Source organism: Cornus florida, unplaced genomic scaffold (assembly GCF_030987335.1).
Source record: "Cornus florida cultivar Cherokee Brave unplaced genomic scaffold, ASM3098733v1 CherokeeBrave_3.0.0_Hap2_Chr02, whole genome shotgun sequence".
Lineage (NCBI taxonomy): Eukaryota > Viridiplantae > Streptophyta > Magnoliopsida > Cornales > Cornaceae > Cornus > Cornus florida.
This window is the reverse complement of record NW_026775572.1, coordinates 31,813,678-31,885,766: the sequence shown is the minus strand read 5'-3', so window position 1 is coordinate 31,885,766 and position 72,089 is coordinate 31,813,678. Positions and strand designations below refer to the sequence as shown.

The 72,089-nt window shown below is 34.2% G+C and overlaps 8 protein-coding genes, 1 long non-coding RNA gene and 1 pseudogene across 9 annotated transcripts in view; all 10 read left to right on the top strand.

Moving 5' to 3' along the window:
* The first annotated feature begins 10,347 nt into the window (after positions 1-10,347).
* On the top strand, positions 10,348-10,446 carry LOC132297892 (small nucleolar RNA R71; annotated as a pseudogene).
* Positions 10,447-17,062: 6,616 nt separating this feature from the next.
* Positions 17,063-42,406, top strand: LOC132294567 (uncharacterized). Its single transcript, XR_009478109.1, has 4 exons — positions 17,063-17,470; positions 32,889-32,959; positions 40,969-41,033; positions 41,192-42,406. It is a non-coding gene; the product is annotated as an uncharacterized LOC132294567 (long non-coding RNA).
* An 8,154-nt stretch (positions 42,407-50,560) lies between these two features.
* Positions 50,561-51,082, top strand: LOC132295984 (cell wall / vacuolar inhibitor of fructosidase 2-like). Its single transcript, XM_059794241.1, has one exon. The coding sequence runs from the start codon at positions 50,561-50,563 to the stop codon at positions 51,080-51,082; it is 522 nt and encodes a 173-aa protein (XP_059650224.1).
* A 2,503-nt stretch (positions 51,083-53,585) lies between these two features.
* Positions 53,586-54,107, top strand: LOC132295983 (cell wall / vacuolar inhibitor of fructosidase 2-like). Its single transcript, XM_059794240.1, has one exon. The coding sequence runs from the start codon at positions 53,586-53,588 to the stop codon at positions 54,105-54,107; it is 522 nt and encodes a 173-aa protein (XP_059650223.1).
* Positions 54,108-56,610: 2,503 nt separating this feature from the next.
* Positions 56,611-57,132, top strand: LOC132295982 (cell wall / vacuolar inhibitor of fructosidase 2-like). Its single transcript, XM_059794239.1, has one exon. It carries the CDS (start codon positions 56,611-56,613, stop codon positions 57,130-57,132), a length of 522 nt encoding a protein of 173 aa, XP_059650222.1.
* Positions 57,133-59,635: 2,503 nt separating this feature from the next.
* Positions 59,636-60,157, top strand: LOC132295981 (cell wall / vacuolar inhibitor of fructosidase 2-like). Its single transcript, XM_059794238.1, has one exon. The coding sequence runs from the start codon at positions 59,636-59,638 to the stop codon at positions 60,155-60,157; it is 522 nt and encodes a 173-aa protein (XP_059650221.1).
* A 2,503-nt stretch (positions 60,158-62,660) lies between these two features.
* On the top strand, positions 62,661-63,182 carry LOC132295980 (cell wall / vacuolar inhibitor of fructosidase 2-like). The gene has a single exon (XM_059794237.1). The coding sequence runs from the start codon at positions 62,661-62,663 to the stop codon at positions 63,180-63,182; it is 522 nt and encodes a 173-aa protein (XP_059650220.1).
* Positions 63,183-65,685: 2,503 nt separating this feature from the next.
* Positions 65,686-66,207, top strand: LOC132295979 (cell wall / vacuolar inhibitor of fructosidase 2-like). The gene has a single exon (XM_059794236.1). The coding sequence runs from the start codon at positions 65,686-65,688 to the stop codon at positions 66,205-66,207; it is 522 nt and encodes a 173-aa protein (XP_059650219.1).
* A 2,503-nt stretch (positions 66,208-68,710) lies between these two features.
* On the top strand, positions 68,711-69,232 carry LOC132295978 (cell wall / vacuolar inhibitor of fructosidase 2-like). The gene has a single exon (XM_059794234.1). It carries the CDS (start codon positions 68,711-68,713, stop codon positions 69,230-69,232), a length of 522 nt encoding a protein of 173 aa, XP_059650217.1.
* Positions 69,233-71,735: 2,503 nt separating this feature from the next.
* LOC132295977 (cell wall / vacuolar inhibitor of fructosidase 2-like) overlaps positions 71,736-72,089 on the top strand; it is a 522-nt gene continuing 168 nt past the window's right edge. The window contains exon 1 of the mRNA XM_059794233.1: positions 71,736-72,089. This exon is cut by the window's right edge and continues 168 nt beyond it. Within this exon, the coding sequence (XP_059650216.1) occupies positions 71,736-72,089 (354 nt within the window).

The following is a 72,089-nucleotide window of genomic DNA, read 5'->3' as shown; positions in this document are numbered from 1 at the left end:
TTCGTAGGGAACACGATTGCACTTAGCACATGCAACAATCCTTTTAAACCCCTAGGTTACACCTAGTGGACGAGTGAAGTCTCGTGAGGGTTTCCAAAAATGGTACCCATAAACATTAAGCTCATTCTTTCAAAAGAGGTACCAATATTGCAAACAAGCATTGGGAGAAAACTACCTCAAGTATGCAATTTTTCAAACATTTCCAAGTAATCTCTCAAAATTTCAACATCAAGCAAGCAAGTATGGTCCTCTACACATCAAGAAAATGATCATGCAAATCAAAGCAACTCTAGAATCCTTTTGAGTGGACCGGCATCAAATGTGTTGCTATCTAAGCCAACTAAAGAATTAATTACATCCTTACCCTCAAAGTAGCACACAAATCTAGTACCGATCATCAAGATAAAAAGTGGACATTTTATTAAAGCTTTATTCATTTAGGTGCGCTTATTCTTTTCACTCGATTTTTGTTTTTTTATTTTTTTTTCTTTTTTATTTTTATTTTTTATTGAGGATCAAAGATGGAAGTATAGTGCAATGTGTTGATCTATTAAGCTTTCTAGTGATTCATGAGGTCGAGCGTTAGGTCAATGACACCCAAACCAAACGGCTTTAGGGCATTAGGCATTCAAATACCCCTACGGACTTACAAGCTCAAATCAACTAGGCTACAAATCAAGACAACAACCATCTAATCATTTCCTACTTCTCACCATTTGGGAGAAGTCCTCACTTTTTTATTGCTTTTGCTTCTTCTTCTTTTTTTCTTTTTTTTTGAAATAAGTTCAATTATTAACCTAGAGTTTGGGCCCTCCACCTTTCGGCGCGAGAAGTTCAGTGCTTGATGAGGTTAAAATCCCAGCTACTTAGTGAAAAGGGGTTGTTATCCACCTTTATCAAGAATGAAAACTTTCAATGCATTACTATCTCAATTGGGATATAACCAATTCAATAATCAACAAAGCATGTACCCCACAAATGAATGCTAGTGTGCGCCGGTGCTAGTGTAGAATCATAGAATGAATCTCAAAACAATCACAAAATCAAGATGATGTGAACCACAAGTGCAATCAAGATATCAATCTTTCGAAAAAAATTTACTCATAAATGGCATCCACAAGGCATATAAGGAATATTGGACTCTCAAGTCAAACAATTTTTAAATTTTAAGCAATATAGCCCTCAAAAGATCAAAATCATAGCTAGATATGAACCAATCATAGAAATATCCCTCAAATACACAAGTCATGCTCAAAATTTAAATTTAAAACTAACACTGTAAAGCACCATTCCCCCCAAACTTAAATTGCACAATGTCCTCAATGTGCAAAGAGAACAAAGGAAAGAGTATACCAGTGCAACTAAACAAGAATGATCGGGACTGAAGTATCCGAAGTGGGTGGCATTGCCCCCCCAAACTTGGGATGAATTGTGGTCTTGAAAATTAGCACTTGGATAAACTTATCAGATAACAAAATGGGATAATCAGTGCACAGTGGACATGCAAGTGTAAATGGGATAAACAGCTAAAGAAATGAGAGAGGTATAAGGGTGGTCTTGGAAATTGGGTAGCACTCTCTCACTGAAGTCACTGTGATGCACCTGATGGAGTCAAACATATAGATATGAGAATACAATCATATGACATTCATAGCAAAAATAGATATATATAAAACGGATAAAGTGCATGTACAACAAAAATATCAAAGCCGACAGACAGGCTGTAAAAATAATACAGTGACAATAGTAAAGTATCAAAAGGAGATAGGGATCATAAGATAGAAAAGACTGGGAGCTTAAGAAGATGAGGTAGGACGGGCAGGTCTGGCTCCGTGGATGTCTCTGGATAAATCTTTGAACATGGTCGTGACATCCGTGCGGAAGGCAGCAAACTCAGCTCTGTGGGCTGTGAGGTTAGCTCGGATGGTAACAACAACATCCTCAAGCGTCTGCAGACGTACTCCAAAGCCGGGGGTCATATCTGGAGTCTCAGGCATAGATGAATCAGAAGAAAGCTCATAAGTCTGCTCCTGCTCATGAATGGGCGACCTGGCTGGAGAGTCCTGCTCTGCATCGTCTGCAGGGTGCTTTAAGTCAATGTCTAAGTGCTCGGCAGCTGGATCGACTGGTGCGTCATCCGCTGCGGGATGTGCTGCTGTTGCCTCTACTGGTGCCTCTGCCTGTGCCTGGGCCTGTACCTGTGCCTCCTCCAGCTCCAATTCCGCTACAGCCAGTACCGCGTGGTCCTGCAACCTGGTAATAAGGGAGCAGTAGGTTTTGTTCCAATCCTTCTTGAGGTAGTGACAGGAACCTCTCTCGGGGTGCTCCCGAGGATGGATGGGGTAGCGCTGATCAATGAGAATCTGGGTGATGAGGTGGCTGAAAAGAAGAGACTTAGCCCGTCCGGGCGTCTCCTTGCTGATGTACTCGTCATACAGCTTCCTCATCACGCTCCAGATGAGCGCGGGAATGGACACCTAGTGCCCGGTGTAGAAAAAGTAAAGGGCTGTCAGATAATCGCCCCTCATCTGAATCTTGTGCCCCGCCATGTAGATATTCTGGTAAAGAATGAAATCAGTGAACCATAGGTCGTCAGGAAGGAATGTCCGGGTGGCGAAAGTCTCACCACTGGCATGGTGACCTGTGAGGGAAACTGCCATGTCGGCATATGAAGGCCTGAATAGCCTCGGATATGTGTCCTGAAGCTCTGGGGGACATCTGTGTGGACAGCGGCAAGAGCGGGCTAAAGTGTCCATTGTAATGGTGATCGAATGGCCATCGATAGAAGTGACCATCTCGGTTGAGGTACGCAGTGATGGTCGGAGGTTCTGGTAGAACAACCGAACCAGCCGTGGGTAGACCAGCTCTGTAACAGGGGCAAGAATAGCGGCTAGACCCCTTTGAATAATATCCTGGTAGGCGGATCGGGTCAACACCGATCGAGAAAAGAAGGCCGTGTCAAACTCTGACTCATGGTCGAGTGCCATGTGCGCATATTGAGGCATGGGCCTATCACGCCGCAGATGAGCTGGCTGAGGTGGTATATGTGAATGCTCAGTTCCAGTCTGCGGTGGAGATGGTGATGGAGTGAAAGTAGGATGAACCGCAGAAGTGGATGGTATGTCATCATCCTCAGGCTCATGAGATGGTGACTGAGGCGGGGTAGTCTGTGCTGGCTCCCGCTGTGCATAAGAGGGCTCTGCTAGCTCCTCTGTCCGTGGCCTAGTACGACGGGTGGGCCCGTATTGCCTGTTGGCAACAGTCTTCCTCTTTACCATGGCCTGCAAAAAGAAAAAGAAAAACTTACAATGGGAGTTAGTGCCATAATAAGAAATTTAAAAGCACGAAATAGAATCATGTATGTCAAGTAAAATAGACAAAACAAATAGACATGAATCTATGCAAGTGGTAGAATATGAAACATGCTAAACAATGTAAGTATGAAATGCATCCAATGTGGAATATCACAGGCATTGGGCATAGATATGATAGCATGACATAAGATATAATGAATGAAGTGTGTGTGTGTGAGATCTGTGAAGTTCGATCGATCATAAAAAGAAGTGAGATCGATCACAAAAGTTGGATCGATCGAAAGTAAGTGAGATCGATCCCACTACTTCGATCGATCGAAGACATGAGTTCGATCGATCTCTCAAGATTGATCGGAGATACTAATTCGATCGATCGAACTGTGCGACGTTGAAAACTCAAAGGTCACAGATCTGTGACCTTGGAAGCATGGGGCCCACACGAACGTGTTCGTGGGCCCATCAACACATCCAATCATCCAATCCCATCACCCAATCATGGCCCATACTCCCAAATCGAATCAAATCATCAAAAATATATACACATATATATACAAATGCTTCAAGCTTCAACAATTGAGGATTTTGTCATGTATATAGCATGTATTCAACATATAAAACATGTATGCATAAGATTGAAGCTTAAATCATGAGGGACATTCTCGGATCTTACCTCAAACGAGTGAGAGAAGTGGATGCGAATAGGGGAAGATGGAAACCGAGATGAGAGAGAGAGATATGAAGCTTGGAAACTCGCCGAAAAGCTTCGCCGGAGATGGTGAAGTGGTTAGACAGTGACGGCGACGAAGAGAGGTTAGGGTTTTGAAGATGAAGGTGAGTTAGATTGATCTTTGTAATCGATCTTACAAACCCTCGATTCTATTTTTAAAAACATTCCCAACAGAGTTCGATCGATCGAACTCAACTGTGATCGATCGAACTTTGATGAACTCTCTTCAAAGTTTTTTTTTATAAATTAAATTGAATAAACACTTAATAATTAAAAATTAATTAAGATATTTTTGGATTTTTGAAAATTTTTTTGAAAAATAAAATATAATATAATAAAGTAAAATGAAAATAAAATAAAGTAAAATGAAATAAAATAAAAATGAAAATATTTTTGAATTTTTGAAATTTTGAAAAGTCAAAATAAAGTCAAAATAATGAAATGAAGATTGAGATCGATCGAAACAAGAGTTCTGTAATACCCATAGTTTCCAAAAGGACAGAGTGGGAATTTAATTTTGATAATTTTGATTTTTATTGCATTTTTAATATGTGAGCTATATGTTTTGGTTTGTTTAATTGATTAAGTGTATATTTATTTTTAAATTAATGATTTACTTAAATTTGTTTTAATTAATTACTTGGATAATTTGATTGAGTTAATTGTTTTATTTAAATTATTTAGTTGATTTTTATTATGTTTTTTTTTTAGTTAATTGGTGTGTATTTGATTTAATTATTTACGTGTATTAGTTGACTGTTATTAATTACTGTAATTACGTAATTGTTTAATATAGTTAATTCACGGTTTATGGGAGCTGGTGTATCATGACTTAGGGTTTTAGGTATCAAGATGTAGCCGCCTTGTTAATTTGTCTATTAAGATGTTTTATTCTTGGAATAAAACTAGAATTAGGGTTGTTTATAAGTTTATAAATATACATATGTACATTCTACTTAAGGTTGCAAACAAATAAAACTCCCGGAGAAACAGAGGGAGGAGTTAGAGAGAAACGCAGAGTAACCTTGGTTGATTATTAAAGCAGTTCAAAGAGGAAGGCACGGGGTGTTTCTGGGTTGAACCAAAGCACTGGAGGAGCAGACTTGCAGTTAGGATACAAACGTATTTTACAGAAACTGTGGAATTAGAGTTTCAAATCTGAAACTCAAGGCAAGTTTCTGATCTTCTCTTTCCTAGTAATTTGTGTTTTGTGCATGCTTAGTTACACTCCAGGAATTAAAGTAAGACTTAATTACATCGTTTATACATGTTGAAACAGTTTCTAACATCTTTGAATTTAATCTGTTTAGCAGTAGTTTGCAAGTTCAGTTTGAAACTCTGATTGTCGTTGTTTTATAAACTGATGTTTATTTCCATTCTTGTTCATATAACTCTGTCTTATGATTAATATGTGATGAGGATAGGACTTTAAAATCTGTAATAAAACTGTTTTTAAAGACTGAAACCGCCAGAGTCGAAGATGAAATATGCAGAACAAAACACTAGAGAGCAGGCTCTTAAGGGAGAGAGCAGGCTCCAAAAATGGAGGGAGCCTGCTCCCAAAACACTAGAGCCCGCTCTCTAGGGGTGAGAGCTGGCTCCCACCCATCTAGAGCTGACTCCCAAGGAAGGGGAGCCGACTCTCATAGTTTGGAGAAGGCTCTGTGAAACTTAGAGCCTTCTCTTTCTCTTAATGGTGCGTAAAACTGAAATTTTATGTTCTGTTTGGCTGAATCTGAGTTTCTGGAATGGTTTAAAGGCTGTTGTAGTGATGTAATACACTGTTTAAGATGTACGAAATAATTAAGAAACAAGCTTACATTCAGAATCTAGGACAGAATTAACATCAGTTTGATCGAAGGTTTGTATGTGGTTAAGGGAGTAACTGACTTGTGTTGCAGACTGATTTGCAATTTGATTTCTTTGCATGATCTTAAGTTTTAATCATGTTCTGTAGTTGAGTTATGAGCATTATGTTTTTTAAATACATGTATGCTTTGTTGGGATTGATTGATAATTTAAATCTGTTATACCTCTCATTTGTTACAACACTGTTTGGAGGAAATTTGATGCCTTTGCATGTTCTTAGGTTTGGAATCATGTTTTGTAGCTCTGTTATAAGCATGTTATTATTTAATAATGTGTATGCTTGGTTGGAATAGACTGATGTTTAAGTCTGTACATAAATGTATCAATTATAGTACTGTTTGGAGAAGTGTTTCATAAACCTGTTTTATTAAACTTAATGGACTGAAACTTGGGTTCTAAATCTTTCAGTAGAGGCATGACTTAGTTACACCCATGTTTAACTATACTTATGTTGGACCAAATTTATATACACATTGCTACGAAACTGCATCGATTTATGGACAAGTTGAAGAATGTAAATGCTTAGATTATTTTAGCAGTTTACATTATTGGAATGTTATTGTTAGGCCTTATAATGAATGTCTAATATTGATATATATGTATTAGATTATAATGATGCATATTTTGGAGAATGGTTGTTGAATACATAGTGTTATTTGTAAACTATGCTATTTGGAGGGTTATATGCACTGGTATGGGACGATGGCATACTAGGGACGGATTAGTTAAAATATTAACTCCTACCTATTTTGGAATAAGTTGGATTACCTATAAAAGTTAAGTTCTACTTATATGGATGTATATACACCGGTATGGGACGGTGGCATATTAGGGATGGCTTAGTTTAAAAACACTAAGACCTACCTATTCTGAAATAAAATGGATTAACTACAAAAGTTAAGTCCTACTTATAACTTTGTGTCAGGTCAATAAACTTTTTGAATGACACACCTTGAACGGACTTTATATATTTATGTTATGGTGCCATGGTATGAGCTTGAATCTTAGAACCATGGTTAGGGTGTGTATATCGCCTAGCATGGATAACTAGACACTGGTTTTGTTCCCTGGTAGGTCTAGATACAAATGACCACATTATGTGCGACTTCCATGGTATCTCTACTCAGGCTGAGACATACCTATTGGACTAGTGAGCGTCCTATAGTGTGTAATATATACATATATGGACTACTCTAGATATTGTTGAGTTTTTCTAAGATGTATCTGCGTATCGGATTCCTGTTTAGATCGTAGTAGATCCGGACTTGCATGTAGGCCTGACCCACTCTATTATTTTTCAGGTGTTCGACAGTACCAGGCTTAGAACTTGATCGTGTTGATGCAGATACAGACACTCACTCTTTCGGTTACATAGGATTTCCTTTCTACTTTAATTTTGGATTTTAATTCTGTAAATTTATTCAAGGATTTGGGATTAGGGTTCCACTAGGTGGATTCCCGAGTTGTACGGTTTTAAATTATATTAATTTATTATTTCAAGTTTGAGGATTCTTATTTTAGATTTCTTTCAGCGTATTATTAGTTTATTCTTAATTCAATTTTTATTTTCTACTTGTTTACATATTAATTATTTGGTATCCCTCGGATCTGTGCTCGGACTTGATCACCCGTGGCTCTAGAATCGAGGGGTATCACAAGTTCGATCGATCAAACAGAGAGCAAAAATATGCAGGTTTTTGGTTCAAAAATTTGGCTAAGTGTTGGAACATGAGATCGATCGAACTGGGAAGTTGGATCGATCGAAGAACTTTCAGATCAATCTTGGAATGTTTCGAACGATCAGACAGAGAGCTGAAATATGTAGGTTGATGCAGGCTCAAAATTTTTCTAAGTGTTGAGTCATGAGATCGATCGAACTTGGAAGTTGGATCGATCGAAGGTCTCTTGATCGATCTTGGAGTTAGTTCAAACGATGGGACAGAGAGGTGATTTGGATGCAGGTTTTTGCAGGTCAAAAAATTTTCTAAGTGTTAGATGCAGAAAAGAGTTCGATCGATCTAATTCAAGTTTGAGATCGATTAAACTATGCAGAATGCTCAATAATGACATGAAAGCTTATGCAATCCTCACCAAAGTTCCTTGAAATGCATATGAACCAAAAACAAGTATCTATACTTCGCAAGAAATGAAATGAAAGATAGAAATGGGAGAGGAATAGGGTTTTGACACCCTACGAATGCTTTTACTAGTCTTTAACGTCTCTAGCAAGACATTGAGCTCTTTTAGTCCAGATCAAAGATCTTATAATGCATCCCCTCCTTGTTGGGGTGATAGATGCTTTGAACTCCACTCAACAAATGGTTCTTTGAAGAACTTGTTGGATTAAACTCAAAAGAAGTCTTTGGTCCCTTGTCTATGCAATTACAACCTTTGGGCTTCCATGCCCTTTCAAAGCAAGAGTTTGAAACAAGACTTTTAGAATGCAAGGTTGAAGATGATCCTTTGGAAGTTTTGGTTTTACATAAAAGCTCATTTCCTTGGTATTTAAGATTATGACATTCATCTACAACATTAACTTCTCCTTCATATTTGTCAAATGAATTGGGTGTGGGATTAAAGATATTCAACTTCACTTTCATATGGCCAAATGAGATCTTCATTATCCCCGTCCTACAATTGATGTTGGCATTAGCAGTTGCCAAGAAAGGACAGCCAAGGATAACGGGAATTTGGCTCTTAGGATTAGGAACCGGTTCCGTGTCTATGACAACGAAATCAACCGGGAAGAAGAATTTGTCAATCTTTATCAAAACATCCTTAATTATACCCCTAGGCTTTTTAATGGATTGGTCGGCAAGTTGCAAAATTACCGACGTCGGTTTCAATTCACTTAAGCCCAATTTGACATAAACCGAGTATGGAAGAAGGTTAACACTTGTTCCTAAGTCAATAAGCTCCCGATTAATGATATGATCACCAATAATACATGATGTAGTGGATGAACCAGGGTTCTTAAACTTTGGAAGCGTGTTATGTTGCAAAATTGAGCTTACTTGCTCAGTCAAAACCACTTTTCTTGGTGTTTGGCTCTTGTTCTTCCGTTTTTGGGTGCACAAGTCTTTCAAGAATTTGGCATAAGCCAGAATTTGCTTGATTGCATTCAATAGTGAAAGATTAACTTTCACTTACCTAAACATTTCCATGATTTCATTGGTTTTTTCTTTTTACTTATCTTTTGAAATGGATATTTTTAAGGCATCCGGAAATGGAACCTTTGGTTTAAACACTTTTTCAAAATTTTCTTTTTAACTCTTTTCAACACAAGAAATTTTCAAATCATTTTTCAACAAAACCTTTTCAACATCATTTTTCGAAACTTCTTTTTCAAACACATCTTTTAAAACTTTCTCATTTATAAGATCATGTATATGCAATGAAGGAGGAATGGGATGTGAAACGGGACGGGTGACAACTTGAGGTAGCACCGGTTCACTCTCTTCATTGGACATTCCAACTTGATTGTCCATAATCCTACCACTCCGCAAGGTAGTCACCGCATTAACATGTTCAATGGTGTAGCCTTCCGATGAGGAATGAGTTTTCACAACACATTGTTGCTTAGGTGAGGCATTTATAGTCATCTTTCCCTTCTTTCTCGCATTGAGAGTGCTTGCTATTTGCCCTACTTGGGTTTCTAGCTTTGCAATAGATTGAGAGTGAGAATGAAGCAATTGAGTGTTAGCCTCTAAAGTGCCCAAAGCATTCAAAAATTTCTCTTCAAAGGCGGGACTTTTAGTATTACCTTGGGAATAAGATTGGTTGGGAAAATGAGAATTAGCGAATTGATTCCCATGTGATTGATAGGGTCTATAACCTTGAGATCCTTGGTTTTGAAGTGGAGGTGGAATGTACTTCCCTTGAAAACCGCCTTGGGAAGGGTTTGAGCCTTCTCCTTGGTTTTTCCAAGAGAAATTCGGATGATTCCTCCAACTTGGATTATAATGAGTACCATAAGGATTATTTCCTTGGTTCATAAAAGCCGCATTGACTTGTTCATTAGGTTCACTTTGCACTTGTCTATGAGGACAATGAGAAGTAGAATGAAAAACACTAGAACAAGTCATACATGTTTCATTTGATGCACGATGAGAATGGTTAGGGAAGGAAGATACTTGGTTCACCGAGTTTTGGTTAATAAAAAATTGATCAAACCTTTGAGATAAAGACTTCATTTCGGCGGCTATTTCATTTGAATGGTCGGCTTGATGTAAGCCAACACTCTTCCTACCTTGTGAATTTCTACCATTCTTGGATGATAGTGTTCTGTGCAAAGAATTTTCACTCATGCTTTCATAGAGACGCCACACGTCATCCTCATGCCTATCAATGTATGAGCCACCCATGGAAGCATCAACCATACCCTTATAGTTGTCCGATAAGTTCTCAAAGAAGTATTGAACTAATTGCCATTTGGACATGTCATGATGTGGACACTTCTTAAGCAATTCATTGAAGCGTTCCCATGCCTCATGAAACGTTTCTCCATCCCCATATGAAAATTCTCGAATTGAGGTTCTCATGGTATTGGTCTTAGAAACCGGATAGTACTTCTTCAAGAACTCTTGTTGCATTTCTGCCCAAGAAGTGATTGAAAAGGCCTAAGATTGTTAAACCAATACTTTGCCTTGTCTTTTAAGGTGAATGGAAAAAGTTTGAGTCTTAAAACCTCTTCCGGCATGTCCGTATATTTTACGGTGGAACATACTTCAAGAAACTCATCTAAATGCTTGTAAGATTCTTCACTTGGAAGTCCATGATAGTTAGGAAGCATTTGAATAGTTTGTGGCTTAATTTCATAATGATGTGCTCTAAATTGAGGCAATTGGATGCATGTAGGTGCATTATACTCATTAGGCACATAATGGTCTCTTAAAGCAAGAGGTGGATTAGCTACTTGAGGTGCAACATGAACACCTTGGTTTTGAATTCCTTGATTGTTGATGAGAGGTTGTGGAGCATACATTGGCCTTGGCATTCCATATGGAACTTGGCCTTGTTGTTGTGGTGGTTGGTGAATGAATGGCCTAGGCATGCCTAATGGTACTTGTATGTTCTCATTGTGCACATTGGGATGAAGGATACCTTATTGGTCTATGTGACCAATGTCCTGAACATGATTGTCATTATGGTCATCCATTGAAAGATTGGCTCTATTTGAACTTCCTCTTCCCCTAGGATTTCTAACGATAGATTCAAGATGTAAATCAAGAGGGACAATAGTTGGTCTCAATGAACGACACCCATGCATGCACAATACAAAACACAACAAATACAAAGAATGACAAACACTATGCCTTCACAACAATGCAATTAGACTTTTTCCACAAACATTTAATTCATACTCCCATACTTTAACAACAATGATGCAAGACAATAAAAAATAAGCCTCCATGCGGACCGACGATTTAACTATAGGATTGAGTAAAGAAAATCTCACAAAGGTCCTTTAGCACTTCAACTCCAAATTTTAAAGCTTAGCTTCGCAATTTTAGAGTTTTTATCTTTTTACTTTCTTTGCTTGCTTGAATTGAATGCTTGATGGCTCATTTGCTTGCTTCCTCTCCAACAATGCACCTAGTCAAGTAATCAACACAATAAGTAACCAAAAAGAAAAATAAAAATAAAGTAAAGACACGATCAAAAGAGTATTAATCCTAATCAATTCCACAAATCCGACGTTGCCAAATCTAATTAACAAATCCCCGGCAACGGCGCCAAAATTTGACGCGTTAAAGCCGTTCCTTGTACGCCAAAATTGATGTAGTGAATGTACGGTTCAAGAAAAGCCTTTTGGGTCAAGTTTAAATTTATAAAAACCACTACCACCACTACTACTAACGTAGCAAGAGTGAGTAGGGATCGTCCCAAGGGACTGTGAGGATCGAGCAATGTCGTGGAATCACAATTAGGGCTAGTAGGTCGAGTGATCGAACAATTGGTTGGTTGGTTGATTAAAGAGCAACTAAATTAAACTAAGTGATAGCAAAAGAATGCAATTAAGAGTAAGTAAGATAGAGAGATCTTGGGGTTTAGAGATCACCACCAAGCAATGCATTTCTATATCATTGACAAGTGATTAATGAGGGCAAAATGGTGTGTTGCAATATTGGTGTGTGTGTGTTTGGTTGATTCAACAAGCAAGGATGACTGGTTAAGCATGTATTGTCTAAACATCATGTGAAAGGCACAATATATCTAAGCAATGAAGTATATATTGTCTAAACAACATGTGAAAGGCACAATAGATCAAAACAAGTCATTAATCCTTTCATTAAGCTCACAATCCAAATACAACACAAGGTTAGAGACATATGCTACTTGCATTCAAAAGCTTGGATCATCAAACAAAAAGCATAGATTGTCCTCCCATTTAATATTACACTACAACTACACTACATCTACACTACTAGCATGAAAATAAACTAGGGGAGAGGCATAATCCATCAAGGCATAAGCATGAACCATCAAGAGAATCACAAGAGCATTCCTTTAAGCACTATGTTTTGATAATCTCTAAATCTATAGCATCAATACACATAGACATGCATCAATAACACAAAATCTAGAGACAAGCACATGAACATCTATTCTAGCATACATAGACATATGGATAGAATAAAATGACCAATTGGAAGCATTAAACCACATAAATCATTGAATAAACAAGATCTATATATATCAAAGTGTCAGAACATCAATTACAACACTAATCCCTCAATAATACACAAGATTAAAATATAGAAAACATGATTGGGGCTAACTCTAGCCCCAAGAGGATGTCTAGCCACTCATGGTGATGATGCTCCAACCCTCAAGGGCTAATTCCATGGTTGAAATCTGCTCCTTGTTGATGAAGAACTCCAATGGTGTCTCTAGCCTCCTCCTCCTCTCCAAGAGATAATATAAAAATAATGTTGGCTCCCCTTGTAAAAGCAATCCTTATCCTTATATAGGTAGGTCAAAATGACACCCAAAATGAGCTGGGGTCGTGCACACAATATTTCCTAATGATTGGATAAAGGGCAACTTTCAATGAGATGGAATTTTAACTTTTTCGCACTGGAGAAAATTCGATCGATCGAACCTTAAACTTGGATTGATCGAAAGTAAGTAAGATCGATTGAACTTAGGCTGGATCGATCCAACTGGCTGAGCTTTTTGGAAAAAGACAAATCCGAGATATTTATAGGAGATATTTATGGGAAAAGGACAAAAGTAGTTAGTAGGTAGTACAGCTGTGGATAGGATCAATCATTTGAATAAGGACAAAAGTGTTCGATCGATCGAACGATGGTGTTGGATTGATCGAACTTTTGGAACTCTATGCTTTTGGGTCAAGGCTTTGATCTATCTTGAAGTGCTGAGATCGATTATTGTTCGATCGATCGAACCTTGAATTTGGATCGATCGAACTTTGTTGCTTCCCACATTTGGCTTCATTTGCTTCCTTCTTTCTCCACTTTGCTCATTTCTTTGTTTAATCCCATAATTGTTTCAATTAAGCTCTTATTTGGTTGAGTTAGCTTATTTTCGGGATAAGTGCCTGAAAATGGAAATAATACGAAGTCAATCTAAAACGATAAAGTAAGATAGATAAAAATACTAGAATGCCTAAGCTTAAGGGGTTTAAATATGCACTTTTCAGTGCTCATCAATATATATATATATAAACACGCACATCACTTTGCATCTTTGTAAGAACTCTTCAGATAAAATATTATGTCTTTGATCATTAATATACATCAATTACTTTTTGATATGCATTTGTTAATTGGTATAATGATCAAAGTGAATGATCTATTTTACTCCTCCTAGGGAAAAAAATTAAGGAGAGGAATTTTTTTTTAAAAAAAATCGAAGTATTGAAAAATTGTAAAAAAAATATTGTAATTTTTGTTGAAGATTTTGTACGAATTACATTCTTATATTTGAGTTCCATGAAACTTGATGTGAAAAAAAGAAAAGAAAAAAAAAGAATAAGATATACAACCATAAATGAAAAACTAAAAAGATGAAAAACATTATGAAAAATTGAAAAATAAGGAACGGAAAAGATATGTATTTTATGGAAACAAACAAGAGTACTAATGATACTTATTTAAGTTGAAATTTTAGAATAATCAAGTCATATTTTATTTCTGTCGGTTTTAAATCTTCTTCTTCATCCTCTCTCTAAAACTATCACCTCAAGTCACATAAAGCGGAAGCGCGATAGTAGCAAAATTAAGTCACAAATAGTGAGAATGGGAGCGAGAGCGCACGGAGCGTAAGAACGGGAGTGCGCTCAGAGTATGAGAACGTCACCCGATAAGAATGATTGTGTGACTTAGCTCCACCCCTATCTAAAACATAATTCTTATATTTTTGTAATTTTTTAAAATAATAATAATCATATTTGAAGAAAAAAAAATTATTTAAAAAATTTTACTATCATACTATTTTTTATAAATTTTATAAAGGTGAGGATAACTTTGATATTAATATTCTTATTTGAAAAAAAAAAAAAAAAAATTGTAATAACCAACTCACTATTCTATCATTTTATATTTATATTAGCAACCCATTAAATTGCTACCTTTCTAAGAAGTTAACAAGAGGTATGAGAATCAATTCCCACTTGTCTATGAGATTGGGATTTAATAAGGATTGAATCAATGACCCTTTTAGCATAAAACCCCCTATACTATAAAAGTAGCAAATAACCCCCTGAACTTTGCATTTTAGTTGCAGTTTACCCACAATGGCGAGCCTGTCACGTGGCGACTCAAATTTAATTAAATGACTATACCACCCCTATGAAGGTTAAAAGACCAAAACACCTTTATATTACTTGACCTAAAACCCCACCAAACAAGCCTTATCATCCAAAAAAATCCCTTATTATTTCTTCCTCGATCTCGCTCGACTGATCGTTATCTTTATAAGCCTATATATATAGTTCAAAAAATGTAGAGGGTTGTGCGTCCAAGAATTTTCAGAGGAAGCGTCATCGAGAAAAAACCATTGCAGAGACGAATTTCTTTTAGCCTTCGTTGAAGCTCTCACTGAAACCCTCTCAATTAATGGTCTGACCGGAGCTCACCAATTTTTGAGATTGAGCTCTAGTATTGCAATCCGGAACACACCAGAATTTGGTCTGAGATTCGTCAGAATCAATGGAGTAATTAGTTAGGAGCTTTTCCCCATCTTCAATGCAACTCCGATCGAAATGGGTCTTCGTTGGGTCAGTCTGAAGCTCTGAACTCTCACCCCTTGTAGGTAACTGAAGCTCTGTATCTACGCCGATGGTGTATAGGTAAGTTTATTTGATTTGGTTACTGCAACTTTCTAGGTCTCACATGTTTTTCACGAATGAAGATTCTCCGACTATTTGGGTAGCTGAATCACAGTGCTTCTCCGGCCGGTTTGTCACTAACTAAAGTTTTCCGGTTTGAGCGTTGTAGCTGTCGATGGATTTTCTTTTTCTGTACATATATTCATGAAGCTCCACACTTTAATTGAATTTTCAAGGCTCGCAATATATTCATCTCTTCATTGAGATCAACTACTTCAGATGGAACACCATCTTTTGCATTTGCTGGATCTGGTTGCTGACTTGGTTTTTGTTGCATCTGGTTGTTGCCAAACCCATCGAAGTACAAGTAAATGGACAATTGGTATCTTCCTCTTACACACACACACACACACAACAGAGTTGCTTTATGTTTATTGATTTTATATTCCAATTTTTTAGAGACTTTGATTACATTATGGCTCCAAACTTCGTGCGGCTAATTTCAAAAAAGACTCATGAAATTGTGACTTTGATTTCTAACGGATTAATTAGGGACTTTTTTGCTGGTTCAAACGGATAAAGGAGATCAACCATGGATCAATGCAAATAGAATGTAGTCTGTACGATGCATATACATTTACATATATGCATACACAGTGGATTTTGTTGTTGAGGAAGAAGAAGCAATGGTGGTGGTTTGGTTAAGAAAGGAGATAATGGGTTAGCGGTAAGTTGCATGTCCACATTTTAGTGGCTTTTCTTATTAGTCCCATAACATTTAATCAATTTTATATTTACACATCAATGTTAAAACCACACATTTTTTTTTTTATGGGCATAATTTTCTCTCTCCTAAAACTAAGCCAAATTCATAGGTGGAGGGGGTTATTTGTAATTGAGGGGGGTTTGTTGCATTTGGGGTATAGTTGAGGGGGGTTTAATGCACTTTACCTTATATATATACACACACACACATCACATTGCATCTTTGATCATTAATATACATCAATTACTTTTTGATATGTATTTGTTAATCGGTATAATAATCAAAGTGAATGATCTTACTCCTCCCAGGAAAAAAAATTAAGAGAAAAATTTAAAAAAAAAAATCAAAGTATTGAAAAATTATAAAAAAATATTATAATTTTTGTTGTAGATTTTGTACGAATCAAATTCTTATATTTGAGTACCATAAAACTTGATGTGAAAACCAAAAAAAAAAAAAAAAAAAAAAAAAGAAAAAAAAAAGAAAAGAAAAGAAAAAAAGAAGAAGATATACAACCATAAATGAAAAACTAAAAAGATAAAAAGCATTATGAAAAATTGAAAAATAAGGAATGGAAAAGAGACGTATTTTATGAAAACAAACAAGAGTACTAATGATACCTATTTAAGTTTAAATTTTAGAATAATCATGTCATATTTTATTTCTTTCCATTTTAAATCGGGGTATTAAAGTGGTCAATAATATTATTTTTTATTATAAAAATATATTTTAATCTTCTTCTTCATCTTCTCTTTAAAATTATCATCTTAAGTCACATAAAACGGGAATGCGAAAGTGACAAAATTAAATTACAAATAGTGAGAATGGAAGCCAGAGCGTGCGGAGAGTAAGAACGAGAGTGCGCTCTGAATATGATAATGACACCCGATAAGAAGAATTGTGTGACTTAACTCTCACCCCAATCTAAAACATAATTCTTATAATTTTAAAAGGTATCTTTGTAATTTTTTAAAATAATAATAATCATATTTAAAGAGAGAAATAAAAAAAAATTATTTAAATAATTTTACTAACATACTATTTTTTATAAATTTTATAAAGGTGAGGATAGATTTGATTATATCACTTTATATTAGCAAATCATTAAATTGCTACCTTTCTAAGAAGTTAACCAGAGGTATGAGAAATTGAGAATCAATTCCCACTTGTCTATGAGATTGGGATTTAATAAGGATTGAAATTTTATCGACTTGGAATGAATATCCTTCATTATCCTAAATCCCTAATCCATTCAATACATGCCGGCGAAAAACGGGAGAAGGGTGAGTGGCGAATTTTGTGGAATAAAAATGAAATTCCAAGAATGAGATCGGTTTTCTTGATGCCTCTATTGGTAGCCCTAGGAGTAGTTGTTGTTGCAGAGATCGGTTTTCTGGGTCGGCCAAGAACGTCGCTTTCTTTGTTCAACTCCTGAGCCGAGTCGTTCTATTACTCTATTCCAGAGATTTTCAGAAAGGAAACTATCTCAGTTTTAGGAGGTAAGTTCCGGTCTTGGTAATGATTCGAACTGTTTGTTTAAAATGTATATATACATAATATGCCCTAATATATACAAACATAACGAAATTTACTAATTTTAACCTAAACACCTAATTGTAGCATCTAATCGGGCTATACCAAGAATTCTTCTTCTTTAATCCTTTTCTTTTGTAAGGGTCATCTGTAATTATTTTTATTTTTATTATTATTATTCTTTCTGGGCAAAGTAGAAATTATTATAGTTATGAACAATAATGTACATGGCTATAATAAGCAAAGGCATCCCTTTGGATTACTACTTTAGAACAAAAGAACTAAAGAATGGTCAAAACCTCCAATGAAAAGAGAGAGACAAACAGAGTAACAACTTATGCACCATACAGATCAAGTGCATCTTGAACTCCCAAGGAGGACAAATCCAGCACCTCCCACCAAATAAGCTGAATAATCGGTGAAAAAGACCTTGTAACTCTTTAAATCCTAGTATATCTCTCAATACTGTAGAAAATATTCTTCTAGCAACTCTATCTTGCAAACCATTATAGTGGAAAGTAGTACTAAACCATTGAGATAACTGCACTAGGCAAACACAATTAGGTAGCTGCAAATCCAGGAGACATGAGAACAGTTCCAGTAATTTGCATGTTTTGTATACTTTCTTTTAAACAATGCAATCCAGAGGCAGTCTTTTGATTGCAGAAAGTACCAAACCAATCTACATAAAGAGGCATTATTGATATCAGATAACTTTCTCACCCCCATACCACCTTCAACCTTAGGTGAACAAATTGTCTTCCAGTTAAGGGCATGCATTTTCTCATTAGAATCACTTGAACCCCAAAGGAAATCCCTCATCTTCTTCTCCAAAACCTTGATGACAGAAGTTGGCCACTTAGAAACAGAATTGTTTACCCAGTCCTGCATGCAATTTCTCATGTGAGGTGAGACTGCGAATTGAAAGTTCTAATTGTGGTGACAACAAAAAATCATGTATCCATCTATTTTAGCAAAAAGAATGAAAAGAACACCTACCATCCTCAAAACACACCTTCTGTAGACACGGAAATGATGGGCCCTGGGAGGCTTGCATGCAAAACATTTGTCACAATGCCTCGGGCGTAAAACATGCATCCAGAATAGAAATTTATGTTATAATTCCAATGCTAATATTTGATAGATATGTAGCTCTATTTAAGAATTCTCTACTCCACAAACTGCTATTCTTCAATATGTATTATCAGCAATCCAGTAAAATATGGTGCAGGTGGGGTTGAAACAGAAAGAGGGAAAACGGAATTGTTACTTTTACATGTGAAGTATGGAGGGGAGGGTCCATGCATGTAGGCTGGTATGATTCATAATTGAATACTATCATAAAATCTAGGATTAATTGGTTGGATATATACGTGGGTGCTTACCATATAACTTGTGGTTGCTTAAGAGCTTAAATGTTCAGTGTAGGATATGAAATAACTTGAGTTGGACTCTCTCTCTGCACCTTCAATTATTGACCATTTGGGGTTGTTTGGACGTGTGGTCTGTCTTCCATTTTATAATCATCTCTAAGAAGTAACAAAAAGAAGATGTAGTAGTTACCTGACATTGTATGACCAATGACCATGTACCCACTGCATAGCAGAATTTTCTCTTCTTTTAAGAATTATTCTGTAACTATAACTGCTTAAACAGAGAACATTCTCATGTCTTTACTAGTTTTCTCTCTCTAATAAATATGATTTATGCACACAAATATATATAGACTCAGACGATTTATAAACAATTGGTTTTTTTCTTTTTTATAACTGAGGATGTCCCAACTCCCTTCGGATGCAAGACTAATCCCTTCCGATACTTATTACCCTCTTTAACTGTTTTTGACACTCCTATAAATTGAACTCAAACCTTTGGAGGTTCATGTCCTACTTGTCAATTGTGGTTAATTAACTAATTTTGAAGTATCCATGAAGTATTCTTCTTACCTTGTCAGAATTTATATAGGTAACAGTCGGGTGTGGTTCAATTGAGTTAATTTATCTAAATGTCTTCATAAAATCACCAATTGAAATTACATTACTTTTAAATTTGGCGGCATATTACATCAACTTGATATGCCGCATATTTGCAGTGCTTTCACTGGCCTTTATACCAAGGATATGTGCTTTATTTCCCTACTTTGTGGCTTATTTTGTTATACTTTTAACTTCTTTTAATGTAATCACCAATGAAAATCACATTACTTTTTTTTTGGGCTGTATATTACATTAGCTTAAAACGCTGCACATTTTCAGTGCTTTTGCTGGTCTGTATACCAAGGATCTGTGCTTTATTACCCTACTTTGTGGCTTATTTTGTTGTACTTTCACTTCTTTTAATGGAATCTTTGCATGATATGAAATATATTGTATGTTGCTCATTAGTTGTATTGGTAATGTATTTATTTGACTCTTTGAATTGTGTATTCTATATTGTTACACTGCCATATAAACTCTTTTTTTTGTCCTTTTCTTTTTCTGCTATGATTTCCATGCTTTATGCGCAAGGCATGTGAATTTATTTCGGCACTCTCAGTTTTGGTCATCTGTTTATGACTATTGGGTTGTATATAGCTTTTTTCAAATTCTAGCCGTTTGTGACAGTTGGAGTACACAAGGGGCTGTTTGGAAATTCATTTCGGTACTCTCAGTTTTGGTCAGCCTGCATGTTTAGACCAATTTGGAAAGGGCATAACTCGTTTTAAATTCAAATGAGGCCAAATTTATGTCCAAATTGAAGATCTTGAAGTCGATTTTCCAATGGATTGGTGTCACTGGTCTCACATAAAAACTTCAACCACACTGAAAGTTATGGCTGTTAAAGTGTGCCCAAGTCCTGAACATTTATGGTCAGTTTTAGGCTTTCAGCACATTTGTGAGATAGCCATCGGACCTTGTAGTATGGTTTAATCAAGTCTAAGGCCTTTTGTTGAAAGTCTAGGGACCATTAAAATGAAATGCATGAGGTGCATTGGGTCCTAGAATCAACTAAGAAAAGGGTTGAGCATTCAAATGAAGTTACTTAAAAAATAACTTTACATGAAATGCTAATCACTCGCCCAATACTATCCTACCCAATTCTTGATCTTCAATCTTGAGCATTTTGGGTTGATCTTCTTAGGCTTGGATCCACTCCAACTTTGCCATTGATCTTTTGATGTTTGAGCTTTGAGTTCCATGGTGATGTGGCTTCTTGAATTCAAATCTTCATGTAAGTCCTTTGAAGTCCAAGGCCTTTGCTCTTGAATTTGATCTTTTAACTTAAAGTTCCTTGAGCTTGACCCATGTTTGATCTTGAACATTTAATTCCACGGATCTACTTTGTCCTTGAGTTTCATATAATATTATGAAATTCACCACACTCAAGTAGACTATTAAATTCCCACACTAATAGGCTGTTATCATCAAAATCATCAAGTTTCACTTGGCTTGAAACCTTAGGGCCAACAATCTCCCCCTTTTTCATGATGACAATTTATTGATGTGTTTCACAACACAAGGGATAAAAGATATTGCATAAGCAAAGCTCCCTTTTCAATATGCATATATCAATCACATAAGTTAGAGATTTCTCCCCCTGTTAAGTTTAGAATATGTATAAGCTTTAACAATGCTAATGTGAGGCTAACTGCCCCTAACTGTATTTATTAAATAGTTTGATAATTGATACCAAGTCTAATTATGGCCATTGTGCCAAAAATAATAATGACAAATATGGAGTCAACTAAAGACATGACTTATGCATTCATGCAATATATTGCTTTTATGCCTAAGCTATATAAGGTGCATATTACTGCTGCCCCTCCTATTCTATATGAAGTGCACAATATTGCTTCTACTCCTATCAAGCTGGTATTCAATATGCCATATGCGCTCAGTAGTGTAAGCTAACAGTGTGCTAAATGATCTTCAAGTGCTCAGTAGTCTGACCTGGCATGTGCTGAATGACTACAAGCAATGTGACCCAAATGATCCATTTTCTAATTGCAATGAATTAGCAATTAATAACACAAACACATTACATTAAACACATTCCAAATGGAAAACAGATTACTAACACTAATAACAGAAACACATTACATTAAGCACATACCAAATACAAATTACATATTATGTCACAACAACCATGACTGCATATTTTCTTCGTAACACATCCATTATGCAAGTGTATAACACATCAATCCACTATGCAAGCTGCAAGCTACATATTTTTCTCCCCCTTTTGGCATCATCAAAATTTCTCCCCCTTTTGGCATCATCAAAATAAGCAGTGGAGTCCATAAAGGTAAGGAGTGATGATGTGGGAGTGATAGCAAGTAACCAATTGCAGAGCAGAACATGGCATGTATATTAGTAAGACATAACTTAGCACAGAACATAAACATAGCTGCGATAGTGAACATAGGAAAATCACAAAGTATACGTAATGCTAAGATAGTAAAATAAGAAATAATTAACCAATAGGGCAAATAGCAAAATGTTTAACCCAAACTGGCTAATGACAAAACATCATTAGTTAAATATCCATACTAATTGTAAAAATACTTTTTTTTTTCCCCCCCGAATGGGGTGGTTGTATAAAAATAAAGATCGAAAAATATGTACAAAGAGATAAGTAGGGGCATACCCCTACTGAAAACAACAACTACTGGGCGTGGGCAAGAACCATTTCAAGTACAAGAAAGAAATGAAAAGAAAGCATAAAGAGAACAAACATCGGCACTAACATAAAGACACAAAGACTTCAGCTGAGATGCCGATGATGAAAGTGGATTCCATGATGGCATCAATGCCAAGCTGAGAATCATTACTGGCAGTACCATTAAACACCCTGCTGATCCTCTCTTTCCATATGTTCCAAAGAATGGTAACAAAGAAAGACTTGATATTCTTGGATTTAAAAGAATTACCACTAGCAATCTGAGTAACCCAAGCAGAGTCGTATGTAGAATAGAACCTACCCTTCGAGTAGGAAGATGCAGCAAAGAGCACCACCAATCCCAAACCTCCACAGCAAAAGTGCAATGCAGAAATAAATGATCAGTTCCATCCTTATCAATTGAAACTAAGGAACTCAAGAAACTGTGGTTCTACAGGAGCCCCAAACAGATTTGATAGAAAAATTACCATGATTCCATCTGATTGTTTCTCCACAGAATTAATGGTTTGTGTCCTCAACAGATCAGCAATATAGGAATGTATAGCAGGAGAAAAAGACCACTGTCTGTTTTGCAGAAAAGAATGCACCATATAGCTTTTGTCAACAACACAAGATCTCCAAAACCTCAAACTGAACTGCTGAATTAAAGGACTTCCATTCCCAAGGATCCAGCAACAGGTTGAAAGAGTGACCATCACCCACACAGAAAGTAATATTATTAAGCATGAAATCTCTGACCTGCAGCATTGCTTTCCATATTGCAGGATATGTAGATCTAGGAATGTAACTCCAGAAATTAGACTTATTGGTGGACTTCATGTTGAACCAAGCAACCCATAAAGTGTATTTATTCTGGATGAAATTCCAAACTAAAGAGCATTTGGCTGCAAAATTAATATCTTCAATCTTTCTAATGCCAAAACCCCCTTCTTTTCTAGGAAAAGCTATCTTGTTCCAACTTACCATGTGCAGCTTCTTAGCATTATCCTTCGAACCCCAAATACATCTCTTCAGTTTTTAAGAGAAGTCCTTTTCACAGCTTGAGGAAGATTGATAACAGACCAGTAGTATGTGAAGAAGATTGAAAACAGACCAGTAGTATGTGAAGGAAGTAAGGACAGAATTGACCAATTGAACTCTACCTGTGATAGAAAGATTGAGTGTGTTCCATACTGTCAATTTGGAGTCCACTTTGTCCATGAAGGCAGAGCAATGATTCCTCTTCAAACTTCTATCAATTAGAGGTAAACCTATGTACTTCATAGGAAACACCCCGTCTAAATTGCATAATTCTAAGCAAGCTTCTTTTTCTCCTCACAGCCCCTGAAAAGAAAACATGGCTCTTATCCTTGCTGACCATAAGACCAGAAGCCTGCTGAAACTCTTGGAAGACACTCATCACATTTCTGGCATTTGTCAAGCTAGCTTAATAATAAAAAATTAGTCACCAGCAAAGAAAAAATGACTAATTTTCAAGCCGACTTTACTGACATCTTTGCTTAACTCAATATGCCCATCCTCAACCTTCTTTTGCATCAGATTAGAGAAATACTCAGAAACAGAGTAAAAAACAATGGTGATAATGGACACCCTTGCCTAATACCCTTGCCAGCAGCAAAAAAACCAGCAGGAACTCCATTTTTAAGAACTGAGAAATTAGCAGTTCTCACACATTCAAGCCATTGATAACCAACCCCATAATTCTGTATAATCTTGAACAAAAAGTCCCATGAGATAGAATCATAGGCCTTTTTCAAATCAATTTTAAAGGCCATAGAAGTATCCCCATTCTTGCTGGAGAAGCCTTTCAGGAGATCATGGGCAAGAATGATATTACCTTGAATTTTCCTACCCTTGATGAAAGCCATATGTTCCTTTCAACCAAACTGTCAAGCACCCCTACCAATCTGCTGGCTAAAATTTTGGCAACAATCTTATACAATGTGTTACAAAGAGATGTGGGCCTAAAATCAGTTATCTTACAGCTACCAATCTTCATTGGAATTAATGACAAAAAGGTAGCATTCATACCTCTAGGCATTGTAGCATTCTGAAACTAGAAAACAATGGTTTGGATTAAATCATCGTTAATGAGACTCCAAAACTTCTGATAGAATCTAGCAGCATCAGGCTCTGGTGCTTTATCAGGAGACAAATCCACAACCACCTTCTTTATTTCATCTTCTGTTACCAACCTTCCAACTCAGCTTGTTGATTAGCGTTCAGAAAATTCCTAGGTTGCTGCAGCTAAACATCCTCCCTACCTGTATCTGTAGCAGAATATAGATTCCTTTAAAAACCTTTAAGCCACTCCTTGATCAGTCGAAATGGTACCCCCCTCATTTTCAAGATTAATAATAGAATTAATAGCCCTACTCTGTTTAACTTTGTGATGGAAGAACTTGGTACAATTGTCATTATCAGATAGCCACTGCAACAGGCTTGTGGCCTAGCGGTACCAGGCTCGTACTTTCCAAAGTGAGGTCAGGGGTTTGAACCTCAGTGGAGGCATGTGTTTGTGTCTACCAACTAAAGAAGCATTAATTGATTTATTTTTACTTATCAAAAAAAAATTATCAGATAACCACTGCACCCTAGACTTCTGAGCCCAAAGGATTTCTTCTTTAGAATGCAAATGAACCACCTCTTCCTTGACTCTATTAACCTCTATAAGGAGATCAGTATTCATAGGGTCAGCAAGAAGTTTCATTTGTGAATTCTCCAAATTCTTTGAAGCATTCTCCAACTGGTCAAAAATGGATCCCTTATCCTTGTTCCAAATTTTGATTTTCTCTTTCACCAACCTTAACTTCATAAATATGTGAATAGGATTGCCAGTAGTGTACTCTTGCCAAACTGAAGACACCAACTGATCAACCTCTTGGTCTCGGCACCAAATTTTAAGGAAGCTAAAAGGTTTAGCTCCCATACCATACAAAGCATCATACTGTACTATCATAGCATGGTGATCTGAGAAGGAAGGGGCAGAAAGAAAGAGCTTGGAATTCTTGAAAGTTTGGAACCAATGTGCATTACACAGAACTCTATCCAACTTGGCACATATCCTCTTGCTAGCGTACTGGCTATTAAACCATGTCCACCCCACATTACCCAGCTGCAAGTCATCTAAACCCACAGAATTAAGAGTACTATTGAATGCATCAATAATTCTTTGTGGAATCCTCAAACCTCCCTGTTTTCCACCATGGAATCTCACCACATTCCAGTACCCCATGGCCAACCAAGGACCTTGTACTAGACTAGTGTAATGGGTGGGCACTTGCCCATTTACCTAAAGGCTCAAACTGTTGGGTAGTGCTGCATACCTACCCATTTATACCCAATCACTTTCCCATCCGGATCCGATGTGGGACAAATGACATTTGTTACATTCTCCCCCCACCCAAACTCGCAACGCCCTCATTGTAGCTCGAGGCACCCAAATACCCTCCGGGCCGAGCGCTTGATGTGACAACGGATCAAGGACTGGGACTGGGTCTGGCTCTCTGATACCAATTGTAACGGGTGGGCACTTGCCCATTTACCCAAAAGCTCAAACTGTTGGGTAGTGCTGCATACCCATCCATTTATACCCAATCACTTTCCCATCCGGATCCGATGTGGTGATGTTGCAGATTTCCCCACATATGTTTCCTTTATCTAACAGTAGTAACTGCATAAACAGTAGTCAAGAAGAAACACTCTTGAGAGTGAATGATCTTAACATCAGATAAAATAGATTGCATATCTTCCCTAACAACATCAAATTGAATTTTAGAAGGATCCTAACCAATCGACACCTTACCACTAGGATGTGATTGATAATTAGCAAACCATTTCCAACTCCTACCCAACTTATTTGTAATTCTATCAAATTTATTTTGATGTACTCTAGTTTCAACAAAACAAGCAATGAAAAGCTTTTGATCTTTAATCAATTTGCTCACAACCTTTTGCATTCTAGACCTATTTAGGCCTCTCACATTCCAACTCCCTATCATTGAGAAGATTGGGATGGTGGAATTGCCCCACCAGCTGCCATAGCTCTAGTCACTCTAGACAAGGTGACTCCTTTCACTTGTCCTTTGGCCTTCTTTTTAGCCACTTCAGATTGCTTACTCACTGAGCTCAATTGTTCCCCCTTTTTATAATCCCTCTCTTATCAAGGATGATAGAATCTTTTTTCTTTGCATCTCCGTCCATATAGCCTGTATCATTAGCGACATTACTCTCTTGCATCACTGACCCAGCACCACCTGAATCTTCCAATCCTTCTCTGTTCAATCACAGTTTGCACTTTAGCATGATCTTCTCCATATAATCCCCACCCCTATCATGGATGTGTTAGGGCTTCACACACACACAATTGGCAAATATAGTAGATAAAAAATCACACACAAGCAAAAAACGAGATTTACGTGGTTTGGCAAATTGCCTAGTCCACGGGCGAAGAATGACTAACTTTACTTCAAAAACTTGATTACACACTCTTTTCTCTCTCACAATCTCAACTTTCTTCTCTCTACGATTTTCTCTCTATCTCTAAATCTCTCATACCCATATCTATTTATAGTCTTCAAACCCAAATCTTTGTTGGACAAGGATTAACTTGCCTACAAGGGGTTACCATATCAGTCTCTAACTCTAAAATAGATGTACAACTTCTTCCCCAATTCTTCCGCTTTTTTCCCAAGTCTTTTGGCTTCTAAAACTAATTAGGAAACTGTTTCTTGCAACTTCCAATAACTCACTATCCAAGTTGAACTGGTTTAGCCCCATTTGAACCAATTCAACTTTGGCAGTAGCCAAAGCCAAAAAACTACACGTGCATGTTGAACCGGTTCTGCCCCACTTGAACCGGTTCAACTTTGGCAGTAGCCAAAGATAAGCGAAAATCGGCAACTTTGAACACCCCAATTCTTCACGTAATCAACACTTGATCAAAATATGTCTTCGCGTACGTGCTTCATCTCGAACAAGGATCTCTTCATAGCTCCACATTAACTAAAGATTTCTCCACCTCAAATAAAGCACTATGACGAAATTGAGAAACACTTAACAATTTCCACCTTTTCTCAAATTCATCATTCTTCTTCTTGTCGTTCTTCGCCGCACCACCATACTCATCTATTCTCAGCAAATTGTTGACCTTCCTTCCCAAAAGCTTGTCACGGCCCTCTCTAATCTTCATCAATCCATTCTTCACTTCACACTAGCAACCTTTGGAATCCAATGCTCCTACAGAGATCACATTCCTTCTAACACTTGGAATATGGCGTACATTCGTTAGAGTTCTTACCAAACCATTTGTTGTCTTGATTTTAATTATTCCAATTCCCATAATATCACAAGAGGCATTATTCCCCATAAATACCTTACCACTTACAGGCTTGTAGGTAGCAAAGCATTCTTTATGAGGACACACATGAAAGGAACAAGCAGAATCAAGTATCCATTCCTTAGCTTCTCCCTTATTATCAATGATCGATAATGCTTCATCATTATCACTCTCTTCTTTCGTATCTTTAGACACAACAATGGCAGCGATGCACTCTCCTTTCTTTCTGGACAATACCACTGAATATGCCCCTTTCTTCCACACTTGTAACATCTTTTCTCTGACAATGGTACAAGGTTTCTTGAAGCTCCAAATCTCTTCTTCTCTTGAGCAATAAGAACTTGAGCCTGACCATCATGACTCTCTTCATCATTCAACTTTCATTAGAGAACAAAACACTCTTTTGTTCCACCAAGATGGTATCTCTCCCATAAAGCAAATTATTGAATAAATGCTTATGGGTAGGGCGTACCGACGTTAACAAAATAATTGCTTTATCCTCATCACTTAACTTGACATCAATGTTAGACAAATCACAAATAATTTTGTTGAACGCACCAAGATGTTCTTGAAGGCTTACCCCTTCTTTTCTCTTGAAGGAATACAACCCTTGCTTTAAAACTAACCTTTTGGTGAGATTGTTTCCCATATACAGATTCTCCAACTTCTTCCACATGTTCGCTACTGAATCTTCTTTTATTACATCATACACAATATCATCTGCTAATTTTTTTTTTTTTTATAAGTAAAATTGTAATAAATAGCGTTCAAAAGGGGAACGCATCCCAAGAGCTGTACAAGAACCAAGAGCAAAAAAGAAAGCCTAAGGATCCAAAGACCCCAAAAAGTCCATCATCTACCAATGTTAATCGAATTGCACTCATTGCCTTCAAGTTGATCTTCGCCTAATCTGCATCTTTTGTCTTTCCTGGTTGCTTACCCAAAGCATCTTCTAAACCACGTTGAACCAGTAAATCCCGCATCCGAACTTGCCAAAAACTGAAGTTTTTTCCTCCATTAAACTTCTCTACCACGTACTTTCCATCTGTAATAGTTGCTGCCATGACTTTGATACCAGTTGTTAGGGTTTCACACACACAATTGACAAATGTAACAGATAAAAAATCATACACAAGCAAAAAAACGAGATTTACTTGGTTTGGCAAATTGCCTAGTCCACGGGCGAAGAACAACTAACTTTACTTCAAAAACTTGATTACACAGTCTTTTCTTTCTCACAATCTCAACTCTCTTTTTCTCTAAACTATTTTCTCTCTATCTCCAAAATTCTCGTACCCATATCTAAAATAGATGTACAACTTCTTCCCCAAATCTTCCGCTTTTTTCCTAAGTCTTCTGGCTTCCAAAACTAATTAGGAAACTGTTTCTCGCAGCTTCCAATAACTCACTGTCCAAGTTGAACTGGTTCAGCCCCATTTGAACCGGTTCAACTTTGGCAGTAGCCAAAGCCAAAAAACTACACGCGCATGTTGAACCGGTTCAACCCCATTTGAACCGGTTCAACTTTGGCAGTAGCCAAAGATAAGCCAAAGTCGGCAACTTTGAATGCCCCAATTCTTCACGTAATCAACATGTGATCAAAATATGTCTTCACGTACGTGCTCCACCTTGAACAAGGATCTCTTCATAGGTCCACCTTAACTAAAGATTTCTCCACGTCAAATAAAGCACTATGATGAAATTGAGAAACATTCTAACAGGATGATAGAATCCCTTTTCTTTGCGTCTTTGCCAGTTTCATCTCCGTCCATATGCTTTGTATCATCTGCGACATTACTCTCTTGCATCCCTGAACCAGGACCACCTGAATCTTCCAATCCGTCTCTTTGTTCAATCATAGTTTGCACATTAGCATCATCTTCTCCGGTCTCAAGGGAAGCCACCTTATCACCACTGACTTGAACGTCAAAAGCATCATCCTTATTTATGGTGTAAATCCCATCTTCCTCTGTAGCCTCAATACCATCTGTAACATCATCTTCATTGTGTTGCAACACATCAAATGGGTTTGAGGTCTCAATGTCTTTTCAACCATTGGCACCACTTCCATCTCCTCACTGGTCTCGTTCAACTCAATTAATTTCCCACCCTTCTTGATCACTCACTTTTCAGTGGTTTTCTTCACTTTATTGGTTTGATGAACTTTTTGTGGACATTTTCCCACAAGATGATTCACTCTTTTACAGAATGTGTACCTGTGGTTTCCAATCATATTTCACCCCCACTTGACATTCCTCTCCATGATTGAAAATTGAAATTTCATCTGGGAATTCCCTATGGAGATCGAGCTCAACCATAACCCTAACAAACATAATTCCTCCTATAGAAGTTGAAGATTCATCCATATATAACGGCTTAGAGAACATAGAACAGACCTTAGATATTGCTCTAGTACTGCGTACATGAATCGGCAATCCATATAGCTTCACCCATGTTGGAACTGATCCAAGCAGAGACCCCTCTCTAGATTCACATTTTTGTCCCACTTTTTGTTGACGATCAGTCTCCCCTTAAAGGTATGAACTTTGCTTGGAAGAAGCCATTCTTCAGTTGAATCACCTTGACAGAATCACCCCATTGTTTATATATGTATGATTTAAGGAAAGAAAAGTAGGGCTTCTTGCCCATCACAGCAGGACAATCTCCAGTAATCAATCTCCTCTTGTACATCTTCTTCTTCAATATGCCCTGTCTTTGAACTGTGACAATCTTGAATAAAAGAGAGGTTCACTATCGGATTCTCCAATTCAGAAGTGAACAAGTTTCTCCATGAAGTTCGTGGTGTAGACTGGTTATGGGTGGGAGAAGGTCTTGTCGGCAAGGAGGAGGGTTGTCCCTCCTGCATGCAAGCAAAACACTGTCTTCCTCGCAAACCCTAATGCAACCACCAAAACCCTAAAAATTGCCTATCTCAAGAGCCCTTCCCCATTGACCCGTAAAAATACTAATTATCAACTTAAGACTAATCATAAGTAGGTAAACATTCAGAAAAAAAGGTTTTAAAGACAAGTAATTGACAAGAGTACCTAAATCAATAATTACAACCCAGAAGAAATTCAAGACACATAATCCAGAACCAAGGTTCTAGGGGTTTTAGTTCTTAGTATTATATTCCAAAATGATTATTTATCATATAAACAAAACCATTAAAGAAAGGTGAATCTAAGAGAACCACAACTAAAACCAACTAGAAGATCGACATAAGGAACAAGTCATGAATGAACCTCATCAGAAACTATCAAATTGAGCATCCAATACTAACTATAGTATTAGAACATTTAGCAAATAATATACACCAGCAATATAAAATCATTAACAATAAGCTGGATGATAAAAGATACTGTATTACACTAAGGATAAGCTCAACAAGCTAAGAAATATTATTACTTGGAGTGAGATGTAGAGTGGATAAGCAAAACATCAATGATGTAGTTAACACAACAATATATTATCAAACAACATCAATTATCAACTATAGTAAGTCTAATGCTAGTACAGAATCAAACAGGTAGCTGTCCTGTAACTAAACATTCATCACACACAAGCTTCATAACTATAGGATTGGGAGTTGGACGAGGTATGTGTCTTTTTGGAGCAATTGTATCGGTAGGAGGGAGTTGGCAGAGGTTATGACGACCTGACATGGATTCCATCTTCTCATGGTCGTTTCGAAGTAAGATCTTTGATCTTATGTCTGTCTAATTTTGATAGCCTGGGCTTTTCATGGAAGACCATATGGCGTTCTATGGCTCCAACTAGGGTGGCATTCTTTGTATGGACCGCTGTATGGGGTAAGATACTGACAATTGATAATTTGAGGAAGAGGGGAAATTGCTTTGTTAATTGGTGTTACTTATGCAAGCAAGATGATGAGTTAGTTGATCATATCCTTGTGCATTGCCCTGTGGCGCGCGACTGTTGGAATCTTATTCTTGGGTTGTTTGGCATGCGTTGGGTAATGCCACGTTCTTCTAAGGATTTGATTCATGCTTGGAGAGGATGTCGTGTGAGAAGGGGTGTAATCGATTATTAGAGAATTGTCCGACATTGTGTTTGGTGGTACATCTGGAAGGAGAGAAATTGTAGAATGTTCGAAGGGAAGGAGTCGTCTACGGCGACGCTGAAACTTTATATTATTCGTTCTCTCTTCAATTATGTGAAGAGGAGTTCTTGCTCCTCTTCTGATTATTTAATTATTTTCTTGGATTCTTTGGGGCCTTAGCCTCGATTCCACTATTGTATAAGGGACGTGTTCCCTTATTGAATACCTTTTTATTTATTTCTTACTTATCAAAAAAAAAAAAAAAACTATAGAAAGACAACCATTCAGTCATTCAATAGACTACAAGTAGAGTGAAATCTTAAAACACAGCAACATCAGTAATGAAGGATATCCTATCAAATATAGAAAGTCTAATATTATTGCAGATTACTATTTAAACATTCATAATTTAGTCATTCAGCATTAATGCTTTAAACAAAGCAGGCAACTACTTACACATCTGTTATCATTTAACAATCACAATCATAATGTTATTTAAAGGTTTCACCATTTTTGTAAATTTTACACTGTAGCATGGTATTAATTAATTACAGACTTGAATTAATTTTCTCTAAATGTTCTATTACCATCAGTTACTAACATATTACAATCCTAGATTAACTTAACATCATAATAGATAATGGGGACCATTTGTTTTGCGACTGCTCTTTTGCTAGAGAAGTTTGGGAGAAGAGTTTTCATCTCACAAATGCTGCTGGTCCTCAACATATTAATGTGCTTCAGCTGGTGAAATGGTTCTTAGATTCTGCTTTGAAATCTAAATTCCTGCAATGTCTTATGAAGTTATGCCTACAGTTTTTTGGAGGGAAAGAAATGCTGCTTTGCATGATGGGATTAGAAAACATATGAACCTCAAAACTATGAATGCTGAGTGGGGAAGATATGTAACAAAATGATCTAAAAATGATAGGTTTTTTTGTTACCAACTTCTCAAATATGTTTGATATCTCTCATGCAACATAGGAGTGTGTAGTGCTTTACTGTCTCATTTATTTTGTATATATTACACAGCCTTTGATCATATATATCCTTAAGATGATGGTCCCTGAACACTTATCACTCTCAGCCTTAATTTTATCTTTTTCTTCTTATCATGACATGTATTTAATTTTCTTCCTACAATAATGTTTTTAGTCAAGTCAAATGTGCTTATCACAAAGTAAGAGTTACTTTTTAAACTAAATGTTCAAACTGTACACTAAAGTATCAATCTATATGTTTTTGTGAAGGAGATTTTATTTTATTTTTTTATTTTTTTTACAATAATTCCTAATTTATTTTTACTTTGTTTTTGTGCATACAGCTTGCTTGGTAGATTGCTATTGGTGTTGAAGATATCTATTATTTTCGACATTATTGGTAACGAGCTTTAAGGTTAGAATTTCAATTATTATTATTATTTTGTATAATTGCATGTTGTGAATTCTTTATTATATATCAGATGTAGTTTCAGTATCTATAGATTGCTTCCTCTCGTATACTAATGTTGTGAACTTTAGATTGATTAAAATTTGAGATCACAAACTACATACATGAGATACCATCTTAGAATCTTCTATTAAAATTTGATTAAAGTTTGCATCTCTAACCTTTCAGTTTGTGGCTTCTTTTGTTGTACTTTTCCCATCTTTTAAAGTAATATTTGCATGATATGAAATATATTGTATTTTTTTGCTCATTAGTTGTATTGGTAATATATTTATTTGACTCTTCGATTTGTCTATTCTATATTGTTACAATGCCATATAAACTTCCTTTTTTTTATCCCCTTTGATGATTTCCAAGTTTTATGCGTGAGGCATGTGAATTTCATTTCGCAAATCCTATTTACATGCTATTTTATGCCATATAAAATCTTTATTGTGCTTGAAATCCTATTTTCATAATAATTTGATCTATCCGATTATTTGAATCAATAAATATTTGTCTTAATTGTGTGTCTAATTCCACAACTCAGCTAGTTGATCATTTTCCCTCTATTTGCATGCTTTATGATGAAATGATTTCTTTAATCCAAATGCATGTGTGGTTGAGTTCACATGTCTTTGTGTGCAAGTGCATGCACATGTTTGCATGTCCATTTGTGTTTGTGTGTGTACCAGCATCTGCATACATGATTAGGTGCATGAACTAGGTGGTTTAACATGGAAAGCCTCTTTAATGATTTATTCTCACGAATGGATTTCTTTTGGTCCAACACGTGTTTCAATTTTAATTATCAAGGTGACGGTGAGGTTTGAATCGTCTATTCCTGCTCTGATACCATGTTAACAACTGTCTATGCCTGATACCATGTTAACAACCGTCTACTCTAAAAGCTTAAGCTATTAGAGAGGGTGTAACTTCAACTTTTAAATCCGTCAACGATATCAATTTCATATGTCAAATCCTTCAATGATTTCAATTTCAGATGGCAAGTCTGTATGATTTTTATGTTTTCTTAAGGTTCATTTTTATAAAGCTATTCAATTATAGACATTGCACCTCTAGATTTTAGTTACATCAACTTTATATGGGCAGAACCCCATAAGAGCGTACTCCTTTCATCCTTTGTTGAGTAGCGGATTTGGTTCTTCTGAAACTATTTAAATTTGTCTTCTTTGTGGTGCGTGTGGTGCTACTCCAAATTTAACACCCCTCCTGTCACTACCATTAGAGTTGCTAAGAACCTTATATGAAAAAGAGTTATATGTCACAATGCAAAGTAAGAATCAGACTAGAATATCACTATTGCCCAAACAATGACTGAAGAGGGGGTGGATTGAGTCTTTAGGCAAACTATAGGAAATTTACCAATTAAAAGTTTCATGTTCAACTATAAACCAATTGAGAGATTTATGCAAAAACTTGAGAATAAATACTCTCTAGTATAATCTAATTAATACAAAAAGACTGTGAAATTTAGATTATCAAGTTTGAACACAATGCCTTGGTGAGTAGAGATATACAAGTTAGAACACAATGCCTTAGTGAGTAGTTATATACAAGTTTTGCTAAAATTCCTTTAATCAATAACTTAGTGTTCTAATATATTTAGCTAAGCTAAAATTGCGTTTATTAACCTCTTAATGACAAAATATATTTGACTAATGAAAAAGCACATGCAAATGCAACATTTAAAGGGCATAAGGTTAAGACAATGCAGATTATCCATATAATTGTACTGAATGTTTTTTTATATTAATGGAAATCACCACATTTACCACACAAAAATAAATAAATAAATAAATAAATGTCAATCATAACACAAATGCAGAATCACCAATACCTAGTAACAATAAACGACCTCTCTAATGTACAAAGTGTTCATAAAGTACCAATTCCAAAGTTAACTTGGGTAGAGTTAGTAAAGAAAGGTATGATAACATGTGAATTGACTGAGACTATGGCCTTAAATAGAGCGGAATGGAAACATGGAATTCATGTAGCCAACCCCAAATAATTGGGAAAAGGCTCTGTGGTTGTTGTTGTTGATCATAAGCTACCAATTAACAAGTCATGATATAATATATACTACATAAAATGGAATACATTTAGCACTAAATGAATCTAGCAACTAAGCATTGGTCTTTGATTTAACTTCTCTTTCTATTCACAATAAATAACTTAGCTTGTCACTAAGTCATGTTCATGTAATCTTATGCAAAGACAATAATAAAATATTAAAAGCCTAAGTATATGATACCAAATGGTAAAAGGCTAAAATCCATGATATGTAATAATGTAAATTCACATTACATAGTTTGATGAACCAATTCACAGTCTAAATGTGAATTAATACATGGTCCAAGTCCAAACGTTTGTAGAATCCTAGATTAATCTTTTTCCTTTAAAGGAATAATTAATTAATCTCCTTCTAGAGTCTAGTCCTATCTTTTTAAATCTTAGTAGTGAAGATTTGAATAAAAATTTATATGGTGAAGAATTTAACTCTCTGGAGTCAAAATCTGATTTTGAAATTATTACTAGAGTAGACGCCTAGTGGATAGAATTCCAGAAACCTGCTCTCAGTGTCTTGCAATTTGCTGAAGAGGCAGACATCTTAAGCCATTTTAAAATTCCAATTTTTAGCCTATGTTCCTTACTAATTCTCCTAAAATTAAACCCAATCAACAGCACACACATGTAATCATCAAAATTCACACAAAAACACCTAAAAGCAAACAATCACACAACCAATTGATTAACTAAGATCATCAATCCTGGTAATTCCTAAACTCTCCTAATTGATGCCAATTGTTATTCTAGACTTAAACTTTGATCAATAATGAGCACACAAGTACAAAGATCATAACATAATTATGTGTAAGTACAATTAATTACACATTAATCAAAACAAGATATATTACTTTACAAACATTCATGTATTTGTAATTATCAATCAAAGTTACGTAAGTCTAATTAAAGTACACATTTACACATAAGACTACTTGATTTGCGCCACACATCTTAGTCACACCTAATTCTCCTCTAAATGGAACCTAATATTAGCTAGTCTAAGAAACAAGTGAGTATAGCTAGTTCTACTCGTACTCTAACTATCTACTTTGCATCTAGCAAAATTAAAACAGGTATACCTAGGTATTGGTAAGTATGATATCATCAATCTAATCGAGTGAAGGCATGAACAGTGTAAAGTTAAAAAACCAGTCTCAAGAAACAGACCAAAGATTTGAAAACAGTTACAGAAAACATAGCAAAGTTAAAAAAACCTGTTGCAACTAACAGAGTCTCAAACCAGTCAGTCAGTTACATTTGGTAGGACAATTCACTTTTCCTTTCTATCCAAATCATTTATTATTCATATAATTTTAATTACATTAGTTTTAACCTCCAATAAGTCCCGGAATGAATGGTATTCCAGTTGAAGGTAACCAATCACCTGCTTTGATGAAGTTTTTAGCAGTAAATTGTAGGATTTGGGTAGAGTTGGTTATAATTTGAAAACCTGGCCATTTTACCCGGCCACTGGTTGCTGCTCCCGGACCCCTGTTGTTGTATTCAATATAGGACAAATGATCCAATCTGGAGCTGTTATCCCACGGTGACCAGCCGGCAGGTTTTACGATATCCCCTAGGAAAGACTCCATCACCACCGTTCTTGCATACTCTCTCCATGGGCGTCCAAGGAATGCTCTGGAAGATATCGATGGTCCAAAATCTGGTGCCGCTGTAATGGTACAATTCTGAATTACTATTCCAGTGGCTGCCATCGCTTTCTCCCGCGAATCAGCTGTTACAACAATTGGCTTTCCTTTATTGCCGGGATTTCTTGCATACATGTTGCAGTTCTGAAACATGATGGCTGCGTCACCAAATATGAAGTCTACGGTTCCATATATGTTGCATTCATAGAAAAATTTTCTGCCAGATTTCATATACAAGGTGTCCTGGTATCCTTCGAAGGAACACCTGTAGTATGCATCATTGAAGCCTCCGCTGAAAATAGCAACTGCTTGTCTGGCATTGACTCCGGCAGAATTCACAAAGCTGATGTATTTTGCTACAAAATGTTCTGCTTTTATATCTGCGTGTAAACAATAAACACAGTGTCAGATGACTTTTGATTCTACAGTACACTGAGTCTAATAAGTAAGTGAAACATTATATCAATTAATCACATTTCTTTTAGATCAAATGTAAGGTAGCTAAACATCTCTGTTGTCTTTGCTAAATGTTTCCCTCCTCAACAAATTTGCCCTATGTCACTCAGTATCAGCACCCAGATAAAGCTATTGTCATATTGAAAATCATAGAGAGCCTCCTGCTAGCTCGGATTATTCTCTTACCCTAATTACAACTTAAAATTTAAAGAAGTCCATTATATATACTTATTAGAATTTCAACGAGTAATCCAAAATCGCGTGAGACATCTCTTCCCCTACTGGGCTTTGTATTTTGTTATGTTGGACATAGTATTTTTTTTGTGGTGTGTAGCTGTAAGTTTTTGCTTTTGCCCTAGGCAACAATTTATTTTAATGCTTTTTGGATGAATACTAGCTGCAAATACATGGGAGAAAGTATGAAAAAACAGCTTAATCAAGCACCTCACCTTACAGATTCTATTTGTCATACACAAACTATGGTTGGTCTACTTCTTTGTGAATAAATTGTTGCTTTAGTGGTAGCTATTGTGACAGTCTTCTGGCAAAATTAAGACATGGACCACGAATATAATTCTGATTATTCATAGATTGTTTTCATCAGGGAATAATTATCTAAATGGGATAAAATAAGAAGCAATATATATATATATATATATATATATATATATATATATATATGAATAAAGAGTAGATACTAAAACATGAACTTAACATTTGAAAAGCAACATTTAAATTGAAATTTGTATGTAAATTTCTCTTAAGGACAACTTATTTACTTGGAAGACTGATGGTCACTAGTATCTTTTAATTACCCTCAGAAATATTTTAAGATCTAGAAACCATTATGTTTTTTGGATCATTCCTAAAAAAAATTAATCCAACCCGCATTTAGTAGTAACAAAACTGATACCATATTCCTCTGTTACTTCCTCACATTCTTTACCTACACTTTGAATTAGAAAATGAAGCACTGATGGCCATTTAACGGAGAGGATAAAAGTTATATGTAACAACCTATGTCTTGAGCAATTTATTACAAGTACTGGTAGCCAATCAATGGAGAGGGTAGAAGCTACATGTAAGGTCTTAAAATGACGATGTAAAAAGAGGGATGGGATGATTTGGTAACTTACCGACAGTGGCCGATTCGGATGTCCTGTAACCTGAGGAATTGCTTTTGCTGAATTGTATTATTGTTTGGCCAATTCCATCTCCCAAGAACACGACACTTTTCTTCTCCTTACCCACATGTACTTCTTCATTGTAAATTCCTCGCTTGATGTAAATGGTGTATGTGATTGAACTCGAATTGGGTATTGCAGAAACAGCTCCTGAGATGGTGCTATAGTTCCCACTCCCATCCTTTGACACCACAATTGTGGTGTTATCACTTGAAGCAAAAATTGGAATGGCAAGAAACCAAAAGAAACAAATTAAACTTAGAGCCATTTTGAAGATTTATAAAGCTTGATGAAAGTATGCACCACCAGCAATAGAGTTTGATTGAGCAAATGGAGGATCAAGGAGAGGAGTGTTCGTGTTTCGCTCTACTGATCTCTACAGTTACTTGTGCGTCACTCTGTGTGATTTTTTTTTTTTTCCAATCAAACTCTAGGATCAAGGAGGAGTGTTTGTCTTTTGCTCTACTGATCTCTACAGCCTACATGTGTGTAACGACCTGAAATTAGGGGCAATCACAAAACATGATTAGGAAAAACCATCCAAATAAAACCAGACCATTACCTCAACCCAAATAACCACAAACCAAATCCCACTGCGCTACTCCCATAATTATCAACTTAAACACATCACAATCATCTACAAAACAAAATCTGCGCTGCAATTAGTTAAAAATTCGTAGAAAGTTCATTTTAAATCGAAACAGAGCAAACAAAAATGACTTAGAAACTAGACTCAAAGGGTAATGTGAAACTGAAATTCCCAGCAACATAAGCTTTGCCAATAAAATCAGTGTTTAGAAGGTAAATAGCAGTCAAAGAATGAGCTGAAAATAAAGGCCTTGCTTGGATTGCATTTCAGAGAACAGTTCTCAAGAACAGTTCTCAAAAATAGTTTTCAGAGAACAGCTTTCAGTTTTTCAGATTTCAAACCTGCTTGATTAAGAGAATTTACAAAACAGTTTCTGGAAAACAAAAACTCATAAAACTACTTGGTTGTATGAATTTTTGAAAATAGTTTGTAATATTAATCCAGTTAACATAACGCATAAAAATGATTTGAATTCTTTCAGTTCTACAAACCTGTCTTAGGTAAAAACACAGCAGAAACTAGGTGTTATCCCAAATTTTATTCAATCTAAGATTTTGGGTAACAATTTAATTGATAGCTAGTGATTATTTCTATTTGAATCTATGTATGGAATTTGTAGTACTCTCTCAATATGAAACATCTCATTCATAGCATCCAAGGATGAAGCATGATCATGGAGACAAGATTGGACACGATAAGCTACAAATAAAGTGATATAATTTTTATTTTTTATTTTTGAAAAATAGGATACACATACAGTTTACAACAAGGAACATGGAAATATATGTGTATAATTGTGTGTGTGTTGGATTAATACAGATATGTACACTACAAAATATATATCTATATAGGTATAAATTAAAAAGGAAAGTACTTTTTATGATATACATATTACTACCATTTTCTTTTTAGAATAAATTAAAAAGAAAAACACTAGTTTTGCAAAGAAGATTAAGCCTTTACATAGTTATGTCATTGATAAGTGATCACAATAAAAGCAACATCCTAGGTTGTAGTTTAGAATTTTTGTTTTGATATACTTTATGAAAAACATGAAGAAACACTTCGCTGTGCATTTTATAATTTTGTAAACATTGATAACTTTCAATATGTTTGCAATTTATTTATTTATTTTCAAATCGCATCCTTTAAGCACTACCTCAGCATTCAATTGGTTATGATTAGATAAAAATAATCTGCTAATATACGAAAGTTTTCCTTCTGTGCATAATTGTTTATCTTCAAGCAACTTTTCAGTGAAAAAATGTTCAAGTATGTTTGAGACCTGCCTAAATTTTGTTTCTTCTAGAGAATGCCAGGTCGGAGGAGTAGAAAAGCCATTACTGTCCTCTCTACCCCTGCCTTCTGGGACACACATTAATGGGGTTGGACTCTTGGATATTGTATTTACTGTATTCTATCTAGGATAATATCATGTGAAACTTTCTGAGCTAACTAAGCCTGATTAATATCTAATGTTACAGTTATATCTAGTACCCTTTATGAAGTGTGTATTATCAATGACTTTAAATCCAAACGCATGGTCAAGGCACAATTTGCCACAAGTACCCTTTGGGATTTTTGTTGTTTTCTTCCACTAATTCATTTTTCATCTGAAGTTTTTCTTTCTTGTCATATTCTTCTTAACATTTTGGACAGATGGTTAACTAATAATTTAACTTACTCCAACCTCTGGCCTTGGGATTCAGCTCTTCCAACTCAATATGAGTAAAATTTTCCATAACTTTGAGATTTGCACAAGTCACACCTCTGGATTCCCATTGACTAGTGAGCCCGAGATTTGTGTAATTCATTATTCAAATTCTTCTGTTCAATTTTATGAGAATTTATTTGATTTTTTATTTTCTTGTTTTTTGAAAATTTCATCTACTGCAAGACTTGATATACTGTTGCATGCGAATAGGTCTTGAGCAGTTATTTTTAAATGGAGGGTAATTTATTTAGATTTTGCTCTTACTGATCGTTGGTACTTGTTTTTGTTTTTAGCTCTCCTCAAGCGCATGAGCAGTTGGTGTTTTGATGAGAAACTTTTCTTACAGTCACTTTACAAGGTATTATGGCCATGAATGGGTTGGTTGCTTTAAAACGTATAAAACTATTACTTATTCATAGCCATGTTTGTATGATTTCTTCACTCGATTAGGTTCATTATGCAGCATTAGCTATCTGGGAATGTACTGACTGGCATGGTTTGTTATTTCACTTGCAGGTTTTGGTTTCAGTCTCTGAAAGCAGTTCCATCATTCTTTACCTCGTTTCATACAAAATTTGCACAATGCTGTATTTAAAATCTCATTAATTTAAGCCCATTAACATTTGGTTGGATAGAGAAAGAGAAGTCCAACATTCGGATGGATACAGCCTATTAGATATAAGGATAGATCAGGGAATAGGAGAAATTTTGGACTTATTTTGTAATATTTGTTAAATTGGGCTTTTAAATTCTGTAAATTTTGATTGCACTAAAGAAGATGTACCAACACTTTCTACAAAGAAAAAGAAGGTTCAGTATTCTAAAGACTACAAATCCCTAAACCCTAAACTGATCGAAAACCCAAATCCCTAAACTAAAAATCAAATTCACGACAAAAATCACCCAACCAACAAAATCCATAATCAAATCTACAACCAAACTCATCCAAAAAACAAAATCCATAACCAAAAACTTGCTACAGAAAAATACAGATTTGTGTTTACCTGAACAGATGGAGCTTGAAAGTTCTGGTTTCAATTGGAATTGGAGTTTGGTTAATAACAATGGGCTGGTCTCATCGGATTTCAAGATTGATGTTTGAGCAGGCCTTTGAATTACTCTGTTGCTGAAGTTTTTTCTCTGATATTTTCAATGCTGTGATGTTTCTGGTTTGAGGGAGATTGTTGCAGAGATGCAAGCTTTAATGGACTTTAAGATCAAAAATTTTTAGGGCAGGATTTTTTAGTTCTGGTTTATTTTGTTTTTGTTTCTTCTGGTTCACTCTAGTCTAGCTTGGATTTCCTTTGCTGGTTTGAAAATGGACATAGTCCATTACTTGCTTTGTACTGGAGGATGTCCTCCATTTTAGTAATTGTACTATTCTGATTTATATATAAAACAAAAATCCCATTCAGGAAAAAAAAGAAAAGAAAAGAAATTCAGCAACAAGAAGAAACTTAGATATATTTGTGATGGAGGATGACGAATTGAAACAAAATTAAATCAACAAGGAACCAAATGTACAGCACATGACATTAAGGGAATTAAGGCTTAAAATTATTCAAGAAATAGTTAAACAAATAACCTATTTCTCTAATTGAATCAAGCTAAGTGTCAATTGAGTGGGACCCATATCTAATTACAGTATAAATTAAAGATTCTGCTTCAGAACGACGATAAGTGCACAGAGTGCATGTCGAAAATTCACTGTTTGCTATGCCCCTTGATTCAGCTGTAACAATAATGGGCAATCCTTCATTCTCTGGATTTCTCCCGTATATGTTGCAATTCTGGAACATGATGCCTGCGTCACCAAAGATGAAGTCTAGGGTTCCAAAGATGTTGCATTTGTAGAAAAATTTCCTGCCGGAAATCATAAGCAAAGTGTCCTGGTATCCTTTGAAACTACACCTATAGAATGCATGATTTAAGCCTACACTTCTCACAGCAACTGCCTGTCCGGCATTGACTCCGGCGGAATTCACAAAGCTGATGTCTTTTGCAACAAAATGTTGTGCTTCTATATCTGCATGTACACAATATACACACACGTCATGCTTCTATATTTGCATGTACACAATATACACGCGTCATTAGGTGCTTCATAAGCCTTAGTTATGGGGTTGGGTCTTCACTGGGTGTTCTTAATAGCTAACCTCCGCTTGTTAAGGGCGCTCTAAGCGTTCATGCATTCCCGGATACTAGGGTTACCCAAAAAAAACAAATTGTGTAATATGTGTTCTTATCAGTTTAGTTTCTGATTCGTGGGTCAATGACACACACATTTAAATATAATTACCGAAAAAATAATAAAAGAAAAAGAGATTAGGATGGTGATCACAGACTGACTGTGGCCGATTCGTCTGTCTCAAAACTAGTGGAAGTACTCTTATTGAACTATATTATGGTGTGGTCAATTCCGTCTCCCAAGAACACGACACTGTTCTTATACATACCCACATCTGCTGCTTCGTTGTAAATTCCTCGCTTGATGTGAATGATGTATGTAGCCGAAGCTGAATTAGGTATTGCAGAAACGGCTTTTGAGATGCTGCGATAGTCTCCACTCCCATCCTTTGACACCACAAATGTGGTTTTATAACCTGAAATGGAAATGGGAATGACAAGAAACAAAATGAAACAGAGTAAACCATGGGCCATGTTGGTGGTGAAAGGCGGTGGCGACAGTGACGGAGTGGTGGAAGGCAACAACAGAGTTGGGAGTGATGGAAGGGAGCGATGGTATAGAAGGTGGTGGAAGTGAAGTGATGGTTTACTGCTTTAAAACAAATAAGAAAGAAATTTACTGCTTTAAAATATATATATGTAATTTCCATATTACTGCTCTGATTTTATTCCTTATTTGTTTTCTTTTTTCTTTTTTTTTTTTAATTTTTTTTATATTTATAGTTAAAGGAATTTGTTGCAAATAGTCAATAATTTAGAGGTTTTTTTTTGAACACTTTATCCAAAAGTGGTAATGCACGTGTCACAGTTAAATAGTTTTGACTCATGTGGCCCACTATTTGCTAGTCATAGGATTGAGAATAGGGTGATACAGCTAGCAAAGTGAGCACAAACAAAGATAAAGAGTCAGGACTTATAGGAGGGAAGAAGAATGAATAGACTAACAACTTATTTGGTCGCACTAAACTGAAAGAGACTTTTAACCCCCTACGTTTCACTCTAATATATGTTTCGCTACATGCCAAGCCACTTCGTAAATCTATATTTGGACGTGGACCACATGGTGTTCAATTTTTATGCAAACAAATTGATGTATGTCCATTATGTTTTGGAGGCCACCAATAAAAACTTGATTTTTTTTTTTTCTCGATAAATAATTATGATGGTTGTTAATAAATTGAATTAATTTTATCGATACTTTTTAAGTTTGGTCAATTATCACATTAAAATTTTTTTTGAAAATTATTATCACTCACATTACAATTTAAGTTTGGTCAATTATCACATTGAAATTTTTTTTGAAAATTATTATCACTCACATTTTAAATTTTTGGTGTGTTTTTCACTCACATTCTAAAAATTAATTTTCAGTTGTATAAAACTACTTTTTACTTATAAAAAGATATTATTATCCCATTTAACTTTGACTTGTCTTACTAAAAGGTTGGTTGATGTTTAAGAAGACATTTCTACGTACATTCAATACAAGTATGAGAACAGGACAATTGGAAGCAAATGTGTACTTAAAGGGCCAATCAAATCTTGACATAATAATAATAATAACAGCTGAAAGAATTTCTCAATTTTCTATAGCAATTGTGCGCGAGTTTCATCTCTAATAAAGAACTACTAACTGATAATGGAGGGAACGTCCCCATTATTTCACAAGGAATAGTCAAAACATTTTTGAAATAAAATTCCCCAACCCAGAGGATTGGAATACAACTGCATTCAATACAAGTATTTGTCATTTGATAAAAATGTATTCAATATAAGAATTTGACAATTGATTTCTGTGACTAAATAAATAAAAACATTTTGAATTTTCATTGTCTTTAGGTTTCGAGCCACTGCTCTCAGAATACAGATGACATTGATACAACATCTTCAAACACATAATCTTTAATGAATCCAAGATGAATTAATAAGGCTGAGTATAAATGATTCTGCTCCATTGACAAATATAATCTACGTTGTACTGACAAGAGGATAGAATTTTTGTCATCTTTACCGGTAGGCCTGGATCAGTTGAATTTAGTAGAAACGTATCATCCAGAGAGAAATCTGATGCCGTTTATAGACATTTGCCGGGGAAGAGATCAAGAAAGGCATCTGCCGTATAGAGATGTATTGATGTCTTTCCTCTATAGATAAAATTTCAAGACTAAGCTCCTACTCTTGAGGTTTCACCAGTTTTTGAGGATCGTTGAGATATCATCATGGAAGATGTTATAAGAGTAGGAGCTTAGTCTTGAAATTTTATCTATATGAGGGACTACTTTATGTATCATTCAATTATATCCTTATCATCCAACTATCTCCTTATCAAGAAAGGCTACATAACAGCATCAGTCCATCACAAACTGTCTATTTTAAGAACCAATTCCTGGTACCCCCATTGACATCAAAGGTCATTATCTAAATGAATCCAAGATGAATTAAAAAGGCTGAGTATAAATGATTCTGCTCCATTAATAAGGCTGAGTATACACCATATTGTGTTCCTTTTTCTTTTGGATTAATGGACGAATTTGTAAATCTTCTGAGGAATTTGTTGATTTTGTAGATAGCTTGAGAGGATAATTGGCCCTCTTGGCCTTATCTATTCCTCCTTGGGAGCGCTCCCCTCTTGAGTCCCTTAATGAAACATTACTTCTTATATATGTGTGTGTGTGTGTGTATATATATATCACAAAACTAGTGCTATGACATCGTCCTTTGAAGAGTTTTATATACTAAGGTTTCCCAAGCGCACACATACCGAAAAAATTAAAGAAAGAAAAAATTTATCTAATTTACGCTTAAAATGACATACATAATATGATTACAACTAGTTAGTGTGGTAATATCACGAAACTAGGTTGTGCAATCATCCCTTCAAAATTTCAGTCTTTTAATGATTTTCCAGTGACACGAGAGAAAAAATGTAATCCAAGTTAACCTAGAAATGACAATATAATATCGTGACTCCCTATTCAACCATGGATCCCCCTTGCAGTTAGTTTATCATATGGAGAACGTTAATATATATATATATATATATATAAACTTTGACGAAACAGGATTGATGTAACTGATTCCATATAGTTGGGAAACTATTTCATTGAGTCGAGCCTATCAACTGGCAAAGTCACTTTTAGCTGACAATAACATGTGATGACTAATTCTAGCTATGTGAAAACACTAAATTAAAAGATGGGAGAAAATGAGAACATTCACAGCTACTAATTCTGATTGAATTACTATCACAATTTCGGAAGTACCTTAAAGCATTAAAGACATGGAAACTAAAATTATTGCTTACACAAACAATTTTTTCATCAACGGAACTTAGTTGCCAAAAGATATCCAAAACTGGCACAAATACAAGTGAACAGCAAACAATGCACACAATAGTACCTAAGATGACCAGTAACCAAAACTTAACCAAGAAAAAAAAAAAAAAAAAAAGAAAAAAAAAAAAAAAACAGACCAGTAATCAAACAATTGAGGCAAAAAAAATTCATTAAACTATATGAATTCTTCACACTTGTAATGTTTGATAGTGTCTGCTGTACTATACTAAGGTAAGTTGTGAATGCATACATTTCTGCAAGCAGAAAGCTTTGTTGCTTTGTTCATAGCATTATGAGATCTCTTCCCAAACATAATTGAACTGAACAGAGGTGGTTTCTTCCTAGGTGTTGGGGGCAAAACTGGGTGATCAAATGGACTAATATCAACAACTAGGCAGGTTGTATCATCCTTCAGGCCTCTTGACCTGAGAGCTTCCTAAACAGTCAAACAAACAAGAATTAAAAACTACAAAAGTCAGATCCTCAAGCTGGTTAAGAAGAGAGCTTGTTACTAGATTATGCAGTCAATGCACCAGGTGTACTCGATCTCTTTCCTTCCATGGCACCATTCTTGAAAGAAAATTTTAATTTAAGGGTATTTTCATATTTAGCCGAAAGTTTTGAGGTACAAATTAAATATTATCCAGAATAGAAGGGTTTATAAGCAATCTGGGGATACTACATCAGATCTATCCCTGGGATACCCAACACTTGCTCGTTATAAATTAGCTCTTACATTAAAAAATTAAAGTAAAATAAATGTTATATTTTCATAATTATCATTTTTTCAAAAATCTCCAACTGAGTAATGAGTATATTTAAACTTAAAAGAATAATTTAATAATTTTAAAACCTACACACTATTAATTGTATGTATGTGCCTGTAAATGTTTTAAAATTATTAAATTATTCTTTTATGTTTAAATATACTCATTACTCAGTTGCAAGATTTTTGTAGAAATGATAATTAAGAAAATATAACATTTATTTTACTTTAATTTTTTAAATGTAAGAACTAATTTATAACATTTCAAAAAGGAAAGACTAATCCGAAAACTAATATGGAAAGGTAGGGCTATATTATTATTATAACATTATAATATGGTAGTCCACACCATATTTAGTATAACTTTTTAAGAAAATATATAATTAATATGGAAAGGTAGGGCTGTCCACACCATATCTTTTATTATTATAACTTTTTTTAAAAATATATAATAATATAAAAATGACAATTAATATGGAAAGGTAGGGCTATAAATACATGTATGATTGTCAAAATAGTACGTACTCATCTTCCCTTCTCGGCCTTGATAGAAAAGAATATAAAGAAGAGAAGAAATGGCTAGTCATGAGAGTTGTATCTCTCTCCTGGTTTCTCTTTTTCTTTTCAGTCAATCATTCGTCTCAGCTGACGTGTCTCTAATAAGAGCTGTTTGCAAAACCACCGAGGAATCTGAAGTTTGTGTTTAGGTTTTATCATCAGACCCTCGAAGCATCACCGCCAGTAACAAAACCAGCCTAGCGAGGATTGCCATGCAAATCACAGCAGCAAAGTGCCATGACATTTCATTATACGCCAACAAACTGCTTCGTACTGCAACAGACCCTAGTTACAAGCAAGACCTGGAGGACTGTAGAGATAGTTATGACCAAGTTGAGTTTGGCATAACCGATGAAGGTCTGTCAAATTTTGATCAGGGGAGATATGAAGACGCGGGGAGATACACTGAAGATGCTTCTATTGCTTCTGAAACCTGCGATGAACACGGCATAAAAGCCTTGAAGCAGATGAATACTCTCATTGGTGACTTCTCTATTGATGCAAGGACGATTGTAAAGAGCTTGTCCAAGTCATGATCATCTTATGCCAAATTAATTAATAAACATGCTTTATTCACTTTATTGACAAAATTAATGTGTTTGCTTTTACTCCTAAAATTTTGTCAACAATATATTTTGAAGGAAAATGATATATAAAAAAAATGTTTTTGCTCGTCTATAGAATAGACTTGATGTGACAAAAACTCTCTCTATTAAGGTAATTATAATAACTGCCGTACTCATTTTCGAATCACTTATTCACACCTTCATTATTCATATTTGCTAGTCATGTGTATGGTGCATGTGGTTCCATTCGATCATTGGCAAGTCAAACTTTAAAACATGTTAGAAAAAGCATGGAAATTTCGAGAAGAAAGACTTTATATTATTGACTAAAAATTCTTGTTATTTATTGAAATCGCTCCAAAAAAATATATTAAAAAATAAAAAAAGAAAAGAAAAATCAACGTAGCATTACTCAACTTGTTTTAATTTGCTCACTTTCATATTCAAGCCAAAATAATAATTAACCGAATCCTTTCTCTTGCTCTCTTGCATGCTTCAGTTTGGACTTTGAAGTTATCCCTAAATTGTTTGTTAACGGTTCTGTCTGTTTTCTAGCCTATGGGTTGCACGGCCTCTTTTTCATTTTTATTTTTTATTTTTTTATTTTATTTTATCCCTATTTGCTTCTTGTATAGTTTGTACAATATCTTTTTTTAGTTATTTTTAGGGAAGCCACTCCCTTCTTTTTTCCTATTGCATTATCCCTTTTTACATATTGCCTACTACTCACCGGTGAGTAGGGAGTTTCTACTTACTCAGTAGGTGGCATAATAAAATTATGACAAGTGTTTCAAATTTTATAAAATATAAAATATAACAAAAATAGAACCAGAACGTATTTAATTCATTTTAATTGGGCTTAACCGCATCTGTCTCTCCATATATATATCTATACACACTTGTACATACATAGGTACAAAATTAGCTTTTAAAGTAGAGAAAAATTAGGATTCAAGCTTCCTAAAACAATACTTTCCAAAAACAAGATCTTCTTAAAACAATATATTGGTTTTGTTCTTTGGAATCGAAAGATCAAAATAATATAAACACATATTCATAAACCATGTTATTAAAATACCCATTCACCTCCACTTCCAAAGTAATCCCCGTTCTCACTGCAACAATCCTAAGTTGGACTAAAGAAGGGCAAGAATTTTTTTTTTAAAAAACACAAACCGGAAGCATTTTATGATTCTAAGAATGGTTCTTCATATCAATCACATATTTTCCACTTTGAGAAGGTAGAGAGCAAAACTAACCCCTCAAAACACTATTGCTATATCTCAATTCAATTATTTTTTTATAACTCCCATACACATATTCTGATATTTATAGGGATAGTGGTTGAGGATGTATACAGTGTACTAGAGGAAAATTGTAAAAGATACTGTGAATCCAATTAAAAATGGGTCAAACCAGTTCTAATTTTATTTTTGTTATATTTATATTTTATAAATTTTAGGACACTTGTTATAATTTTATTATGCCACATACCTAGTCAGTAGAAATTGCTTACTCACTGGTGAGTGGGCAAGTATTGTCCTTTTACATAATATCATAACTAATGAAATTTTTTACCCTTTTTTTGTATTTTTTTTATGACAAATAAAATAATTTATTCAACAGAAAAACAACTATCGGAAATAAAATGAAGTGTTAATTTCAGTAACACCCTTTTAGGTTTGGTCAAATATCACATTAAAACAATTTTTGAAAATAACTATTACTCACACCCCAAATTATTTTTCCGTCTCTAACATCCTTAAAAAGATGTGAATATTTATACCCTCATTTCTTTATTATATATCTTAATCCTAATATATTAGAAACTTGAAAGGTCTAAATTGACCTTCTCACTCCCTCACACACACTGAACTTTACCCATGAAAAACAAGTGATAACTAATTTGCAGTATCTACCCCTGCCTTGGCTCCACCAAGTGTAATATATATAGCATTTTTTTGTAGTAATTTTACATATATATGTGAGAAAATCTATATAATATCCCTCTAAAATTTTTATTTCCAAAATTTTTCTTTTGATTTTTTTTTTCCTTCCCTAAATTTTTCTTTTGATTTAATAAAATAATTAAAATCTCAAAATGGGTGGACCCATTAAATGTCTCTTGAAAGTCATTCAATTTTGGACTTAGTCAAAACAAAACTTTTAAAAGGAAAGGGCAAATTGGGACATGTATCTTTTGCCTGTCTAATAAAGTATTATAATAAATTTTGTTGTCTTAAAAAGTGTGAAGTGTAGAATTGGACCATTATGACGGGGCATAGATGATAACATAATAATATGGTAGTCCACACCATATCTTTTATTATTATAACTTTTTAAGAAAATATATAACTAATATAAAAATGACAATTAATATGGAAAAGTAGGGCTATAAATACATGTATGATTGTCAAAATATTACGTACTCATCTTCCCTTCTCGACCCAGGTAGAAAAGAAGAGAAGTCAAAATGGCGAGTCATGAGAGCTGTATCTCTCTCCTGATGGTTTCTCTTTTTCTTTTCAGTCAATCCTTCGTCTCAGCTGACATGTCCTTAATAAGAGCCATTTGCAAAACCACCCCGTATTCCAATGTTTGCTTTTCAGTTTTAGCATCAGACCCTCGAAGCATCACCGCTAGTAACAAAACCAGCCTAGCGAGGATTGCCATGCAAATCACAGCAGCAAAGTGCCATGACATTTCTTTACACGCTAGCCAACTGCTTCGTAACGCAACTGACCCTGGTTACAAGCAAGACCTGGAGGACTGTAGAGATAGTTATGACCAAGTTGAGTTTGGCATAACCGACGAAGGTCTGTCAAATTTTGATCAGGGGAGATATGAAGACGCGGGGAGATACACTGAAGATGCTTCTATTGCTTCTGAAACCTGCGATGAACACGGCATAAAAGCCTTGAAGCAGATGAATACTCTCATTGGTGACTTCTCTATTGATGCAAGGACGATTGTAAAGAGCTTGTCCAAGTCATGATCATCTTATGCCAAATTAATTAATAAACATGCTTTATTCACTTTATTGACAAAATTAATGTGTTTGCTTTTACTCCTAAAATTTTGTCAACAATATATTTTGAAGGAAAATGATATATAAAAAAAATGTTTTTGCTCGTCTATAGAATAGACTTGATGTGACAAAAACTCTCTCTATTAAGGTAATTATAATAACTGCCGTACTCATTTTCGAATCACTTATTCACACCTTCATTATTCATATTTGCTAGTCATGTGTATGGTGCATGTGGTTCCATTCGATCATTGGCAAGTCAAACTTTAAAACATGTTAGAAAAAGCATGGAAATTTCGAGAAGAAAGACTTTATATTATTGACTAAAAATTCTTGTTATTTATTGAAATCGCTCCAAAAAAATATATTAAAAAATAAAAAAAGAAAAGAAAAATCAACGTAGCATTACTCAACTTGTTTTAATTTGCTCACTTTCATATTCAAGCCAAAATAATAATTAACCGAATCCTTTCTCTTGCTCTCTTGCATGCTTCAGTTTGGACTTTGAAGTTATCCCTAAATTGTTTGTTAACGGTTCTGTCTGTTTTCTAGCCTATGGGTTGCACGGCCTCTTTTTCATTTTTATTTTTTATTTTTTTATTTTATTTTATCCCTATTTGCTTCTTGTATAGTTTGTACAATATCTTTTTTTAGTTATTTTTAGGGAAGCCACTCCCTTCTTTTTTCCTATTGCATTATCCCTTTTTACATATTGCCTACTACTCACCGGTGAGTAGGGAGTTTCTACTTACTCAGTAGGTGGCATAATAAAATTATGACAAGTGTTTCAAATTTTATAAAATATAAAATATAACAAAAATAGAACCAGAACGTATTTAATTCATTTTAATTGGGCTTAACCGCATCTGTCTCTCCATATATATATCTATACACACTTGTACATACATAGGTACAAAATTAGCTTTTAAAGTAGAGAAAAATTAGGATTCAAGCTTCCTAAAACAATACTTTCCAAAAACAAGATCTTCTTAAAACAATATATTGGTTTTGTTCTTTGGAATCGAAAGATCAAAATAATATAAACACATATTCATAAACCATGTTATTAAAATACCCATTCACCTCCACTTCCAAAGTAATCCCCGTTCTCACTGCAACAATCCTAAGTTGGACTAAAGAAGGGCAAGAATTTTTTTTTTAAAAAACACAAACCGGAAGCATTTTATGATTCTAAGAATGGTTCTTCATATCAATCACATATTTTCCACTTTGAGAAGGTAGAGAGCAAAACTAACCCCTCAAAACACTATTGCTATATCTCAATTCAATTATTTTTTTATAACTCCCATACACATATTCTGATATTTATAGGGATAGTGGTTGAGGATGTATACAGTGTACTAGAGGAAAATTGTAAAAGATACTGTGAATCCAATTAAAAATGGGTCAAACCAGTTCTAATTTTATTTTTGTTATATTTATATTTTATAAATTTTAGGACACTTGTTATAATTTTATTATGCCACATACCTAGTCAGTAGAAATTGCTTACTCACTGGTGAGTGGGCAAGTATTGTCCTTTTACATAATATCATAACTAATGAAATTTTTTACCCTTTTTTTGTATTTTTTTTATGACAAATAAAATAATTTATTCAACAGAAAAACAACTATCGGAAATAAAATGAAGTGTTAATTTCAGTAACACCCTTTTAGGTTTGGTCAAATATCACATTAAAACAATTTTTGAAAATAACTATTACTCACACCCCAAATTATTTTTCCGTCTCTAACATCCTTAAAAAGATGTGAATATTTATACCCTCATTTCTTTATTATATATCTTAATCCTAATATATTAGAAACTTGAAAGGTCTAAATTGACCTTCTCACTCCCTCACACACACTGAACTTTACCCATGAAAAACAAGTGATAACTAATTTGCAGTATCTACCCCTGCCTTGGCTCCACCAAGTGTAATATATATAGCATTTTTTTGTAGTAATTTTACATATATATGTGAGAAAATCTATATAATATCCCTCTAAAATTTTTATTTCCAAAATTTTTCTTTTGATTTTTTTTTTCCTTCCCTAAATTTTTCTTTTGATTTAATAAAATAATTAAAATCTCAAAATGGGTGGACCCATTAAATGTCTCTTGAAAGTCATTCAATTTTGGACTTAGTCAAAACAAAACTTTTAAAAGGAAAGGGCAAATTGGGACATGTATCTTTTGCCTGTCTAATAAAGTATTATAATAAATTTTGTTGTCTTAAAAAGTGTGAAGTGTAGAATTGGACCATTATGACGGGGCATAGATGATAACATAATAATATGGTAGTCCACACCATATCTTTTATTATTATAACTTTTTAAGAAAATATATAACTAATATAAAAATGACAATTAATATGGAAAAGTAGGGCTATAAATACATGTATGATTGTCAAAATATTACGTACTCATCTTCCCTTCTCGACCCAGGTAGAAAAGAAGAGAAGTCAAAATGGCGAGTCATGAGAGCTGTATCTCTCTCCTGATGGTTTCTCTTTTTCTTTTCAGTCAATCCTTCGTCTCAGCTGACATGTCCTTAATAAGAGCCATTTGCAAAACCACCCCGTATTCCAATGTTTGCTTTTCAGTTTTAGCATCAGACCCTCGAAGCATCACCGCTAGTAACAAAACCAGCCTAGCGAGGATTGCCATGCAAATCACAGCAGCAAAGTGCCATGACATTTCTTTACACGCTAGCCAACTGCTTCGTAACGCAACTGACCCTGGTTACAAGCAAGACCTGGAGGACTGTAGAGATAGTTATGACCAAGTTGAGTTTGGCATAACCGACGAAGGTCTGTCAAATTTTGATCAGGGGAGATATGAAGACGCGGGGAGATACACTGAAGATGCTTCTATTGCTTCTGAAACCTGCGATGAACACGGCATAAAAGCCTTGAAGCAGATGAATACTCTCATTGGTGACTTCTCTATTGATGCAAGGACGATTGTAAAGAGCTTGTCCAAGTCATGATCATCTTATGCCAAATTAATTAATAAACATGCTTTATTCACTTTATTGACAAAATTAATGTGTTTGCTTTTACTCCTAAAATTTTGTCAACAATATATTTTGAAGGAAAATGATATATAAAAAAAATGTTTTTGCTCGTCTATAGAATAGACTTGATGTGACAAAAACTCTCTCTATTAAGGTAATTATAATAACTGCCGTACTCATTTTCGAATCACTTATTCACACCTTCATTATTCATATTTGCTAGTCATGTGTATGGTGCATGTGGTTCCATTCGATCATTGGCAAGTCAAACTTTAAAACATGTTAGAAAAAGCATGGAAATTTCGAGAAGAAAGACTTTATATTATTGACTAAAAATTCTTGTTATTTATTGAAATCGCTCCAAAAAAATATATTAAAAAATAAAAAAAGAAAAGAAAAATCAACGTAGCATTACTCAACTTGTTTTAATTTGCTCACTTTCATATTCAAGCCAAAATAATAATTAACCGAATCCTTTCTCTTGCTCTCTTGCATGCTTCAGTTTGGACTTTGAAGTTATCCCTAAATTGTTTGTTAACGGTTCTGTCTGTTTTCTAGCCTATGGGTTGCACGGCCTCTTTTTCATTTTTATTTTTTATTTTTTTATTTTATTTTATCCCTATTTGCTTCTTGTATAGTTTGTACAATATCTTTTTTTAGTTATTTTTAGGGAAGCCACTCCCTTCTTTTTTCCTATTGCATTATCCCTTTTTACATATTGCCTACTACTCACCGGTGAGTAGGGAGTTTCTACTTACTCAGTAGGTGGCATAATAAAATTATGACAAGTGTTTCAAATTTTATAAAATATAAAATATAACAAAAATAGAACCAGAACGTATTTAATTCATTTTAATTGGGCTTAACCGCATCTGTCTCTCCATATATATATCTATACACACTTGTACATACATAGGTACAAAATTAGCTTTTAAAGTAGAGAAAAATTAGGATTCAAGCTTCCTAAAACAATACTTTCCAAAAACAAGATCTTCTTAAAACAATATATTGGTTTTGTTCTTTGGAATCGAAAGATCAAAATAATATAAACACATATTCATAAACCATGTTATTAAAATACCCATTCACCTCCACTCCCAAAGTAATCCCCGTTCTCACTGCAACAATCCTAAGTTGGACTAAAGAAGGGCAAGAATTTTTTTTTTTAAAAACACAAACCGGAAGCATTTTATGATTCTAAGAATGGTTCTTCATATCAATCACATATTTTCCACTTTGAGAAGGTAGAGAGCAAAACTAACCCCTCAAAACACTATTGCTATATCTCAATTCAATTATTTTTTTATAACTCCCATACACATATTCTGATATTTATAGGGATAGTGGTTGAGGATGTATACAGTGTACTAGAGGAAAATTGTAAAAGATACTGTGAATCCAATTAAAAATGGGTCAAACCAGTTCTAATTTTATTTTTGTTATATTTATATTTTATAAATTTTAGGACACTTGTTATAATTTTATTATGCCACATACCTAGTCAGTAGAAATTGCTTACTCACTGGTGAGTGGGCAAGTATTGTCCTTTTACATAATATCATAACTAATGAAATTTTTTACCCTTTTTTTGTATTTTTTTTATGACAAATAAAATAATTTATTCAACAGAAAAACAACTATCGGAAATAAAATGAAGTGTTAATTTCAGTAACACCCTTTTAGGTTTGGTCAAATATCACATTAAAACAATTTTTGAAAATAACTATTACTCACACCCCAAATTATTTTTCCGTCTCTAACATCCTTAAAAAGATGTGAATATTTATACCCTCATTTCTTTATTATATATCTTAATCCTAATATATTAGAAACTTGAAAGGTCTAAATTGACCTTCTCACTCCCTCACACACACTGAACTTTACCCATGAAAAACAAGTGATAACTAATTTGCAGTATCTACCCCTGCCTTGGCTCCACCAAGTGTAATATATATAGCATTTTTTTGTAGTAATTTTACATATATATGTGAGAAAATCTATATAATATCCCTCTAAAATTTTTATTTCCAAAATTTTTCTTTTGATTTTTTTTTTCCTTCCCTAAATTTTTCTTTTGATTTAATAAAATAATTAAAATCTCAAAATGGGTGGACCCATTAAATGTCTCTTGAAAGTCATTCAATTTTGGACTTAGTCAAAACAAAACTTTTAAAAGGAAAGGGCAAATTGGGACATGTATCTTTTGCCTGTCTAATAAAGTATTATAATAAATTTTGTTGTCTTAAAAAGTGTGAAGTGTAGAATTGGACCATTATGACGGGGCATAGATGATAACATAATAATATGGTAGTCCACACCATATCTTTTATTATTATAACTTTTTAAGAAAATATATAACTAATATAAAAATGACAATTAATATGGAAAAGTAGGGCTATAAATACATGTATGATTGTCAAAATATTACGTACTCATCTTCCCTTCTCGACCCAGGTAGAAAAGAAGAGAAGTCAAAATGGCGAGTCATGAGAGCTGTATCTCTCTCCTGATGGTTTCTCTTTTTCTTTTCAGTCAATCCTTCGTCTCAGCTGACATGTCCTTAATAAGAGCCATTTGCAAAACCACCCCGTATTCCAATGTTTGCTTTTCAGTTTTAGCATCAGACCCTCGAAGCATCACCGCTAGTAACAAAACCAGCCTAGCGAGGATTGCCATGCAAATCACAGCAGCAAAGTGCCATGACATTTCTTTACACGCTAGCCAACTGCTTCGTAACGCAACTGACCCTGGTTACAAGCAAGACCTGGAGGACTGTAGAGATAGTTATGACCAAGTTGAGTTTGGCATAACCGACGAAGGTCTGTCAAATTTTGATCAGGGGAGATATGAAGACGCGGGGAGATACACTGAAGATGCTTCTATTGCTTCTGAAACCTGCGATGAACACGGCATAAAAGCCTTGAAGCAGATGAATACTCTCATTGGTGACTTCTCTATTGATGCAAGGACGATTGTAAAGAGCTTGTCCAAGTCATGATCATCTTATGCCAAATTAATTAATAAACATGCTTTATTCACTTTATTGACAAAATTAATGTGTTTGCTTTTACTCCTAAAATTTTGTCAACAATATATTTTGAAGGAAAATGATATATAAAAAAAATGTTTTTGCTCGTCTATAGAATAGACTTGATGTGACAAAAACTCTCTCTATTAAGGTAATTATAATAACTGCCGTACTCATTTTCGAATCACTTATTCACACCTTCATTATTCATATTTGCTAGTCATGTGTATGGTGCATGTGGTTCCATTCGATCATTGGCAAGTCAAACTTTAAAACATGTTAGAAAAAGCATGGAAATTTCGAGAAGAAAGACTTTATATTATTGACTAAAAATTCTTGTTATTTATTGAAATCGCTCCAAAAAAATATATTAAAAAATAAAAAAAGAAAAGAAAAATCAACGTAGCATTACTCAACTTGTTTTAATTTGCTCACTTTCATATTCAAGCCAAAATAATAATTAACCGAATCCTTTCTCTTGCTCTCTTGCATGCTTCAGTTTGGACTTTGAAGTTATCCCTAAATTGTTTGTTAACGGTTCTGTCTGTTTTCTAGCCTATGGGTTGCACGGCCTCTTTTTCATTTTTATTTTTTATTTTTTTATTTTATTTTATCCCTATTTGCTTCTTGTATAGTTTGTACAATATCTTTTTTTAGTTATTTTTAGGGAAGCCACTCCCTTCTTTTTTCCTATTGCATTATCCCTTTTTACATATTGCCTACTACTCACCGGTGAGTAGGGAGTTTCTACTTACTCAGTAGGTGGCATAATAAAATTATGACAAGTGTTTCAAATTTTATAAAATATAAAATATAACAAAAATAGAACCAGAACGTATTTAATTCATTTTAATTGGGCTTAACCGCATCTGTCTCTCCATATATATATCTATACACACTTGTACATACATAGGTACAAAATTAGCTTTTAAAGTAGAGAAAAATTAGGATTCAAGCTTCCTAAAACAATACTTTCCAAAAACAAGATCTTCTTAAAACAATATATTGGTTTTGTTCTTTGGAATCGAAAGATCAAAATAATATAAACACATATTCATAAACCATGTTATTAAAATACCCATTCACCTCCACTTCCAAAGTAATCCCCGTTCTCACTGCAACAATCCTAAGTTGGACTAAAGAAGGGCAAGAATTTTTTTTTTAAAAAACACAAACCGGAAGCATTTTATGATTCTAAGAATGGTTCTTCATATCAATCACATATTTTCCACTTTGAGAAGGTAGAGAGCAAAACTAACCCCTCAAAACACTATTGCTATATCTCAATTCAATTATTTTTTTATAACTCCCATACACATATTCTGATATTTATAGGGATAGTGGTTGAGGATGTATACAGTGTACTAGAGGAAAATTGTAAAAGATACTGTGAATCCAATTAAAAATGGGTCAAACCAGTTCTAATTTTATTTTTGTTATATTTATATTTTATAAATTTTAGGACACTTGTTATAATTTTATTATGCCACATACCTAGTCAGTAGAAATTGCTTACTCACTGGTGAGTGGGCAAGTATTGTCCTTTTACATAATATCATAACTAATGAAATTTTTTACCCTTTTTTTGTATTTTTTTTATGACAAATAAAATAATTTATTCAACAGAAAAACAACTATCGGAAATAAAATGAAGTGTTAATTTCAGTAACACCCTTTTAGGTTTGGTCAAATATCACATTAAAACAATTTTTGAAAATAACTATTACTCACACCCCAAATTATTTTTCCGTCTCTAACATCCTTAAAAAGATGTGAATATTTATACCCTCATTTCTTTATTATATATCTTAATCCTAATATATTAGAAACTTGAAAGGTCTAAATTGACCTTCTCACTCCCTCACACACACTGAACTTTACCCATGAAAAACAAGTGATAACTAATTTGCAGTATCTACCCCTGCCTTGGCTCCACCAAGTGTAATATATATAGCATTTTTTTGTAGTAATTTTACATATATATGTGAGAAAATCTATATAATATCCCTCTAAAATTTTTATTTCCAAAATTTTTCTTTTGATTTTTTTTTTCCTTCCCTAAATTTTTCTTTTGATTTAATAAAATAATTAAAATCTCAAAATGGGTGGACCCATTAAATGTCTCTTGAAAGTCATTCAATTTTGGACTTAGTCGAAACAAAACTTTTAAAAGGAAAGGGCAAATTGGGACATGTATCTTTTGCCTGTCTAATAAAGTATTATAATAAATTTTGTTGTCTTAAAAAGTGTGAAGTGTAGAATTGGACCATTATGACGGGGCATAGATGATAACATAATAATATGGTAGTCCACACCATATCTTTTATTATTATAACTTTTTAAGAAAATATATAACTAATATAAAAATGACAATTAATATGGAAAAGTAGGGCTATAAATACATGTATGATTGTCAAAATATTACGTACTCATCTTCCCTTCTCGACCCAGGTAGAAAAGAAGAGAAGTCAAAATGGCGAGTCATGAGAGCTGTATCTCTCTCCTGATGGTTTCTCTTTTTCTTTTCAGTCAATCCTTCGTCTCAGCTGACATGTCCTTAATAAGAGCCATTTGCAAAACCACCCCGTATTCCAATGTTTGCTTTTCAGTTTTAGCATCAGACCCTCGAAGCATCACCGCTAGTAACAAAACCAGCCTAGCGAGGATTGCCATGCAAATCACAGCAGCAAAGTGCCATGACATTTCTTTACACGCTAGCCAACTGCTTCGTAACGCAACTGACCCTGGTTACAAGCAAGACCTGGAGGACTGTAGAGATAGTTATGACCAAGTTGAGTTTGGCATAACCGACGAAGGTCTGTCAAATTTTGATCAGGGGAGATATGAAGACGCGGGGAGATACACTGAAGATGCTTCTATTGCTTCTGAAACCTGCGATGAACACGGCATAAAAGCCTTGAAGCAGATGAATACTCTCATTGGTGACTTCTCTATTGATGCAAGGACGATTGTAAAGAGCTTGTCCAAGTCATGATCATCTTATGCCAAATTAATTAATAAACATGCTTTATTCACTTTATTGACAAAATTAATGTGTTTGCTTTTACTCCTAAAATTTTGTCAACAATATATTTTGAAGGAAAATGATATATAAAAAAAATGTTTTTGCTCGTCTATAGAATAGACTTGATGTGACAAAAACTCTCTCTATTAAGGTAATTATAATAACTGCCGTACTCATTTTCGAATCACTTATTCACACCTTCATTATTCATATTTGCTAGTCATGTGTATGGTGCATGTGGTTCCATTCGATCATTGGCAAGTCAAACTTTAAAACATGTTAGAAAAAGCATGGAAATTTCGAGAAGAAAGACTTTATATTATTGACTAAAAATTCTTGTTATTTATTGAAATCGCTCCAAAAAAATATATTAAAAAATAAAAAAAGAAAAGAAAAATCAACGTAGCATTACTCAACTTGTTTTAATTTGCTCACTTTCATATTCAAGCCAAAATAATAATTAACCGAATCCTTTCTCTTGCTCTCTTGCATGCTTCAGTTTGGACTTTGAAGTTATCCCTAAATTGTTTGTTAACGGTTCTGTCTGTTTTCTAGCCTATGGGTTGCACGGCCTCTTTTTCATTTTTATTTTTTATTTTTTTATTTTATTTTATCCCTATTTGCTTCTTGTATAGTTTGTACAATATCTTTTTTTAGTTATTTTTAGGGAAGCCACTCCCTTCTTTTTTCCTATTGCATTATCCCTTTTTACATATTGCCTACTACTCACCGGTGAGTAGGGAGTTTCTACTTACTCAGTAGGTGGCATAATAAAATTATGACAAGTGTTTCAAATTTTATAAAATATAAAATATAACAAAAATAGAACCAGAACGTATTTAATTCATTTTAATTGGGCTTAACCGCATCTGTCTCTCCATATATATATCTATACACACTTGTACATACATAGGTACAAAATTAGCTTTTAAAGTAGAGAAAAATTAGGATTCAAGCTTCCTAAAACAATACTTTCCAAAAACAAGATCTTCTTAAAACAATATATTGGTTTTGTTCTTTGGAATCGAAAGATCAAAATAATATAAACACATATTCATAAACCATGTTATTAAAATACCCATTCACCTCCACTCCCAAAGTAATCCCCGTTCTCACTGCAACAATCCTAAGTTGGACTAAAGAAGGGCAAGAATTTTTTTTTTTAAAAACACAAACCGGAAGCATTTTATGATTCTAAGAATGGTTCTTCATATCAATCACATATTTTCCACTTTGAGAAGGTAGAGAGCAAAACTAACCCCTCAAAACACTATTGCTATATCTCAATTCAATTATTTTTTTATAACTCCCATACACATATTCTGATATTTATAGGGATAGTGGTTGAGGATGTATACAGTGTACTAGAGGAAAATTGTAAAAGATACTGTGAATCCAATTAAAAATGGGTCAAACCAGTTCTAATTTTATTTTTGTTATATTTATATTTTATAAATTTTAGGACACTTGTTATAATTTTATTATGCCACATACCTAGTCAGTAGAAATTGCTTACTCACTGGTGAGTGGGCAAGTATTGTCCTTTTACATAATATCATAACTAATGAAATTTTTTACCCTTTTTTTGTATTTTTTTTATGACAAATAAAATAATTTATTCAACAGAAAAACAACTATCGGAAATAAAATGAAGTGTTAATTTCAGTAACACCCTTTTAGGTTTGGTCAAATATCACATTAAAACAATTTTTGAAAATAACTATTACTCACACCCCAAATTATTTTTCCGTCTCTAACATCCTTAAAAAGATGTGAATATTTATACCCTCATTTCTTTATTATATATCTTAATCCTAATATATTAGAAACTTGAAAGGTCTAAATTGACCTTCTCACTCCCTCACACACACTGAACTTTACCCATGAAAAACAAGTGATAACTAATTTGCAGTATCTACCCCTGCCTTGGCTCCACCAAGTGTAATATATATAGCATTTTTTTGTAGTAATTTTACATATATATGTGAGAAAATCTATATAATATCCCTCTAAAATTTTTATTTCCAAAATTTTTCTTTTGATTTTTTTTTTCCTTCCCTAAATTTTTCTTTTGATTTAATAAAATAATTAAAATCTCAAAATGGGTGGACCCATTAAATGTCTCTTGAAAGTCATTCAATTTTGGACTTAGTCGAAACAAAACTTTTAAAAGGAAAGGGCAAATTGGGACATGTATCTTTTGCCTGTCTAATAAAGTATTATAATAAATTTTGTTGTCTTAAAAAGTGTGAAGTGTAGAATTGGACCATTATGACGGGGCATAGATGATAACATAATAATATGGTAGTCCACACCATATCTTTTATTATTATAACTTTTTAAGAAAATATATAACTAATATAAAAATGACAATTAATATGGAAAAGTAGGGCTATAAATACATGTATGATTGTCAAAATATTACGTACTCATCTTCCCTTCTCGACCCAGGTAGAAAAGAAGAGAAGTCAAAATGGCGAGTCATGAGAGCTGTATCTCTCTCCTGATGGTTTCTCTTTTTCTTTTCAGTCAATCCTTCGTCTCAGCTGACATGTCCTTAATAAGAGCCATTTGCAAAACCACCCCGTATTCCAATGTTTGCTTTTCAGTTTTAGCATCAGACCCTCGAAGCATCACCGCTAGTAACAAAACCAGCCTAGCGAGGATTGCCATGCAAATCACAGCAGCAAAGTGCCATGACATTTCTTTACACGCTAGCCAACTGCTTCGTAACGCAACTGACCCTGGTTACAAGCAAGACCTGGAGGACTGTAGAGATAGTTATGACCAAGTTGAGTTTGGCATAACCGACGAAGGTCTGTCAAATTTTGATCAGGGGAGATATGAAGACGCGGGGAGATACACTGAAGATGCTTCTATTGCTTCTGAAACCTGCGATGAACACGGCATAAAAGCCTTGAAGCAGATGAATACTCTCATTGGTGACTTCTCTATTGATGCAAGGACGATTGTAAAGAGCTTGTCCAAGTCATGATCATCTTATGCCAAATTAATTAATAAACATGCTTTATTCACTTTATTGACAAAATTAATGTGTTTGCTTTTACTCCTAAAATTTTGTCAACAATATATTTTGAAGGAAAATGATATATAAAAAAAATGTTTTTGCTCGTCTATAGAATAGACTTGATGTGACAAAAACTCTCTCTATTAAGGTAATTATAATAACTGCCGTACTCATTTTCGAATCACTTATTCACACCTTCATTATTCATATTTGCTAGTCATGTGTATGGTGCATGTGGTTCCATTCGATCATTGGCAAGTCAAACTTTAAAACATGTTAGAAAAAGCATGGAAATTTCGAGAAGAAAGACTTTATATTATTGACTAAAAATTCTTGTTATTTATTGAAATCGCTCCAAAAAAATATATTAAAAAATAAAAAAAGAAAAGAAAAATCAACGTAGCATTACTCAACTTGTTTTAATTTGCTCACTTTCATATTCAAGCCAAAATAATAATTAACCGAATCCTTTCTCTTGCTCTCTTGCATGCTTCAGTTTGGACTTTGAAGTTATCCCTAAATTGTTTGTTAACGGTTCTGTCTGTTTTCTAGCCTATGGGTTGCACGGCCTCTTTTTCATTTTTATTTTTTATTTTTTTATTTTATTTTATCCCTATTTGCTTCTTGTATAGTTTGTACAATATCTTTTTTTAGTTATTTTTAGGGAAGCCACTCCCTTCTTTTTTCCTATTGCATTATCCCTTTTTACATATTGCCTACTACTCACCGGTGAGTAGGGAGTTTCTACTTACTCAGTAGGTGGCATAATAAAATTATGACAAGTGTTTCAAATTTTATAAAATATAAAATATAACAAAAATAGAACCAGAACGTATTTAATTCATTTTAATTGGGCTTAACCGCATCTGTCTCTCCATATATATATCTATACACACTTGTACATACATAGGTACAAAATTAGCTTTTAAAGTAGAGAAAAATTAGGATTCAAGCTTCCTAAAACAATACTTTCCAAAAACAAGATCTTCTTAAAACAATATATTGGTTTTGTTCTTTGGAATCGAAAGATCAAAATAATATAAACACATATTCATAAACCATGTTATTAAAATACCCATTCACCTCCACTCCCAAAGTAATCCCCGTTCTCACTGCAACAATCCTAAGTTGGACTAAAGAAGGGCAAGAATTTTTTTTTTTAAAAACACAAACCGGAAGCATTTTATGATTCTAAGAATGGTTCTTCATATCAATCACATATTTTCCACTTTGAGAAGGTAGAGAGCAAAACTAACCCCTCAAAACACTATTGCTATATCTCAATTCAATTATTTTTTTATAACTCCCATACACATATTCTGATATTTATAGGGATAGTGGTTGAGGATGTATACAGTGTACTAGAGGAAAATTGTAAAAGATACTGTGAATCCAATTAAAAATGGGTCAAACCAGTTCTAATTTTATTTTTGTTATATTTATATTTTATAAATTTTAGGACACTTGTTATAATTTTATTATGCCACATACCTAGTCAGTAGAAATTGCTTACTCACTGGTGAGTGGGCAAGTATTGTCCTTTTACATAATATCATAACTAATGAAATTTTTTACCCTTTTTTTGTATTTTTTTTATGACAAATAAAATAATTTATTCAACAGAAAAACAACTATCGGAAATAAAATGAAGTGTTAATTTCAGTAACACCCTTTTAGGTTTGGTCAAATATCACATTAAAACAATTTTTGAAAATAACTATTACTCACACCCCAAATTATTTTTCCGTCTCTAACATCCTTAAAAAGATGTGAATATTTATACCCTCATTTCTTTATTATATATCTTAATCCTAATATATTAGAAACTTGAAAGGTCTAAATTGACCTTCTCACTCCCTCACACACACTGAACTTTACCCATGAAAAACAAGTGATAACTAATTTGCAGTATCTACCCCTGCCTTGGCTCCACCAAGTGTAATATATATAGCATTTTTTTGTAGTAATTTTACATATATATGTGAGAAAATCTATATAATATCCCTCTAAAATTTTTATTTCCAAAATTTTTCTTTTGATTTTTTTTTTCCTTCCCTAAATTTTTCTTTTGATTTAATAAAATAATTAAAATCTCAAAATGGGTGGACCCATTAAATGTCTCTTGAAAGTCATTCAATTTTGGACTTAGTCGAAACAAAACTTTTAAAAGGAAAGGGCAAATTGGGACATGTATCTTTTGCCTGTCTAATAAAGTATTATAATAAATTTTGTTGTCTTAAAAAGTGTGAAGTGTAGAATTGGACCATTATGACGGGGCATAGATGATAACATAATAATATGGTAGTCCACACCATATCTTTTATTATTATAACTTTTTAAGAAAATATATAACTAATATAAAAATGACAATTAATATGGAAAAGTAGGGCTATAAATACATGTATGATTGTCAAAATATTACGTACTCATCTTCCCTTCTCGACCCAGGTAGAAAATAAGAGAAGTCAAAATGGCGAGTCATGAGAGCTGTATCTCTCTCCTGATGGTTTCTCTTTTTCTTTTCAGTCAATCCTTCGTCTCAGCTGACATGTCCTTAATAAGAGCCATTTGCAAAACCACCCCGTATTCCAATGTTTGCTTTTCAGTTTTAGCATCAGACCCTCGAAGCATCACCGCTAGTAACAAAACCAGCCTAGCGAGGATTGCCATGCAAATCACAGCAGCAAAGTGCCATGACATTTCTTTACACGCTAGCCAACTGCTTCGTAACGCAACTGACCCTGGTTACAAGCAAGACCTGGAGGACTGTAGAGATAGTTATGACCAAGTTGAGTTTGGCATAACCGACGAAGGTCTGTCAAATTTTGATCAGGGGAGATATGAAGACGCGGGGAGATACACTGAAGATGCTTCTATTGCTTCTGAAACCTGCGATGAACACGGCATAAAAGCCTTGAAGCAGATGAATACTCTCATTGGTGACTTCTCTATTGATGCAAGGACGATTGTAAAGAGCTTGTCCAAGTCATGATCATCTTATGCCAAATTAATTAATAAACATGCTTTATTCACTTTATTGACAAAATTAATGTGTTTGCTTTTACTCCTAAAATTTTGTCAACAATATATTTTGAAGGAAAATGATATATAAAAAAAATGTTTTTGCTCGTCTATAGAATAGACTTGATGTGACAAAAACTCTCTCTATTAAGGTAATTATAATAACTGCCGTACTCATTTTCGAATCACTTATTCACACCTTCATTATTCATATTTGCTAGTCATGTGTATGGTGCATGTGGTTCCATTCGATCATTGGCAAGTCAAACTTTAAAACATGTTAGAAAAAGCATGGAAATTTCGAGAAGAAAGACTTTATATTATTGACTAAAAATTCTTGTTATTTATTGAAATCGCTCCAAAAAAATATATTAAAAAATAAAAAAAGAAAAGAAAAATCAACGTAGCATTACTCAACTTGTTTTAATTTGCTCACTTTCATATTCAAGCCAAAATAATAATTAACCGAATCCTTTCTCTTGCTCTCTTGCATGCTTCAGTTTGGACTTTGAAGTTATCCCTAAATTGTTTGTTAACGGTTCTGTCTGTTTTCTAGCCTATGGGTTGCACGGCCTCTTTTTCATTTTTATTTTTTATTTTTTTATTTTATTTTATCCCTATTTGCTTCTTGTATAGTTTGTACAATATCTTTTTTTAGTTATTTTTAGGGAAGCCACTCCCTTCTTTTTTCCTATTGCATTATCCCTTTTTACATATTGCCTACTACTCACCGGTGAGTAGGGAGTTTCTACTTACTCAGTAGGTGGCATAATAAAATTATGACAAGTGTTTCAAATTTTATAAAATATAAAATATAACAAAAATAGAACCAGAACGTATTTAATTCATTTTAATTGGGCTTAACCGCATCTGTCTCTCCATATATATATCTATACACACTTGTACATACATAGGTACAAAATTAGCTTTTAAAGTAGAGAAAAATTAGGATTCAAGCTTCCTAAAACAATACTTTCCAAAAACAAGATCTTCTTAAAACAATATATTGGTTTTGTTCTTTGGAATCGAAAGATCAAAATAATATAAACACATATTCATAAACCATGTTATTAAAATACCCATTCACCTCCACTCCCAAAGTAATCCCCGTTCTCACTGCAACAATCCTAAGTTGGACTAAAGAAGGGCAAGAATTTTTTTTTTTAAAAACACAAACCGGAAGCATTTTATGATTCTAAGAATGGTTCTTCATATCAATCACATATTTTCCACTTTGAGAAGGTAGAGAGCAAAACTAACCCCTCAAAACACTATTGCTATATCTCAATTCAATTATTTTTTTATAACTCCCATACACATATTCTGATATTTATAGGGATAGTGGTTGAGGATGTATACAGTGTACTAGAGGAAAATTGTAAAAGATACTGTGAATCCAATTAAAAATGGGTCAAACCAGTTCTAATTTTATTTTTGTTATATTTATATTTTATAAATTTTAGGACACTTGTTATAATTTTATTATGCCACATACCTAGTCAGTAGAAATTGCTTACTCACTGGTGAGTGGGCAAGTATTGTCCTTTTACATAATATCATAACTAATGAAATTTTTTACCCTTTTTTTGTATTTTTTTTATGACAAATAAAATAATTTATTCAACAGAAAAACAACTATCGGAAATAAAATGAAGTGTTAATTTCAGTAACACCCTTTTAGGTTTGGTCAAATATCACATTAAAACAATTTTTGAAAATAACTATTACTCACACCCCAAATTATTTTTCCGTCTCTAACATCCTTAAAAAGATGTGAATATTTATACCCTCATTTCTTTATTATATATCTTAATCCTAATATATTAGAAACTTGAAAGGTCTAAATTGACCTTCTCACTCCCTCACACACACTGAACTTTACCCATGAAAAACAAGTGATAACTAATTTGCAGTATCTACCCCTGCCTTGGCTCCACCAAGTGTAATATATATAGCATTTTTTTGTAGTAATTTTACATATATATGTGAGAAAATCTATATAATATCCCTCTAAAATTTTTATTTCCAAAATTTTTCTTTTGATTTTTTTTTTCCTTCCCTAAATTTTTCTTTTGATTTAATAAAATAATTAAAATCTCAAAATGGGTGGACCCATTAAATGTCTCTTGAAAGTCATTCAATTTTGGACTTAGTCGAAACAAAACTTTTAAAAGGAAAGGGCAAATTGGGACATGTATCTTTTGCCTGTCTAATAAAGTATTATAATAAATTTTGTTGTCTTAAAAAGTGTGAAGTGTAGAATTGGACCATTATGACGGGGCATAGATGATAACATAATAATATGGTAGTCCACACCATATCTTTTATTATTATAACTTTTTAAGAAAATATATAACTAATATAAAAATGACAATTAATATGGAAAAGTAGGGCTATAAATACATGTATGATTGTCAAAATATTACGTACTCATCTTCCCTTCTCGACCCAGGTAGAAAATAAGAGAAGTCAAAATGGCGAGTCATGAGAGCTGTATCTCTCTCCTGATGGTTTCTCTTTTTCTTTTCAGTCAATCCTTCGTCTCAGCTGACATGTCCTTAATAAGAGCCATTTGCAAAACCACCCCGTATTCCAATGTTTGCTTTTCAGTTTTAGCATCAGACCCTCGAAGCATCACCGCTAGTAACAAAACCAGCCTAGCGAGGATTGCCATGCAAATCACAGCAGCAAAGTGCCATGACATTTCTTTACACGCTAGCCAACTGCTTCGTAACGCAACTGACCCTGGTTACAAGCAAGACCTGGAGGACTGTAGAGATAGTTATGACCAAGTTGAGTTTGGCATAACCGACGAAGGTCTGTCAAATTTTGATCAGGGGAGATATGAAGACGCGGGGAGATACACTGAAGATGCTTCTATTGCTTCTGAAACCTGCGATGAACACGGCATAAAAGCCTTGAAGCAGATGAATACTCTCATTGGTGACTTCTCTATTGATGCAAGGACGATTGTAAAGAGCTTGTCCAAGTCATGATCATCTTATGCCAAATTAATTAATAAACATGCTTTATTCACTTTATTGACAAAATTAATGTGTTTGCTTTTACTCCTAAAATTTTGTCAACAATATATTTTGAAGGAAAATGATATATAAAAAAAATGTTTTTGCTCGTCTATAGAATAGACTTGATGTGACAAAAACTCTCTCTATTAAGGTAATTATAATAACTGCCGTACTCATTTTCGAATCACTTATTCACACCTTCATTATTCATATTTGCTAGTCATGTGTATGGTGCATGTGGTTCCATTCGATCATTGGCAAGTCAAACTTTAAAACATGTTAGAAAAAGCATGGAAATTTCGAGAAGAAAGACTTTATATTATTGACTAAAAATTCTTGTTATTTATTGAAATCGCTCCAAAAAAATATATTAAAAAATAAAAAAAGAAAAGAAAAATCAACGTAGCATTACTCAACTTGTTTTAATTTGCTCACTTTCATATTCAAGCCAAAATAATAATTAACCGAATCCTTTCTCTTGCTCTCTTGCATGCTTCAGTTTGGACTTTGAAGTTATCCCTAAATTGTTTGTTAACGGTTCTGTCTGTTTTCTAGCCTATGGGTTGCACGGCCTCTTTTTCATTTTTATTTTTTATTTTTTTATTTTATTTTATCCCTATTTGCTTCTTGTATAGTTTGTACAATATCTTTTTTTAGTTATTTTTAGGGAAGCCACTCCCTTCTTTTTTCCTATTGCATTATCCCTTTTTACATATTGCCTACTACTCACCGGTGAGTAGGGAGTTTCTACTTACTCAGTAGGTGGCATAATAAAATTATGACAAGTGTTTCAAATTTTATAAAATATAAAATATAACAAAAATAGAACCAGAACGTATTTAATTCATTTTAATTGGGCTTAACCGCATCTGTCTCTCCATATATATATCTATACACACTTGTACATACATAGGTACAAAATTAGCTTTTAAAGTAGAGAAAAATTAGGATTCAAGCTTCCTAAAACAATACTTTCCAAAAACAAGATCTTCTTAAAACAATATATTGGTTTTGTTCTTTGGAATCGAAAGATCAAAATAATATAAACACATATTCATAAACCATGTTATTAAAATACCCATTCACCTCCACTCCCAAAGTAATCCCCGTTCTCACTGCAACAATCCTAAGTTGGACTAAAGAAGGGCAAGAATTTTTTTTTTTAAAAACACAAACCGGAAGCATTTTATGATTCTAAGAATGGTTCTTCATATCAATCACATATTTTCCACTTTGAGAAGGTAGAGAGCAAAACTAACCCCTCAAAACACTATTGCTATATCTCAATTCAATTATTTTTTTATAACTCCCATACACATATTCTGATATTTATAGGGATAGTGGTTGAGGATGTATACAGTGTACTAGAGGAAAATTGTAAAAGATACTGTGAATCCAATTAAAAATGGGTCAAACCAGTTCTAATTTTATTTTTGTTATATTTATATTTTATAAATTTTAGGACACTTGTTATAATTTTATTATGCCACATACCTAGTCAGTAGAAATTGCTTACTCACTGGTGAGTGGGCAAGTATTGTCCTTTTACATAATATCATAACTAATGAAATTTTTTACCCTTTTTTTGTATTTTTTTTATGACAAATAAAATAATTTATTCAACAGAAAAACAACTATCGGAAATAAAATGAAGTGTTAATTTCAGTAACACCCTTTTAGGTTTGGTCAAATATCACATTAAAACAATTTTTGAAAATAACTATTACTCACACCCCAAATTATTTTTCCGTCTCTAACATCCTTAAAAAGATGTGAATATTTATACCCTCATTTCTTTATTATATATCTTAATCCTAATATATTAGAAACTTGAAAGGTCTAAATTGACCTTCTCACTCCCTCACACACACTGAACTTTACCCATGAAAAACAAGTGATAACTAATTTGCAGTATCTACCCCTGCCTTGGCTCCACCAAGTGTAATATATATAGCATTTTTTTGTAGTAATTTTACATATATATGTGAGAAAATCTATATAATATCCCTCTAAAATTTTTATTTCCAAAATTTTTCTTTTGATTTTTTTTTTCCTTCCCTAAATTTTTCTTTTGATTTAATAAAATAATTAAAATCTCAAAATGGGTGGACCCATTAAATGTCTCTTGAAAGTCATTCAATTTTGGACTTAGTCGAAACAAAACTTTTAAAAGGAAAGGGCAAATTGGGACATGTATCTTTTGCCTGTCTAATAAAGTATTATAATAAATTTTGTTGTCTTAAAAAGTGTGAAGTGTAGAATTGGACCATTATGACGGGGCATAGATGATAACATAATAATATGGTAGTCCACACCATATCTTTTATTATTATAACTTTTTAAGAAAATATATAACTAATATAAAAATGACAATTAATATGGAAAAGTAGGGCTATAAATACATGTATGATTGTCAAAATATTACGTACTCATCTTCCCTTCTCGACCCAGGTAGAAAAGAAGAGAAGTCAAAATGGCGAGTCATGAGAGCTGTATCTCTCTCCTGATGGTTTCTCTTTTTCTTTTCAGTCAATCCTTCGTCTCAGCTGACATGTCCTTAATAAGAGCCATTTGCAAAACCACCCCGTATTCCAATGTTTGCTTTTCAGTTTTAGCATCAGACCCTCGAAGCATCACCGCTAGTAACAAAACCAGCCTAGCGAGGATTGCCATGCAAATCACAGCAGCAAAGTGCCATGACATTTCTTTACACGCTAGCCAACTGCTTCGTAACGCAACTGACCCTGGTTACAAGCAAGACCTGGAGGACTGTAGAGATAGTTATGACCAAGTTGAGTTTGGCATAACCGACGAAGGTCTGTCAAAT

What these genes read in the sequence shown, in the direction of transcription:
- LOC132295984 (XM_059794241.1), top strand. Translation starts at nt 50,561, where the DNA reads ATGGCGAGTCATGAGAGCTGTATCTCTCTCCTGATGGTTTCTCTTTTT.
- LOC132295983 (XM_059794240.1), top strand. Translation starts at nt 53,586, where the DNA reads ATGGCGAGTCATGAGAGCTGTATCTCTCTCCTGATGGTTTCTCTTTTT.
- LOC132295982 (XM_059794239.1), top strand. Translation starts at nt 56,611, where the DNA reads ATGGCGAGTCATGAGAGCTGTATCTCTCTCCTGATGGTTTCTCTTTTT.
- LOC132295981 (XM_059794238.1), top strand. Translation starts at nt 59,636, where the DNA reads ATGGCGAGTCATGAGAGCTGTATCTCTCTCCTGATGGTTTCTCTTTTT.
- LOC132295980 (XM_059794237.1), top strand. Translation starts at nt 62,661, where the DNA reads ATGGCGAGTCATGAGAGCTGTATCTCTCTCCTGATGGTTTCTCTTTTT.
- LOC132295979 (XM_059794236.1), top strand. Translation starts at nt 65,686, where the DNA reads ATGGCGAGTCATGAGAGCTGTATCTCTCTCCTGATGGTTTCTCTTTTT.
- LOC132295978 (XM_059794234.1), top strand. Translation starts at nt 68,711, where the DNA reads ATGGCGAGTCATGAGAGCTGTATCTCTCTCCTGATGGTTTCTCTTTTT.